Here is a 71,520-nt window from a genome sequence, read left to right on the forward strand (position 1 = left end):
CATTCATTTGCTTTCATTTATGTTTGTTAGTTTACATGTGTTTAAGTTTGTTCGTTATAAATATTCAGTTAATCTTTTTGGATCCACTACATTTTAGACTGCTTCTATTAAAATTTTAGGCTTGGTGGATTGTTGTTCATGTTTAATTTTTATTTGTGTTCACCCGGTTATGTTTGTTCATCTATGTTCAGTTATGTTCTTTCGTTTCGTGAACAGTTTGTTCTACTATTAATAAACATCATGAACACACTCATTTTCTTAACGAACGAACAAGAATAAGAAAACCTTGTTCGTTTGGTTGTTGTGTTTCTTCGGTTAAAGTTGAATTAACAAACACAAATATGTAGGGTTTGAGTTTGCTCGGTTTGTTTACAAGCATGTCGACGTTGCTAATCAGTGTGTTCCTGAACCAACTGTTGGGAATAATCTTGAGGGGTTGTTTAGCTTTAATTTGATTAAGGTCGCAAATAGGATACTTTTAAGCTCCATCATTAATGGAGGTACTTATTTAACAGGTATAGGTTTATTTGAAATGCAGGAGGTACTTCTTTTGATCAGACTTACGATTTGCAGGTTTGTTTCTTACCCCTATTGTTGTAGGGTTTCAACTAGATTCTGAAGCTTTGTTGTTTATGAATATGCTTTTAAGACCATGTGTAATAGTAAAGTCTCGCCTTTGGGCGTTATGCGACAAATGGCGTTCCAATCAACAATGAGACTTTATACAAAAAATGGTGTAATGGTATAAAACCACTTGCAACCACTACTCTATCATTACTCAACTATTATTTTTTAATTCATTTCTATTTTTTAATAAAAGTGAAAGAAAAACTACGTCATTAAATAATAAAAGTTACATCAAAATTAAAAAACTACATTAAAATTATTAAAAAGAATCAAAATACTTAAAAAAATAAAAAATAAATAAAGCTTGTATTTTTTAATAATGGTATCTTTTTTTTATTTGGCTAGAGAGCGGGCGTGTACATCGAGGTCGTTGATCGCTTCTTTTAGAAACACGAGATTTTTATCCATTTACCTCTTAATATTTAAAAATTACTTTATCCATCCTTTATAAAATAAACTTAAGTCAAGCCATGTCATTACTCATTTACCTGTAATAATGAAAGTTGTTTACATATATATGCATGTCATGTCAGTGATAAAGCTTATTTAATGTGTTGTTAAACAAGTGCAAACATTTAAATAAAAAATCATTACCATAAAAAAAATACCAAATGTTAATGGTTTATTATAAGATAAAAAAAAATATTACCAATATCGTTTGGTTGGTCACGGCTCAGTTCAGAGTGGTAACGGTATGGTACTAGGAACTGGTACTAGCTAAAATAAAATATTAAACCCTAATTTGCAAAAAAGTGTATATATATATATATATATAGGTTTAAGTTCAGGAGAGATGTCAAGTTATTGTGAGAAGTGTGAGATGTCCATTTATCTAATCAGATTTTTAGTTTTTTTATTTTCTTTTAATTAAATATGGGGGTATTATAGTAAATGGACAAATGTAATTTATATGAAAACTAATTTAATTATACATGTGTTATTATATCAACATAAGAATAAAATCAAAACCAATATCCAGCCACAAAATTCTAGATCCTTATCCACATTTATAATCAAAATCAAAACACAAATAAATTCTCCGATCGTGTTCTTCAGTTTTCATTCAAAACAATCAATCCCAGATCGTGTCCTTCAAAACAAAATACGTCCTACATTAAGATCCGTACATACTTTCCCATCGTTTGTATTGAACTCAATATCACAGCACCACAATTTTATCATCAAATAATGTTTGACATGGTAATTATTTGAATTCCATAATCATTTTTCATTCAATTTAGGTTTTTGTATCCTAATTAATTCATATATTCACAATTACTTATAATAACAATGAAAAAAATAAACCATGATTTTCTTTATTCATTCTACGGATTTTTTTCCCTTTATTCCTTTCTAGAATGATATTATATCAATTCTATTACTTGTTAAGTATCATTAGTTTTTATGAATGTGATTTGAATTTATTTGTGAAGGATCAAAACTAATAACTTGTACATGTTCTATATAAACCATCCATTACCTGCATTATACAACATCACCTGCATCATACAATTTTTTAAATTTCTTTGAAGCAATGGATAACCCGTCAACCTCTAAGCAGACTGTGTCCATGAGTCAGTCAACATCACATTGTGAAGGTTTTTTCGTTTGTCAATTCAACTTAGAAATTATATTGATAACAGTTTATTATTGGTCATACAAGTTTGTGTAGCTTATGTATTCTTGTTTGTTTAAATGATTACCATTACTCATGTTATTGTTGTTGTTTTTATAGTATGATCAGGTTAGTGATACACGCTTGTGTAGGTTATTATAATGTCCTTGTTTGATTATGGGTTTGTGTAGGTCACTATTGATGTTTTATAGTAAGTGCATGTTCTTGTTGATTTTTTTATAGTATATGTAGGTTTGTTATGTTTTGTAATTAAGGTTTTATTGTTTAAATGTAAGTGCAGTTTATTGATTTATAGTAATTGCAAGTTGGTTGTTCACGGTTTTCTAGTATGTAGGTTCGTAATTATTCGTGTGTAGGTTCTTTACATATCCTTGTTTCCTTATGGTTTTTTGTAGGTTGTTTTTGACGGTTTGTAGTATGGTTAGGTTGTTGTTGATGGCCCCATTGTTGATGTTTGTAAATTAGATGTAGGTTAGTGACTATGTATGTTTTTATTCCATACGAATAAAACCAAATTATAGTTGGTAATTTTTTTTTACATTTTTAAAGTTATGTTTTTTGATATTTTATTTTGTTTTTATGTTTTTGTTATACATTCTCAACAGCATCTACGGTTCTTATAAACACAATACAAAGTTCGCCAGCCGTCAACAATGCATCCATCGGCGACACAAGCTCGCAGCAAGATATTAGTAACGAAAGTTTAAACAGAACTCAACGATTTTTTACCACAGTTAACACTTATCATTCTAGTTGTTTTTTAATTTTTTTCCAATATTTTAGAGACGGTGGAACCTAATTTTTACTTCTCCCCGAACGGAACAAAGTACTGGATCCCGAGTGTCGACACAGCTGAAAAACCTAAAAAAGACGCAACATTTAACAGTTGGGAAGATGTTGTCACCATGTACAAGTCCTACGCAGGGAAAGCCGGTTTTGATATCAGGTGTTCAACAAAAACCTACACAAATGGTGTTCCTTCGCATAGATACATCGTTTGCTCGAGAAGTGGTGAGCGGTGTTTCAGATCAATTGACACTTCAAATGCCGAATCATCTTCAAAGAAACGCAATACCAAGAGTAAACGTACGGGTTGCGGTGTATGTATAAGACTTAACATTAAAGTCGTAGATGGCTTAGAAATATACACCATATATCACTTTAACGAGCCACATAATCATGGGCTTGTCAGTGAGCATAATATGGACCTAACTAGAGGTAAAAGACAGCTAGAGTTCTCATATAAGGAGTTCATTCAAGGACTCCAATCAATGGGGTTCGGTCCAACAAAAGCTCATCGTGTCCAAAGCTCTTTGAAGGGTGGCCAGCACCTTGTACGAGGAACTAAGGATGACTGGAAGAACCATATTCGAGATGTTAGGTGTTTTATTGCAGATAGGGACGCGCAGATGGTTATCAACAAGTTAAGTAATAGCAGCCTCTATTTCAAAAACAACTTTTTCGAGTACCTTGCTGAAGATGGAGAGCTAAGAAATATGTTTTGGGCGGATGATATATCCAGAAGCAACTACAAGTTATTTGGCGATGTTTTAGCATTCGATGCTACTTACCATACTAACAAGTTACTTTCAATATTACTACGTATGATAGAGTCAATTACTTCCACTAATTAACTTATTAATAGCATTATTTATTATTGTAATGGCATTCGATGTTTTAATAGCATTCGATGTTTTAACATTCGATGCTACTTACCATACTAACAAGTTACTTTCAATATTACTCCATGATTTTTGTCCCCTTCACGGGTGTAGATTGCCATAAAAAATGTGTGACGTTTGGGGCAGGGTTAATATCTAACGAGATAATTGACTCGTATATATGGTTATTGGAGGTCTTCATCAAGGCTCATGGCAAGCAGCCTCAGTTGGTTTTGACAGACCAAGATCCGGCTATGAAGCAGGCTGTGTCTGCCGTTTTGACTGATTCACATCACAGGCTATGCATGTGGCACGTCACCGATAAAATCCCTTCGAAGGTAATTACATTATGCAGCCTCAACATATTCAACTTAACAGACAATATAAACGATTTTCGAGACCACAATATATTTTGTGAGTTTTAAAATGTAGGAACATACAGAATGTAGAAACAAATTTTGACTGATAACACTCAATTTGCAACTTGTCATTGCATTAGATTTCGAACAGCCTACACAGACACTCTTTCAGAACTTTGTTTTTCTCTAGCTCATTTCAAAGTTTTATTAACACTAACTTTCTTCATACACAGCTTAAAGGAGAAATGGAGCGTAATACTAAGATAAAATCTCGTGTTCATAAGCTTGTATGGAACGTCTTCATAAAGCCAGAGACTTTTGAACACAAATGGCATGAAATGATCAACGACTACGATTTATCCGGTAACAAGTGGTTGACCGACATGTACGCTATACGTCACCAATGGGTCCCTGCTTACTTCAGAGAGTTACCGATGTGTTGTTTGATGAAAACCACATCTCGATGTGAGAGTATTAACTCGCAATTCAAATCTATTCTAGTGAAGACAACACACTTGTTGAATTCATGCTTTGCTTTGAACAAGCTTTGAACACTCAACGTTTTGTTCAACGACAACTGCAGTACGATACTACAACAACGTCACCTCCGATTTTGACCCAGTTGCCATTTGAACTTCATGCTTCGCAACTGTACACAGAAACTATTTTCAAAGACGTTCAAGACGAGATCTATGAAGGACTTTATCGTTGCTCTCGTGAGCGAGTCGAGTCTGTTAACGAAACGAAGACTCACTTGTTAAGCATACCGACAACGATAAAAGATTGGTTGGTGAGTTTAAGGTATTGTATCCTTTTACTTAAAAACTACATTAAAACACTAAGAGATTAGTTACAAAATTGCTATGACAGATTTAAACCATTCATCCATCTTAATCAAGGGCTATTATTAACTTCTCACACTTCTCACAATAACTTGACTTCTCTCCTGAACCATCCCCTATATATATATATATATATATATATATATATATAGTTTTAAATACAACTTTGTTTTAGAGTTAAGAGTGTTTTTATTTATCAATAGAGGATATGTAAAAAAACCACATTACCTTCGCATATGTTGCACATAACATGGCGTTATATTAAAAAGAAAAGAAAAGAGTTGGTGTCATAAAGGATGAAAAATGATAAAAGTAGAAACATAAAGACTAACTAAAGTGATTTTTAAACATCAAGACATATTCAGTTCACAAAATTCGTGTTTAAAAAATTATTCTAACCCAACGCACCCTACGGATATAAGTGGAAAGTCAAGTCAATATAAAGAGAGCTAAAGACTCAAAAAGTTTTTGGGGAACCATCTTATCCATCAGAGACGCCAAAGAAGCTGGGCGTAACAGTGTTAGACTTGATGGCAACTTATCGAGGAAGGAAAGATCACTAGTTAACATCCTTATTGGGAGTTGAAAATACACTGGAACACCGACAATGGCATCTTCCATCGATTCATGTTTACCAATGATGGCCCAGAAAGCCATACGGGCGTGTAGATGGTTTCGAAAACTATCCTCGCTTTTGTTTTTGTATTGTTATCAAATCCATGAAAAAGAGTAAAACTTTCAACTTAAACCATCATCCCTAGGGCCGGTTCAACGTTTTCGGAGGCCTCAGGCTAACTACAAAGTTGGGGCCTTTTTTTAAAGAGGTTTTCAAAAGTTTGGTGTGGGTTTGATGTTGATATATTAGTAAAAATATAACAAATATCAAAGAGTGTGACTATAGACCATTAAAAATACCGGTAGCAAATATCAACAATCAAGGATGTAATATAGTAACCTATAATATGCTAATATGTAAATTAACAAGGTTTTAAACCGTTTAAAATTATGGCATCTTTAACGAAACTTATATTTACCTTCAAACATTGGAATCTTTTCTTGGGCCTACGGGGCCTGGCAAGTTGATAAAATATAAATAAAATGATAATCAGTTTTGAACAAAAAAAAAAGATATAATATATAGGGGTGGTTTATTGTACAATAATATCTTATCGTACATTACGTACGCGACCTTTCAGAACGTTAGACTAAAAAACGCGCGGTGGCAATTTCGTAAATAACCAAACTAGTTCATGACCAAAATCGTCGATTACAAATCCATCTTATCCAAATTCTGAAATCATCGCTCTATCTCATCCAATTTCTAAACCCTAATCAGAGCTTAAAGTATGAAATCTCTAAAGTCAAAAACCAAAATCAAAATGAAACGTCGTCGAACATCAAGAATCTTCAAAATTGATCAAAAAATGATGATTTAATCAATCAAATTGATGTGTAGAAGGATTTAGATTCATCAATCGATTATGAAATTGCAGAATACTATATACTCAATTAAGCACTGATTACTGTTCAAAAAAATATCATGTTTAAACGTTCTAAACAAAATTGAAGACACTAAAACGTTCTGACAAAAAACGAACACTTTTAAACGTTCAAGTTAAACGTTCTGACAAAAAACGAACACCTTTAAACGTTCAAGTTAAACGTTCTGACCAGAAACGAACACCTTTAAACGTTCTGAAAAAAAACAAACACTTTTAAACGTTCAAGTTAAACGTTCTGACAAAAAACGAACACCTTTAAACGTTCAAGTTAAATGCTCAGAACAAAATAGTTTAGAAGTTCTCTTTAGAAGTTCTGAACAAAAAAGTTTAGAAGTTCACAACCCTAATATGAAATTAAACGTTCTAACAAACCTTTAAACGTTCAGAAGCTCAGATCTAAAATTAAGCCATCTGTAACATGAAATTGAACACTAAAATCACTTCATATAATCTCATAATCAAGAAATCATCAATCGACCATCGATTTCATCATATGAACAAATCTGGAACGTATTTAAAGTTCTGCAAATGGGTGTCTGCAAATGGTATATTTCGGTTCAATCCAATTGAAGTGGTGATGGTGAAGGAGGTGTGCTGATGTCGGCGAGTGGTGGTGGAGACGGATTGAGGGAGAGGGACGGACAGAAGAGTGTAATTGTGAATTTGGGTTTCTGAAAATCAACGGTTTAAAGTGTCACGTACGTAATATACGATAAAGGATTATTGTATTGGATCTTTTATCATAATATATAAAAGTGTTAAAAATAAAGTTCTTGGGGTTCGAACAGACGTCTACACAGAGATGATATGTTAGATAGTCTACCACTAAACCAGAAGTAACACCATTAGTATGGAAATCAAATTAGTTATTAGTATTTACACAAATTATATATAACGTTTTTTCTCTCTAAAATGGGGCCTTAAATGTTGTGGGCCTAAAGCCTTAGTTTCACTTAAATGGCCCACAGGCCGGCCATTCATCCCATGTTACAAGAGAAAGCCACCAATGTGTACACATCTCATCAAACACGTTATTTTAAGCTTTCAATGATGATGAAACCATGCTAACCTTAATTTAGAATTATGCATTATATATAACTAGATCAAAATACAAACGGTACACGTTTTGGAAGATGTCAAGTTAAATAAAAGGAATAATATCTGGATCACCTAAAGTCGAAACAACACATTGGACGGACTAGCTTTTTCCCTCTTCGTGAATACGACTTTAAAACATTTCAAAAACCTGTTCTCAAACAGAAGCATAAGATACAACACATGTTTAAGGACCACGAAGCTGTGTAGAAACTTACATTTATGGGCATTTCTGCAATCACAAGGTTGCTGCTTTCCTCAATGTTTTTAAGAGTCGCCACTTCACCACCAACAACCAAATTGATCACAATCCCATCTGCAGCCAAACAAGTTGTCATTCTCCTCGTGTATGTTTCCTGTATTGTTTAAACAAGGCAATATTTTACCAAAACTGATCATTACAATACAAAAGCATGTAAAAAATACCTTTTTTGTCGGTAATTCATAATTTATCAAAACACTAGAACTAATGGGAGATTCTCCTGATGCAAAAAGAGGAAGACACGCATCGGTTGCAACTATCATATGAGATTTTTGTTCTTCCTTTTCACTTTCTTCATTTCCAGATTTAACAGCAGCAACATTTTGCTTCCATTTCATTGTCACGTGACGAAATTTATCCAAAATCAAGGCGCGTTCTGATTCAGCAAGGTCACTGTACTGATAAACATATTCATATCTGAGCAAGTGGATTAAAAGTAAACATAATATGTTGTTGAGAAGAAGGCAAAATACCAAAGGCGTAACATTAATATAAGAAATGTTGGAGACTGCTGAGCAAACAGCATCAAGCTCATCACGCGTGCTGCAACAAACCACCATTGGCAGCCATGGACGACGGCCTGCCATACCTAGTAGGTCCACCAAGGTCTCCTGCCAAATTTTCAAACATCTAATTGAAACTTCTGTGGGCCCAAGAACATGAACACAAAATTTGATCTAAACCAAGATCGACTCTTTCTGCTTATTATAAATCTTGAGACGCTTGACACATCTATCTATTAATGTAAAGATCAACCATACTAATCCTAACACTCAAAACAAATTGCAAAACGAAAGAGATAAATCTAAACTCTTAAGCTATTAATAATTAAATCCTAATCAGTTAAACAAAAAGCTTGCCATATTATTTTAATTCGTTTCGAAATTAACTTTAAACAAATTCACCGGTGAATTTCAGAAGTTTGGCATGAATTGGGGATTTAGGCGTTTGGATTAGATAGGTTAATTGCATTCAGGAGTTGCTTGTAACTATGAATTGAATTAACGATTGATTGATTTTAAGTTAAACAATTAAATAGAGGAAGAGATAGACCAGACCGACCATCTTAAACTGCAGTCTGTCAACGGCAAGATAGAAATGGCGTTGTGGACTGCAACTGCATACACAATACGATTCGTCAAAACAAACTAATCATAATTAAATTGCGATTAACAAATTTTAGTGAAAACAGTCGGATACCTAATAGCAGCAGCAGCAGCAGCAGAAGGTGCTTCTAGTGCCTCCATCTCCGGCGTCAACAAAATCAATCAATCCTTACGGATCGTAAATCAAAGCGGTTTTGTTTTTTTGATTCCGTCGACCAGTACTTTTTCGATTTAAGCCCATTAATTCATCTTTTTTTAAAATATATAAATTTTCTTCGTATTACATAAATAAAATATAGTTTGTTACTTCTTTTCAAATTACTTTTGATTAGTTAATTATATTTATGATACAGTAGATATGTTAAATGTTAAATATTGTTAATCATACATTAACAAACTGATAAGGAGTATCGCCCTAAATACGCATGTGAAAAGTTAAGCATAAAGTATAAACATATTTTCAACTTCCATCAAATTAACATCTACTCTACATAAATATTACTCATCTCGTATTTTAATTTTAATGTGGATCTGTCGGCTATGTTAAGAATACATAATAAAATTCTTTGGGATCAATAATGTAAATTCGAACAAGATTACATGAAACTTTAGACGGGTTGAGTTTGGGTCAATGAGGAAAAATTATGGCTCAACACAAATAAAATACAAATTTTACCTATGGCTTCTATTAGTCAGCTATGATTAAAAACGTTCATAGCCCCTGGTTTTAATAAGCAATAAAGCTCGCGGTAACCGGTCATAGGCCGCTCGGTTGAGTAATAAATTTGCACATGAATTGGGGAATGATGATGATGTTTATAAAACAATAGGGGGTCCTTACATAGTTAAAACAAAATAGAATGCGCGAGCGGTTCCCAAATTTATTCAACATTTCATGTTTCCCTATTGAAAGCAGCCAAAGGTCCAATCACTCAAATTCACCATTTGCCAACCACACCAAGATTTAGCTTTTATCCAAGAGTAATCATTGACAGACAAATGGTGTGTCGAGAACACCGTGCAGCCTTAAAGCTTTTGGTCCATTGGGAAGGTTTACCATTTACAGAGGCCACATAGGAATTTGCAGAAGATTTCAAACTACGTTTCCCATCCTTCAGCTTTTTAGGACAAAAACTATTAAAGAAGGGGAGTATTGTTATATTTAACAAATAGAAGGGCTATAATAGTTAATAACAAGTCAAAAGGACTAAAATTGCAATAGTTTCATATTAGAGGGTTGATTGTGTAATAGTTGGAACGCTTGTAACAGTTGGTAGTTATGTATTAGGAGCCAAGCTAGCAAGCAGGCTTGGTTTTGTTGAACTCTTTTCTCTCTCTTAAGTTTCTCTCATTCTAATCCTAACAGCTACCGGGTCGGAAGTCATCTTAAGGGTCTCCGGATGTGACCGAGAAATGCTTCCACTTACTTCTAAGTCAACTTCCAGAAATCATCTTAAGGGTCTCCATGACATATATCTCTATGGATATGAAATGCATCTTAACTTGACATTAACGTTGGAACACGTAAGCAAATATGCATAACTAGCTAAGTGAGACCTTTGTACTACACAATTTTCTAATAAAAAATAACATATGATAATTTATAACTGAAGTCTACAACATTCCAAAATTATTACTAACTAATTTTAGAGCACGTGTTACACACGGGATAATTCAAATTATAAAATTTTAAGTAAAACAAATAATTACATAGCGTATATGAAAAAAATGTATTACATCTATGCTTGTATCTATACAATGTGTACATAAATTGATTTTATTTATATCACCAAATGATTTTTTTAAATGAACTTAATAAAAAAAATTGTCCGTGCAAAATCGTACCGAGAAAGCTTCTTTCTATTGAAAAATTCATTCTCGATGTCATATATGTATAATTGAAAGAATTTTGATTATGAACCAATTTCAAAAATAAGATTTCTCATACGATAGTAGTTCTAATCACTCAGCCTAAATGTAAAAGAAGCGTTCCATTTATTGATATATTTATCAATTTATTACCCATCAAAAGAAAGTAAGATATTAAATTGTAGCAATGGATGTTCTTCAAGAACTATCTTTTTCTGAGCTATACACCATAAAAATGATTTTGATAAGTTTCAGAGGCTTCTCGACTTGTCATAATGACAACATAAAAAATAACATGTTAACCCATTCAATTTTATGAATATTTTTTTTCATTTGAACATAGTTTTGCATGACATGCTTCCTATACAACGTTCTGATTACCATCAAAGGAAAAATTAATGTTGACATAAATATTTCAAATTTGATAAAAGTTAGAAGCATTGATAGGCTTAGGTGTGCCATGTCGAAAGTATTCGCAATCGTTTATTAAATTTTAAAAGTTGAGGGAAAAATAGTCAATTTGCCAAATCCTGAACCTTTTGTTTATTTAAAAAAATGCCCTTAAAAATAAACTTGAAACCCGAATCATATTTAAAATTCTAACTTTCATACTTTTGACATTTTAAAGTCAACACTTTGAACCCATAACAAATTTGAAGATAAATCTAGTTTGCATTCTCAAACTTTTAAAAATACTCAAAATTTTTCATTTTTGACCCGTAACAAATTTTGACCTAAATGTAGTTAATTTGTACCAAACAATCTATTTACCAACTTTTGACCCATAAAATCAAATTTAACTTTCACAAAAAACCCGAAACAACTTTCATTTTAGAAACATGATTTGTTGTTGATTTTTGAAATTCACCAAATATTTTGAAATATATAGTAAAATAATATGTTAATATTTATATTAATAAAAATATATAGATATCATATAAATATAGTGTAAAAGAAAAGTGAATAATTATTGATTTATTACATATATTAGGGTATATTAGTTTTGGAGAGAAAAAATTATAAGAATTAACCAAAACATGACAAGTGTCCCCATTTATTTTACTTTATTAGAATAGGTTGATTAAGTTGTTATAAGTTATATATATTCATATAAAATCCTGAAGAATGTTTTTAAATTAATGTCGATATGATGATATTATATATCTTAAGGTCATATAAAAGCCTGAAAAATGTTTTGGAAGCCTCTTCAATGGCTTTCCGAAACAAAAATCATCACCATTTGAGTCAATTTCAATTAGTAACGCAACAGCACGCTTATCATGCATCACTGATGCTTCTAGAAGAACGTCAAGATCTTCATATGCGTCCTAAAAGTATATGTTTTTCCATTGTTTATGAATTCAATCAGTATTAGTTGGGCATCTTTCCATTGATTATTGCAGGTGTTCATCAAATCAATGAGGTAATATATGTAGAGCACACCTGCTTGTACTGGTAACAATAAGTGCATGCATGTTCTGCTTCAAGTGATAACTATCGCCAATCTGGTGCGTAAATAAAGTGGTTTTTGGATCTTGCATGCATGTCATGGTTGGTTATTCCTAAAATATGAGTGTATTGTCAAAATGCCAGCAGAAAAGGTCAGCGTGATCAAACTTTTGAAAAGTCGATAGCATGTCTAGGCAACCATAAGTCAAAATCTTGGAAAAGTCAAAGGGCTTTTAATTTTAAAATATGAAAATTTGAAGGATTTGTTTGGGAAAATAAACATGGTTATTAAACTATGTGACCCTCTATATGAAGTAACCTCTCTAAATAATAATAGCACGGGTTGAAGAATTACCATAGTAGATGCAATCTATAGGCTTGTTTGACCGGAACATATGTTTCTTATTTTACAAAACTACTGCGATCAACAATCAATTGTTGATCAATTCTTCATGTTAGTAATGGACAAACATGATAATATGATAAACCTATAATTATATGCGTACCTGTTACAACATAGAGATTAGTAAATGCATCAGAGAAGGATGTAGAAGACATGATTGTCAACTTGGTCAAGTTCCCCTTTAGGGTGTAAGGGTGTATATTTAAGGATGGAGTTAGGGTTCTTTAGAGGAATCCAGTTTTAGAAGAGAGAGGAGACACATGAATTTCTTAGACCATCACCAATGCAAAGGGCTAAAGGCACCAAAAAAAGGTGTCTAGCCATCAAGCACATCAGCTTTTCACAAATGCACCAAAAACTCATATTTTCTCTCCAATCCTGCATACATCCGTATCAATACTTATTCCACATAATCACCACTTTTATAATTAATTTATTACTCAAATTCTTTTAATAATTAAAATGTGTCTTCTATTTTTCACGTTATTGAAAATAATTAAAGCAATTAAATAAAATTATGATAACCAACTAGATTTTTAAACATTTAAATATTAAAATATCGGATAATTAAACACAAATTAATAAAAGAAAACAAAAAATACATTGGACCAGAGATGCTCTACTAAATCGTTTCGAAGTGCTTGATGATCTTCTTGACTACGTAAACTTGTGAATCTATCTATATGTTAACGCTAATGGGGCTCCATGTTCATAACTTGGTGGTTCTTCCTCGTATTCTTCTCTTGACCAATTAGATATGGTATAACCTTCGTCCTCCACAATCATATTATGGAGTATAATGAATGCATACATTATATCGCTTATCGCTTATTATGTTTAAGTTCCAAGCTCGTGCTGGACCTCGGATGTTTCCCATCAAGCTTGAAGAACACCGAAGGCTCTCTCAACATCCTTTCTTGCAGACTCTTTTCGTTCTTTAAAAAGCTTCTTTTTATCGGTTTGTAGGTATGAAAAGCTTTTCACTAGTGTAGCCCATTGCGGATAATACCATCTGCAAGATAGTACCCTTTCGTGTATTGTGTCCCATTCACTATAAAGTTGCATTCAGGTGCACTGCCCTCTAAGACTTGGTTGAATAATGGCGATTGATTGAGAATATTGATATCATCATTGTTTGAACCCGCTAGTCCAAAGTATGCATGCCAAATCCAGAGATCATGCGATACAGCCGCCTCTAGCACAATAGTTGGATGCCCATGATCACCACGCGTATATTGACCTTTCCATGCAACTGGATAATTTTTCCAAGCCCAACGCATACAATCAATGCTTCCTAGCATCCCGGGAAACCCATGCAAAGATGAATGTGCCTCTAGTAGTCGTTGGATGTCATTTTGGTTTGGCCTTCTTAAATATTCTTCGGAAAAAACTTCTGTAATACACCTACAAAACTTGTGTAGGCAATCGGTAGCGGTAGTTTCACCAATGTGTATGTATTCATCGAATTGGCAGATGTCGTACCATATGCCAACTGACATATGGCACATGTGCATTTTTGTGTAGGTGAAAGACCCTTTTTACCCAATGCATCACGTCTTTGTGTAAAGTATTCAGAGTGGCAAGAAATACCTTCAACAATTCGATTAAAGAGTCATATATTCATTCGGACGTCGTCTAAAATAACTCTCAGGGTACACCGGCTCTGGGGCAAAGTAGTCATTCCATAGACGGTTATCTCCGTCTTCACGACCCTGTCTATATATTTGTGTTTCGCCTTTGGTCGGGAATGACTTGGCTCATCTTCGATGTTAAGCTCCAGCAATTCCAAGGCAATTTTCTCTATATCATCCGACATTAGTTGTTGAAATTGCATTTGGGCTAATTCAATGAACGAGTTTGGAGTGCTTTCCATATTACCAGATATCTTGTGTGGGATTTTAATTTGTGAAGAAATGAAATTGTATGGTGTGTGAAAGAAATTAAAATCTTGTAGTATATTTATAGCGTTTTGGAAAAATTATTTTTATTATTTATTAATATAACTTTACCGTTAGATGTAGCTTGAAATTAATATTTTGTACTTTATTAGTGTTAGTGTTGGTTGTTGAAATTCAAAACAAATTTACCATCTATATAGTTTGGAGATCTTCAAAGTTGTCATAAATTGAAAAAGCAAGATAGTAATTAATTTTGTGAATGTTGGAATAATATATGAACAATATAAAAAGAAAAAAAATTACCTTGCAACTTATGTGGCCCACCATGTCAGCCAAATATCCCTCATGTCCTTACATGCATTCCCCTCAAATGCATGACTCCAATGGGTGGTTGAAGAAATGCCATATCCATGTTAGCCCAAATGCCAGCTAAATGCTTGCATTGGGTTTAGTCTTATCTGTGTGGGATTAGGTTATTATGTTAATTTATTCTCTCTATATTTACATTTAAGGGAAAACCCTTTATTAGCCAGTAATGGTAATATACCTCATCAACAATTACCAAGCTAATATATAATAAGTTATAACTTATTATTTTAATCTATTATAATATATATGATAACGATGGCCATATAAATAAATATATATATTAATATTTATTCTTCCATTCTCCTACTTGGCCGAGCACTTATTTATTATGAGCATTAGATAAGCCTGATCGGGAGTTAACACTCATTTTAGCTTTAAACTCAAACAGGAAAAGAGAAATACAGTCATTGAATTGAATATCAGCTCAAGACCCCCATTCATCGTACCAGTGGCCCAGTTCAATGGGGACCCGGGGTGGCCCCGGTCACTACCGTTTTTTCCGTTAGTAGGGTAAATGTCCCGAAAATTTTATAGGTATTAAGCGCGGTCACCCCCGATGTATTTTTCCAAACTGCTACCGGTCACCACTGATTTTTTTTTTAATATAATACCCAATCGTTTGAAGTTTTTTTTATAAAACCTCACAGTTTTTATAAACAAAAGTTACAAAAATAGTAAAAAAAAACTTTGTTTGTATTAAACTCAAAATTGAGGTGGCTATTTGTAAATTGTAAAAATAAAAACATGTTAACAAAACATAAAAAAATAATAATAACCAAATACAACTTACAGAAAACCCATCTTCTATTCTCATCTGCTCGACTGCTCATCGCCACAAGTTGTTGCCACCATTTAGGCTTGTAAATGAACCAATGTTTACTGAAATGTTTGGCAGCAAGCTTGTTTACGTTCGTTTATTTAATAAATAAATGAACATGAACAAACTTTTCGGTTCATTTAGTTAACGGACGAATATGACCACATGTCTCGTTCGTTAATTTATATTCATGAGCGTATGTTTATGCAGTTCATTTATGTTCATTCATTTGCTTTTATTTATATTCGTTAGTTTACATGTATTTAAGTTTGTTCGTTATAAATATCCAGTCAATCTTTTTGGATCCACTACACTTTAGTATGCTTCTATTAAATTTTTAGGCCCGGCGGATTATTGTTCTTGTTTAATTTTATTTGTTTTCACTCGGTTATGTTTGTTCATCTATGTTCAGTTATGTTATTTTGTTTGTGTTCATGAACAGTTAGTTATACTATCAACAAGCATGAACAAGCTCGTTTTCTTAACGAACGAACTAGAATAAGAAAACCTTATTCGTTCACCGTTTCTTCGGTTAAAGTTAAATTAGCAAACACGAATATGTCCGGTCATGTTCGATCGATTCGTTTACAAGCATTTCGCCATTGCCAATCAGTTTGTTCCCGAACCAAGTATTGAGAATAATCTAGGGTTGTTTTTTTATCTTTAATTTGATTAAGGTCGCCAATTACATACTTTTGACCTCCATCGTTAATGGATTTTGAACTATTTAACAGGTATAGGTTTATTTGGGACGCAGTAGGTACTTCTCTTGATTAAACTTACGATTTGCAAGTTGTCTCGCGCCTTTGTTGTTGAGGGGTTTCAACTAGATTTCAGAGCTCTGTTGTTTATGCATAAGCTTCAAAAATGAAAATGTGTTAGTGTTTTTTAACTATGATTGGGGAAGAATTGCAACACTCAGAGTTTTGATCGCAATGATGGTCAAGGCTTGGATCCTTGAGGTCTTAAGTTTGAAACCAGACTCAAAAGTTTTTCCACAATGGTGGGTATCTTCCTTGACGGTGTTCCTAGGTGAGTCATGTCTGAGACGTGAAGATCAGTATTGACGGTTTACATCACGTCTCATGATGACTAGCTCAACTAATAGGGGTGGGGTAGTTTCAAAAATCGGTTAGAAAAAAAGTGTTTTGTATTTAAGTGTAGTTTTACTATATTTGCAGGTGGTTAGAAGACTTGAAATGAAGTAAAACCTTCTAGTTTCATAGAAATTTAATTGGATTGTTGGGGCAAACTTACCCTAGGCTGCCATATTGATAAATTAGAATTTTAAAACATAATACTCGTTTCAAGACACCGAGTATTTGTGCCTCATAATGGAAGACCTACCCAGTGGTGACATGATGACTTTATTGAGGAGAGAAGACACGCTAAAAGAAGATGTTGCTAGGTTTTATATAGCTCAAAGTGTTTTGGTGGGCTAGAAATACACTTCACATGTTTTTAGTGGTTCACATGGCATCATTAAGTGGCACAAGTCTTGGATGAGAATCTACAACGCACTAGAACGCCATTGATAAAGAGATTGCATTACCCTCACATATATTGCACATAACATAACTTAATATTAAAAAACAAGCAAAGTTAGTCATAAAGGATAAATGAAACAAAACAAAAATATAAGGCTTACTAAAGTGATTTTTAACATTAATGTTACGTTCGATTCACGAAATTCATGTTTAAAAAATATTTAAACTCAACGCGCCCGAAGGATATAAGTGGAAAGTTGAGTCAATATGAAGAAACTTAAGATCTGAAAGGTTACGGGAACCTCCGTGTCCATCAAAGACTCCGAAGAAATTAGATGCGACTGTTTTGAGACTTGATGGCAACTTATCGAGCAAGGAAAGATTATTGATTAGCATCTTTTTGGGGAGTTGGAAATAAGTCGGAACACCAAGGACTACGTATTCCATCGGTTCCCATTTACCAATGATGGCCGGAAAGCCCACGAGGGTTTGTAGACGGTCTCGAAATGGATTTCACTTTCTTTTAGTCAAGCGTTTTGTAATTTATTGCAAAGGGTTAGTTTGTTTTTTTTTCTTAAATATATAAAAAGGATCTTAAATTTATTTAGCCTGCTTTTGAATTTCTATTTCTTTTCTAAAAAACTGGTTCGTATGGATCGGCTTCCGATTGGCTTCCCATACATTCTCTCTCCATTCATTAAACCGGTTTCCGGTGTAACTTATTTTACCATTGTTAACTTATGAGCGTGGTACGGTTTTGGGCTAGAACTAAACCGAAAACCAAAGTTTGTCATTTTTAAAGGACTGGTCAATAACTTCGCCATTTTTAAAACACAAATTGCAATTTTGTCTTCAATAATCCCACAAATGGACATTTCTAAATAATAATACCAAGGGTTGAAGAATTAGTATTACCATGGTAGATGCAGTCTAAAGGATTGTTTGACCGGAACATATATTTCTTATTCTACAAAACAACTGCAATCAACAATCAATATAAAGTTTCATGAGCCATTAAATTCTTAAAATGTTGTGAAATGATGTTTTGTTTTGCCGTATGCTTCTCTTCAAGCTGAGCTCTCAGATGTGTTAGATGTATTATCAAATAAACTTTATTAAGACTCACAGAGATGGATACCAAGCTGTTTAGTAGCAGCAAAACTGCATTTTGGTGTGACTAATGCAGTGACAATTTTGTTAAGTGCACATACACCATCAGGGTCGCCTAAAAACAGCTCGTATCCAGCGCCTAAAATATAAGAAATAGTGATTTGGATAGCATTAATCCATTTAAAACTAGAAGAAACTTTTAAGATTAAAAGAATACCTCTGCATGGTAATATCTCGAGCTCTGTTTATTATTTCTCTGTTGTATGTATTCACGTCCACTACAACAAATCCAGCTCTTTCGAATAACTCTGACAACAAATCTTCAGAGAAGTAGAACGAACACTGTAGATATACATATTTGATAAAAACAATAAGGTTACATGGTGGTTCATAAAATACAATAAGATTATGTTAACTATGAGTGTTTGTGGTTTGGTTAACCTCAAACTCAACCTCATATGTGGTTTGACTAAAAAGTTAAACCTCAGCCTAAGACTATTATCATTTAGCATATAACCTCTCTGTGTTCAAATAAAAAAAATGTACTGATGATTTAATGAAAGAATTATCAATATAAGCGTAAATAAGTGTAATACAAAAAAAATGACGATATATTTGAAAGCGATTAAAAAAGAAGGGAATTTAGTGAAAGTTTTTGATTTCAACGCAACATAAATGAGCTAGGTTGAAGGTATTCTATCTAACCATCTTATAGAATATAGATAGTTTTGTTAAATCAAAAAACTCTTATAAAACTCAAGCCGTAAATGAAGGTTTATTTCCATGATATAAAATTATTTAATACTTCATTTTATTTTATTTTTTGTATGAGTTGGGTCACCCACCGTATGGTGGTTTTTTAACAACTCTGGCAATGAGATAAAATAAATACAATAAAGAGCAACAACCAAATTCTTCTTACTGTGCCATCTCCACGAAAATAGAAGTTCTCACTGATAACTTGATTTTTGTTCATCAGCATTACCTGCAAGATGGTCATGAAACTTTGGTAAAAAGTTCATCCCTTATTGTTGATGGCAATTTAGTAATTTGAACGGTATGTAAACTAAGAAAATATTATAAGGTCAGAAGCTCACTTGAGCATAATCTCCAATAGCATAATCCCGAAAAAGAACATAACCATCGGGCTGCAAATATACATGGCATATGTGTATTATATTCACAAACCATGTTGATCATTTTAAAAAAATTAATACAAACAATTTTGAAAATTCAAAGGTTCAAACCGCCAAACCGGTCCGTTTTAGCTGACCCAAACAACCTAGCCGTTTTGGTTTCCGTTTTCTAAACAGGCCATACTCCTTTGGTTGGGGTGGTTCGGCACGTTTTGACAGTTTATGAACACTGAAAAAAGTGTTTGTGAGAGTGACCTTTAATACATGCTGAAGGTTTTGTATCACAGTTGACATCTTCTCGGGAGAAACCGCAGATAATGTAAAAACCTGCTTACAAAATAATAAGAGTTCATCAAGATTTTCTAGCATTGTTAAGAGCCCATAATAAAAATAGATTACGAGAACCATGATCTTGTAAAGTTCACCCATTCTTACCAATGTGACAATGTCGACAGATGCAGGCATAATATGATCACAAAGATTTTCCTCAGCAATATTGCAAGCAAAAACATTAATTTGATCCTTGAGAAAATTTGGATGTGACTGCATTTGTATAAGATCCAAAGTTAGTATATACTACCACTTTTTTTTGTTTTTATTCAAAGATTAATACTATTACCAAAGTAATGTCTTTTTGTAATCATAACTAACACATTACTTGTTTATACACTTTCTTTAAAAAATAAGACAAAAGGTGTTTTGAAGGACAGCCCAAACCCAACTGTTTCGATCCATACAATAAAATAATGAACCGCCTAGCCACCACCACAGATAGAACAAAAATACCTTAACATGTGTGATTGCATGATGTGAGAAATCACAAGCATGAATATAATGTTGAGGATACTTCTTGGCGAGAGGAAAGATTGTGTTGCCGGCTCCACAACCTACCTGCACACCATGATCAACTTTTAGTTATGATCAAGCAGAAAACTTTGTTTCCAGAAAGACGTACTCGAACACATTTTCAACTTTCTACAACTAAAAACACACGGAGAATACTTTCTATAACTATGAGCCTTGCAACAGATCCTTCCTGCAGTGCAAACGAGTCGAGTGGAGCCTGAGCTCAGCTAATTCCGAGCTCTTCTTCTAAATTCAAGTTTGGCTCGTGAGACATGTTCTCAAGCTCTAGCTCGGCCCGTTTATTATTTATTAAACAATTCATGTACATTTTTAATTATTTTAATATACTTTGAGAAAAAGCTTAATGAGCCTGAGGTCAGCTCGAGCTCATGTGTAGGACCTTAAACGAGCTAAATGATGTTCCCATACAAGGCTTGATAAGGCTCCGCTGGTTTCAACGAGCATTTGCACCCCTATAATCCTAGTAGAATGAAATTAGAATGTGACCACTAAGATGATCTTTCGATTATCGTGAGAAAAGTATTGCCCCCAATCCTTTTCCAGGTAATGTCGATCCTTGAAAAACTGCAATCAAAAATACTAATTTAATTACTGAAAGAGGTAGGTAATAATAATATAATAACAGCAACCACAAATTTATGGATAGAAAGAAAGAAGCGATACCTTGTTTTGATGGCGTTGGTAGAAGTTATCCCAGTGCTTTCTGCTGGACGACTCCTCCACCTCAAACCCTAAACGCACGGCGGAAGGCACTGAAATGGCGGCAAAACTGACCACCGCCATGGAAATCGCCTCTGTGTTGAGTAAAGATGTGCGGCAACGGCTAAGGGAAAGTTTTATTAGCACCCCCTATACTATACTTTGATGTATTGACTCTTTTGTTAAAGACTTCTTAATTACATAAACTGCACGCTATGGGCGTGGTCCAGGGCAGCATTGGAAAGGAAGACTGTCGAGGGGCGGTATTGAAGGGGGTGTTCGGGGGGGCCTCGTATTCAACGGTCATATTGGAAGACTCGTGTGGAAAAATTTATCAAGGAGAGTAAAATGATGAGCCAGAGCCGATCTCAACACTAAACGATAATAAGAAACTTGCTAATTTATTAAGAACATGAAGAAGGAAAAAGATTCACGGTCTTTGATCGGATTTTGTTGAACATCTTTGGATTTGGAGGAACAAGCAAAATAGTGGCAACAACTAAAATAGTTGTAACTTTTTTTAATTTTTATTTTATATGTTTTTAAATTTAATTTAGTTTTTTTATTTTGTTTGTTTTTTTATTATTATTTAATTTTATTTATTGTGTTGGTTTGTTTGTTTGATGAAAAAAAATAATAAAAAGGTTTAAAGCCCCTCGAGGCGTTAAACCATAGAGGGGCACTAGTTTAGGGCTTTAAAGCCCTCAGTGCCACGTGGCAATGATGTGGCATTATGGAGAGGCTTCAAAACCCCCCACCATAGTGAACAGCTTAATGAAGCGGTATACTTAACCAAACATGTATAATATGTAAATTTGTAACCCTATATAGCTTTCAGGAGCTAGAAGTAAAATGTGCTGTTGCCTCTCGTCTAGGATTCACTGTTTTTATTTGTAATCCATGTAGCTTAAAGTTCTTTAGGAATGTGAGCATCAAGCCATAATTATTTTGTATCTTTGTGTCACATATTGAAGATTTTATGTTTCGGTATGTTGTTGCTCAGCGTACATTATTTTGTGCTTCACTACCAACATGATGCCAACAGTAGCGAGTCAAATGTCGCAACCATGAGTCAGATGTTAGAAAAGTGAAAAATACCAAGTTGTTCAACGGTTACCTTAAGGCCTGGTTTTGTTGTGATTGAGAACTTGAGAGAAGTGTCTGGTAAAATGCAGGTTCTATCTGGTTTTATAAGGTGTCATGGTCTACCTGCATATGCTTATGCAAGTCGTAATTTCTTATATTATTGTCAACAAAAACATAAAAACACTAGTGATGGTTAATCTTTATGAGTTGTAACTTGTAGACATGCACCAGCCACTTGATTAGATAAACAGATCGGTGATGCATGCCACAGTCTATTGAGTCCATTATTCAGGTCATAGCAAGGTAGCGGCCATCTGGCCAACCTGTAGAAAGCCATGAACTCTTTGGCAATGTGCCTAAAACCATCAGCCTTGGACATGCAACAGTAGTTTTTACTTTTTGTGTATTCAGGTATACATATGATCATTCATTTCAAGACCAATGGTACATTGAGAAACACAAAAACCACTATTACTTTATGTATCACAGTGTATACATGTTTATTGTTATGCATTACAAGACTAAGTTGACATCTAAAATGACTGTCTTTGACAGTTGAGCAACAAAAGCCAAAACTTCATGCTGCATGTCGATCATCACACAGCTTGTCTTAACGTCTAGAGTCTAGACAACAACATTCAATAACAAATAAAACATATTAAGATAAACAAACACTGAAAGAACCCCACAAATTCAGCAATCACATTGATCATAATTTAGTCAGAGCTAACAAAATGCAACACACACACACAAAATTAATAATAAACGAAAAAAGAAGCTAAAAGTACAAAAAAATAAAAAGATTACAATGGGGCAAAAGTAGAAGTATGTTACTACTTCATGAAGAAAAATATGACTTAATGAAAATTAAAAGGATGAATATGAAACTAATCGATAAACAAAAGGCAGTGTGGTCCATATGGTTGCATCAGGGTATACCTGAATTAACCAGAAACAAGCTTTACAACTATGCAAAGGGAGTTGAGAATCATAAGAAGAACTTGTAAGTACTGGGTTGCATAAATGAGACCGATTATTTGTCCTTTGAGTGAGTTCCTTTTAACCCCGGAATATTCTTGAAAGCTCCATCCTCTTGGTGCCAGAAAACGATCCTCGTTTAATATAGCTAACGCATTTGCGATAAGTAAACAACCCTCCAATAAAGTCCACAGACCCATCTCTTGAATACGCAGTTAATACGTTGACTTAAATCTGTGAAATTTTGTAACATAAACAAGTCATGTTAGTTGTTATTCAAAAAATATTATTGAGAAGCCGCGTGCCACGAATCACAAGTCTTTAATATAATATTGCTAAAACAATAAGAAAACTTTAGGAGTCTATAAGGCCTTAAGGGTGTGTTTAGTTGCAGAAAGTGTGTTTTGTAGAAATGTAAGCATAACTTCTGAAATTTTTATAATTTTCTAGAGAAAGAAAAGTGAAGAAATATTTTTACAGCTAAACACATCATAAGGGAATCCATAGCAAATTAGGTACACTAAATAAGCTTATTTGATGTTCTACTGCTAAAGTAAAAAATCTTTAAATTCTCGCACAGTGGCATTTCTATTGGAATGCTTTCTAAACCAACGTTACAATGAAAAGAGCCATTGGAAAAACTAAGGATAATATATGTAGAGGTCACCAGAGTATTCAGCTTTTCTCATTAATCGTCGCCCGTATATTGAACCTAGGGATAAGTATGTATATTATGCTCCAATTTTCACATATAATTTCACAAAAAGAAAAAAAAAATAAATGAATCTCAAAAATAAACATCCATTCATGAGGTAACTCAACAAGGCAACTAACATCATCATGTACTCATGTTCAAATCATAGTAATTAAAGGTGCAGCGCCTGGGCGCACATCCAGCGACCAGGTTGACTTAAGTCGCAATTATAGGAGAAAAATCGGCTAGTGTATATTTTTTTTATTTGCCTTAGATTTTATTTGATTAATTGCTTGAACTTACCTAAAATTCATGGGATTAACAAAATCAACTCTTAATCTCTCTCTTAATATGAACGACATTTGGTTATTCTTATCACATATCAAGAAGATGATTACAGAGCCTACCAGAAGAAAAGAGGTTAGTAATATATATTTATTTTTTTTATTTTTGTTTTTGATCTTGAGGTTAGTAATATTCTTTTTATGTTAATTTAGTTTGTTGTTCTGTTAATTTAGTCCACTGTGTTAATGGTTTTTTGTTTTGTTTTTTTAATTGAGGAACGGTACAATGGTTGTTATGATTGATGAAGATCTTTTGGCTTTCGCTTTTATATTTATTACTTTATGATTTTTTTGCTTTCGAGTATGAACAATTTGGTTATTTTGGATTTTCATATGATTTTGGAAACTGTGGTTGAGGATTATGCTTTTGAAATGTTTTGGTATTTGAATAAAGTGTTGTTTTCCATTACAAAGTTTGTTTGTGAATTTTTTTTATTTAATGGGGTGTTTGGGATTGCTTATTTTCACCAACTTATAACTTATTAACTTTTTGAAAAGTAATAAGGTGTTTGGGATTGCTTATATTGTGAGAGGAAAAGTTTCATAAGTTACACTTTTGTAACTTATTAACTTATTGATAAGTTATGAGGAGTTAAAAAATAAGGAATCTCAAACACCCCTTAACTCTAGCGCCTTGAGGAGGCCTGTGCGCCTTAAGTACGCCTATCACATTTAATAACTATGGTTCAAATGAGCAAAGATCAAATTAGATAACGGTGTTATGTTTACCAAATCTGTGATCAGACTGGAATACTATTGCCAATGAGTTAAATCACCTTACATTAAGCTTAACGAGATGTAAAATTGGAATCAGTCAAACAAGGATACAGAAACGCTTGAGGAATTTGCTTATGAATTGCATAGAGATGGCAAATTTAACATAAACGATACATAAATTGAGATTGAAATCTAGAAACCAACAGTTTGCAGCAAGAACGTAAATTTATGTGAAATTAACAGCGTTGGAATGAAATTAACCTGCGATTGGGATTACACGCCGACGAGAAGCGATGGATTGAGAGATCTAGGGTTTTCAGACGAAGCTACAGTTTCAGAAGAACGATGAAAAGGTAAGGAATAGAGAACACGTGACAAAGGCTATATGGATTAATAGATTTGATTTAAATTCCGAATTACAACACTTTGGCCTAACTAATGAAGAATGAGAGCGTCTTCGGATTTTACCATTAGTGGGTCTTTAGATGGATGAATTTTTTCCAGAACTGGAGATAAATTGAAGGCGCTTAAGGGCTTCATACGACTGGATTTGGCCAGCTGGCGGTGGCCTTTTACCATTGGACCACCTCGTACAGAGTACCTAGGCATTCTATGCTTGTTGGTCGTTCAAAAAAAAGATTAGATTTAAATTAAAACATTTGCAAAATATGTATCCGGCTCAAAAATTACCAACACAATGTGTACCGGTACCAACACTTATCGATCTCGAAAATTTGACATGTTTGATACCGGTGCTGACTTGTTCGGTTCGGTACCGGTACCGAAAACGCTCATACCTACATAAGATAATAAGAACTACACACTATTCTTGAAGATAAGAGCATTCTTAGCATGTGTCCTATAATTATGTGAGTGAGTTTTGGTAAATTATATTGTATGGTTTATGAGTAGTAGAAAGAAAAAATATTATGTGAGAAAGTTAAATTTTGGTTTCACTATTCATATCGTATAATTTTTAATATTATGAAGGTGGTTGTAAGTAGATGTGAGAAAAAATAATGATAAAGATATAAAATTATTATTTAATTATAACTAAAAAAGAAAACATAGTGAATTTTAGTGTAATTATATGAAATATAGATAGAGAATAGGCTGTGAATGCTATAAAACAGACAATATTTGTGGTACAAGAGGGTGCATGCTTCAAATGGTACCAAAGTCACTCTACTTCAGTCCTATTACGGTGGAGGACATACCTAATCAAGGACGATAAACACACCCAACACTAATTACACTATAAAACATAATATTTGGTTTCATGCAAAAATCTAGTTTAATGAAGTTAGCTTCTATTGTTTTGTTGGGATCAACTTTTTATGTGTTAACAGTTAATACACACCCAACACTAATTACATTATAAAACATAATCTAAGCAGTTAATGCGGAAAAATATCGGATATCGGTCCAGGACCGATATCTGAGATATCAATTATCGTAGTGAGATATCGTTGGAATATCGGTAATTTTAATATCATTTAAAATTCATATATACAGCAATTTAACACTAATAATTTAGTATGGTCTCCTACTATTAACAAGTTAATATTTTGCAACATTCAAAACACTAAAAATTATAGCAAGTAAGAATTGATTAAGACTTAAAAAAACACTAGCATTGAACACTAAAAGTTGATAATTAAGACTTAAACTCTGATATTGAGAATATCGGTGATATATCGGTCAAATATCATTCCAATATCGGTCAATATCGTTGATATCATCGGTACCGGTATTCTGACCGATATTTTGACTGATATTTCACCACAGGACTGATAACCGATATATCACTGATATATCGGCGGTATCGACTGCATAGAACATAATATTATTGAAACACTAAGTTGAAAACTTAGTGTTAAAACATTTACACAAACCATTCTAACCACAACAAAACATCAAAACACCATAAATTACCCAAACTTGCACAAACTTCAACTACTTCAAACATTTTTCAGTTACGAGTATACACCCAAACATCATTAGCAGCATCCCAGTCCTGATGAAGACGAATGTTAGAAACGGGTAGATGATATCCTGATTGGTGTTGTCAAAATGGACCAGATACTCGGTATCTCCAATTTTGCTTGCAATCCGACCAACCCACCAACCGTCGTTTGCAAAAACATTCACTTTCTCAGCAAGATCAAAGCCAGTCACAAGAACATCATCAGGTTTTAGCCTTATTTTATCGGCCTTTACAAACTCTCTTAAAAATCCAAACTTATCAACTTCAAGCAGTGTACGAAATTGAACGATATAGGTCTTCTTCCCAACCCGTAAGATTATGCTTCCATCATAAAACGAACCGAGGAAACCAGGACCCATATCAACCACTTCAATCCGATCACCTCTCTTAAATTTCATTCTTCAACTTGAGAGCAACCCAAAGATTTTTCTTGTTAATTTATGAGAATTGCAATGTACAGTCTAATGAAGAAGAGAGAAATAATCGAACCTATATGCATGTTTGATTGAAATTCGTCTTGTCAGAGGAATTTCAAACAAACATGATTTTCGACACTTTTGGAAAACTCACGAAGGAGATGAAAACATGATCAAACATCAAAGAGGAGATGAGTTTCGCGAAGACATTTTTGCTTCCAAAACTAACGGGACGGATGGATTTGGTTACAAAAATATCAAGTGGGATCAGACTTTTAACACGTGTCAGAAGATTAGTGGATAACGAAATCTATCGACAGGAATCCAAATGTAACACCTACGTGAGTTTTCAATTGATCGTTATTAAAAAATTTTCAAATTTTAGATAAAATCAATTTCTCTCTCCTAAAATTTTTAAGAATTTTCTTTATTTAATTTATAAACTTTTTTTTTAATCGCCATGAGGGTGGGGTGTGTTTGGGTTCGTTATCTAACGGTATACTCGGAGGTATAAGGTTGAATTATTTTTTAAGAAAAAATTAACAAAATCAAGAGCCCATAAAGAAAATAATATACAATAATTAATTCATTTTACCACTATAAAAACGACCATGTAGTCCACAAATAAACCAAAACCCAAACCCTAGCTTACATCTCTCTGTAGCCGCCATGGGTTCGTCTTCATCTTCTATAACTCAGTCTCTTTCTCTTATTGTTAATTAACATCTGTTTAATGTTTGTGCTGTTAAACTAATCGGGGAAGAGGGTAAGGTGTTTCTGTCGTTCATCGGATTCGTCTTACTTAAAATTATTGTAATTCCCCGTATAACAAATATAATAAACAGACGTATAATGCTTGTCCACCGACCAATATGTATGGTTTGCAAGTTTCGCTCTTCTGTTACATTTGTTTTTCATTTGTTGGTAACAAATAAATTGCTTAAAATCAACAATTGTTTTTTTCATTTACAGTGAAAGTATGACAATTTAACTTACTTTTAGTGCTAATATATTTAGTCTTGTAGTTAAGATAATTTTTATTCAATTTGAGATCAATTTTAAGTTTATGTTATGTGCTAATAACTGAGTGTTAATAACACCATAGAAGAACTGCTGAAAAGTTAAAACTTGTCTCTCATTGTTAATGACTATGCTACCAAATATACCTAACTACATTTGGAACAAAATACAACATTTAAACAAGATAAATTATCAATGATAATATAGAGTATAATAACCATTCAACAAGTCTTTAGGATTGCTTATTAAAGAGCTTATGCTTGAAAAATGAAAATGTTTATCTTGATACACAAAATGACGTTGAGAAAAGGCGTTGGCCATGTGTATCAAAAGCTTATCATTGTAATTCTAGAGAATTTATGTTTATAAAGCTCGATTTCTGCAATTTTCAAGTAAAATTTACCTCTGATTTGGACCATGGAGCTACTAAATGGTAAAATAGTTAACATATACAATTTTATTTTTCCAAATGGGTGTGTTAAAAATTTGTTGTTCTTATTTACATAAATGGTTGAGTTGGTGCTCCTGACTTGGCTTGGCACTTAGTAAGAAAAAGGTGATCCTATAAGAAAAATATGATGGGTCCATTAACAGGACATGAGAAAATAAAAATATTTGGCTAGTTGATAGTTGTTACTATGGTTGTTAGTTTGTTACACAAGTTCTCAAATTTGAGTAATGACATATAATAGATTAATATGAATAATGAATTGGGGTTGTTTTTGAATTAGGTAATAAGGTCTAAGATTAACTTTATTCACTGTCTAATCCAACTCATATTTCAAAAAAAAAAAAAAACTAATTTCTCTTATACCTATACAATCCAACATAATCCATCTTATTTATTGCCCAACCCAAACTAAATTTTATTACATAAATATGATTTATGTTTCTATACATTTTTCATATAGATAGTAAAAATGTTTACTTTTTTAAACAATATCATTATTAAAAAAACTAAACAATTAAATTTCATTTCGAACCTAATAACTTTACAGGCATTATCAAAAAAAGTCTTACGAACTCGTATTGAAAAAATATATCCGTCAAAGTACTTCGTTTTAAAAAAAAACCTATATCAAAATGTTCGTTGGAAAAAACTAAACAACATTGGGTTTTTTAAATTTTTAAAAAAATTAAATATTGTCAATTACTAAATAAAAACTAAATTATATATGAAATGGAATTGTCTAGAAAGAAAAAAGAAAAAGAAAAAAATGATATGAACCAATATTTGTTTGACATGTGGCATGGACTTGGGTTGTAACCTAGGTTGCCATGGCAACGAGGTTGTGATAGATCGCAATTTTTCTTTATTTTTTTCATTTTTATTAATTCCACATGACAACCCACCTATGACCAATAAAAATAAGAAGTAAAATGGGCTGCTCTAATGGGTTGAGCGTTAGATTTATTAAATTTGTTAGAATTACTGATTTAAAATTGTTTTTATTTTTCCCCCTTTGTAATAACTACAAATTTGTAAAACAAATAAAGTTATTAATTTCTTTTAGTGTCACTGGTCTTAAAAAAAAATCAAGGATACTATGTAAATTATTTGCTAAATGTTTATTGCTTTTATTGGTTGACTTCATCCTCGATAAGTATGATCATACGCTCTTCCTTGTAATTTGGTAAATTTACCTATTAGAAAGGAGTCTCATTTGGTTATGATTTATATACCTCAGTTGTCGCTAGTATTTACGGTTTCACATATAAGTTGTGGATTTTGCCTCATTATATATACAAAAAAACATGGAATTGATCACCAACATTCGTGTTGACAAAAATATATTTTATGTAATGCTACAGGTTTAATAATTGGTTGATTGAAAATGTTATTTTATTTGGGGCCGTTTAGGTTATTAGTTAAATGAAGTATTTTTTTCCTTTGTAATTTGTTTTATTATATGAACATGTTGTGTTGTTATGTGATGTTGAATGAAAAGAATGCGTTGTTTAAATATTGTTACTTTAATAGGGTCATTGTATTCATGTGCAATTCGTCGTGTCTCGACATGTTAGGCCGCTTTTGGTCGGGGTGTGATAATGACCCTTCTACCGGTCCGACACGAACAGACCTGGAACTCTGAGACATTAAAATAGAATTAAAAATGAGAACTAGCCGCTGGAATCGGGTCAAACGGATATATAAAACTCAAGATATGAAATATTTAATTTTAAGTGAGCTGGTACTGTTCAGAATCCAAACTTCGAATCTGGAGTCGGGTTCTGGTCAGTACACGGAAAATGTCTAGACAATCATAAAAGTCTTCTGGTTTGAAAGGTAATTTTGACCATAAGCAGTGGTAATCGATTAAACACAAGAATTGACTTTCATGACCCTAAACGGGTCAGGATCAAATTAACCTATAAAGCTCCCTCAATCACTGAAATTGATTGAGGGCTTTTGTTTAATAAACAAAAACACACAAAATCATAGAAGACAACTTACCCGAATGATGGTTAGAATGATGAGAAAAATTGAGTCAAATGCTTTTTAAGCATCATAGTCAAACCAAAGGTTGAAGAACTTAAAAGAAATCACTAATAGAACACTAATTCACGAAATTTTGGGATGGATGTTGACTGGCTGAGTTTGCAGTAGGGTTTAGGTTTTTTGGTTTTTTTTTTTTATAAATTGGTTTAAATAATATAGTCTAGAAATTCATTTATTGGTTGCAACAATCGTTAAAATGGAAATAAATTATTATAATACAAAATTAGATTGATTTCTTGTTCCCAAATCTTTGTAGTTCAATGGAATATGCTTTGGGATGATGCCAAGACATATTCTACTTGTTTTATTTAAGAGATTCACGAAATCGAGCTTCCCAAAAACTTTGATTTTGGCAATTATAATCCCTAGACTTCTAGAAATACGATTTTTAGCAAAATTAAGCAATTTTAAGGATTTCTAAGAATTGTTTGACAGGTTTGAATAACACGAGGATATAAAATGAATGAAACAAAATTAGATACTCATAAATGCAAGATTTAATTAATAAGAAAGATATGAATTACATTCCTGACTTGGATAAGCATAAACGAATACAAATACGAAAATTCTGAACGTTACAACGACGGTAGGATGACGACGACGATGATGCTGGGGATAGGCCGACCACACACGGACGAGACGACGACGTGAGTGGTGCTGTAGTTTAGATTGATTTTTACATTTTGTTTTTTGTACGTACTCGTTGTAATGGATTTAATATGTATATCTAAATATCGTTTTATTTATGTTGTTTCGTTGCAGTTTTAAAATCGAGCCAATTAAGTATAACCGATTGTTGAAAACGAAAAATATTAAAAATAGTATTTTAAAAGAAATATACTAATACAAAAGCAAAAGTAAACAATAAAAAAATAAAATAAAACAAAAGACAACAAAAAGACAAAAACAAAAAATTAAAATTAAAAAAAAACAAGAAAAAGAAAAAGAACGACTTTTAAGGCCTATCTCGGAAGATAGCTTGTCTCTAAATTTTCTTGGGTGTCTATAGCAAGACTCTAATATTAAGAAGAAAAGGAATAAAGAATTATGGATATAACATAGGTTGAGTGGTGGGGGCGAATGGTGGAGTTGCCGAGGCAACAAATGGTAAGAGAAAATTATATGTGTAATGCAGTCTGTGTAGTGGGCCTTAAACAAGTAAACCATATGAAGTTTATTGAATAAAAGTTTATTAATATACCATGACAGTTTATTCAAATCACCAGCAATCTAAAGTCTAAACAAGTAAGCCTCCAAAAGCATTTCAAGTTCATGTAATAATGTTTGTCATCATTTTTGGCAATGGTCAAGTCAAAGTCAAAGTCAAAGTCAAAGAAACATTTGGACCATTTTCACATTGCATGGCAACCCTTGTAAAATTCTACACACCAATGCCACTATACTTTTTTCATATATCAATAATGAATCAAAAAACCATTAATTCACCAAAAATAAAAAAAAAACAACAAAAAAAAGACCCTACACATATAAACATCATCAATAAACCCAAACCCGAAATCAAAATGTTCCCAAAAGTACAAAAAAAATTAAGTTCGTGCTGCTGCCAAAGCAACACGAGGACTCAAAACAGAAGATTTCTTCTGCAACATTTGTTTCAAATGTCTAATCTTTGCGTCAACCCGTGCAGTGAACCCGATTTTAGTCTCTTGTCTAGCTTTCGATCTTTCACGCGTCCACATATGTCGATCTTCAACGTCCTTTTTATAATATTTGATTTCTTGAATAACATGATGATCCATTGGATTAAAAGATCTTTGAAAAGCAATATGGGCCAAATAAGGAAGATTACACGCAACCGTCACCAAAAGTGTAGTCAACCAAAACAACGGGGCGGGAGCGAGTGCTTCCAAAAATATTTTATACGCGTTTCCGGAAAGCTCTGGAGGCAACATCCCGTATAATATTAAAAAGACGTACCACGCGAAGATACTGAAGGTGATTAGAAAGTGTTGTATCCATGTGAAGTGGCTCATTGTGAGGGCAATTTGGCAATTAACTGCATAGATAACACATGTGAACATGGCAGTCCCCAACACGGTCATGTCAGCTGTCTGCCCGCCTGACCGAAAAGCTTGGTCGTAGAATATGATTATGTTGAGAAAGAAGACGATAAGGGAACAGTAGAGCCCGTTTCCCATCCACCCGAAAATCCGGTACCAGTCAAAAAATAGGTTTTTTGGTCCTTGTTGATACAAAGCTGGAAACTGCAGTTGTACGATTAGGGGTGAATATTAAAACCAGTTTATATGATAATAACAGGTTAATAAGGGTTCATTTTAATCATAATGGGTCAAACATGGAAAACACTAAAAGTTTGGCCTAAAATGCTCACAGCCTTTTAAATCATTTTATGAAACAGAAGATTATTAGTGTAACAATATAACTTACAGAAAAGCTTTATTAGTTTAACAATATAACTTTTGTAATCATATTAATACTTCGGCTTTAAGAAAATCTAGGGCTGCGCACGAGACTGAAATAACTGACCCTAACCCAAGACCGATGGTTTGGTTTTATGTTTTTCATAAACCGAATTTCCGGTCTACACCAAAACCAACTTTTGTAATTGAACATATGAATTATAATTTTTTATTATTGATTGTCAAGTAAGTTATAACAAAATGGATGAATGGTGTAGCCAAAACAGTTTAGGTCCACATGTGTAATAAACAATTAATCATTAACCAACATAAAAATCACACCCAAATTCATTAATTTGTACCCAAATTAATAGTCTGAATGTACTTTTGGGAAATTTATTTTAATCGTGCTTTTGGAACAAAAAGCTAACCTGTAAGCAGATCTCAGAAGACACATCTTGTTCAAAAACACCAAGTGCAATCACAGGCAATGATGTAAGGACAACATTGAATAAGAGCATGTACCAATCATCATACACTGATTGGCCCGAGAAGCCCGTGAATGCCTCAAAATAGAACAATGTAAGCCCAAAAGCAATGTTTTTGTAGAAGAAATAGCATATCTGTGTTTGCACAGAAATCAATTGTCAATAATTCATATATATATGTATATTACATGTATGCATGTATATAACTATGTATAAATGCAATTACCATTTGAGCGATTCTTTTATAGCACCAGTGACCGTGTACAACCAGAAGCCTTTCCAGAAACCGAAACTGTGCAATTGCAAAGTCACTTGCCATCACCGCCTAAACGAAAGATCATCAGGTTTGTAAAGCCAATTAACACTACAATTTATTTAACAAAAATCAAAATTATGAAAAGATTTGCATAAAATGATAAACCTGCATCCCTTCAACACCGCTTATTCCAATACCAATATCTGCTTCTTGAATCATCCCGACATCATTTGCACCGTCTCCAATTGCTAAAGTCGTTTTCCCAGACCCTTCTTTCACCAATCTCGAAACCTAATTTCAGAATTAATATCAATGTTAAATAATCTTAAAAAATGAACAAAATAGTCTTTGTGTCAGCTCAGCCTGTTTTGACCTGACCCGACCCAACCCGACCCGTCCAACTTGTCAACTCCATATTAAATGATCTTACCAAGGCCTTCTGCTTAGGAGAAACACGACAGCATATAACAGAAGCACATCCAACTGCTAATTTCAAGAACTCATGCTTTAAATCTTCCTCCAAAGCATAAGTTAAGGTCTTCCCATCGATAATCAAAGCAAATGCAGCATGTGGGTCCCTTTCAACTTTTATCATTTGCATTGCATTCGTGAGTTGCAGTTTAATGTTCTCCTTTACGGCCTGAAAAAGAACAAAATAATAATTAACTGCCTTTCACATAACTATCTATGTACTTAAAATGTTCCATAACTTGTCAAATACTCAAAATACCCTTTTCAATAAAAGAAAGAAAAAAAAATTCTTGTGGACTCGAATAATCATCATCAATATAATTTAAGGGTGATGATAAGTACCTTCTTGGAATCTTGATTTAACATGTCCACATTCGTTGATATACATATTTGTTTCATGCCCTGCCGAAGCAAACTGCATGCAAACCTGCACCGACCAAGAAAAACTAATATTTTTTTAACAAGATTGCCCACAAAATAATTATTGTAATTTCAAAAACAAAAACATTACCCAATGTTGATTGCAGTTTCCATTTTATCGCCTGTTAAAACCCATATCTTAAGACCAGCTTGTGCCAACTTGTCAATACATTGAGGCACCTATACAAAACAAAATAGAATGTTAAACTAACTAATATTAAACAATGACACGTGATCAAACGTTCTCTGTTATTCAGTTTTGGACCAACCCGCCAAAACCAATTCAAAGACTGACGCTTTGAGCATGACCGCATGACCCAACGCGACCCGTATTGTCCTAAACAAGAAACCACCCGTTTATGACCCATAGTATAAAACATGTTCTGACCCTGATCTAGCCCGTTCAGACTCAAAAAAATAAAATAAAATATTAATAAAAGTTTACCCCTGGCTGCAGCTTATCTTCAACAGCAGTTGCACCGACAAGAATCAAATCCCTTTCCATCATGTCAGAGACCCGTTCAAGCATTGCGTCCCTCTCACCGCCAATTGAAGTTTTGGCTTTCATAAATTCTTCATTCCATGAAATGTACTCCGATTCCTCAAGTTTTTTATATCCTAGTGCAAGTGTACGTAAACCGGCTTCCCCATAATCATTTAAATGTTTTGTGGTTGCCTCTTCAAACATTCTTCCATTTTTTGATAAACGATCAAAAATAATGCTGCATATGAATCAACAAATGTTAGTTCAAATATTGGACAGACAGATTCTGCTTTTGATTATCTGGTTATTGAGAGTAAACTAGACATACTTTTCAAAATTTAAACTTAAATTCACAAACTGTACTCTCGTTTGCAAACGTATTTTTCACACAAAAAAAAATGTCGACATTTTGTGATCAAGCTTATATTAATTCCTGAAATAATGAAAAATGGAAACCGACCTGTCAGCGCCTTTGCACAACAAAAGAATCTCTCCAGTCTCGTCTTGAATTATAACAGACATCCGTTTTCTTTTGCTTGTAAAATCCAAAAGATTTAGAAGCTTGAACTCCCTGGAAAAAGAATATTAAAATAAGAAAATGTTATATATTTAATTATTTATCACTGATGGGTAAAACAAAAATATATCTAAAAAATAGCACGGATCCAAAGATTACTGTTGTAATAGTATAGTTTCTTTGTAAATTACTTATATAAAATGGACAAAGACCTGATTTAGGCCAACCAACTCATTTTTTCATCCAAAAGTGCCCACTTTTATACAAACAGGTCTAGACATCAAGTATATCTAACAAACAAATATAACTAAAAAAGTAAAAAGAAAACTAAGTTCAAACCTTTCAACATATTCTTGAGAAGATTGATTCCTCTCACGAACAAAGATACTCGATTGTGTTCTTCTACAAAATTCAAACCCGAATTCTCTTGCAGCCACAAGAAATGCACCTTCATCAGGTGATTCCGCCTCATAACTATAACTATCAGTTTCTTCATTATACTCAGGAATCGCAGTGTGACAAAGAGCAAGAATCCTAAAAAACAACAGCATAACATCAGGATTCGCTTCTCGGGCCCAATTCCCGTTCATTAACCGATTATCTTCAAAACTAAACCCCTTAATTGGTACCCCAAAACTTTCTTTAGAAACTGGTACTGCCTCCAACTCGATTTCTGGCCCATTTTGTCCACCAGACCTCGTAAAATGACCGTCTTGCCCTTCAAAATCCATAGCCATTTGATTAGCAGCAGCCAGCTCAACTTCACTTGACCGAACACCATACAGGATTCCTGCGATCGAGCATTTCAAGAAATCCATTTGATTACACGTTAAAGTCCCGGTTTTATCAGATAAAATCGTGTCCACCATTCCCAACTCTTCATTCAAATTTGATGTTCGGGCTTGAGCAGGAGTGCCCGTTTCTTCATCATACATGTTTAAATCTTGATTTATAAAAAGCGCTTGTAAGACTTTCACGAGCTCAATAGACACATAAAGCGAAATCGGTATCAAATACCCATAAAGAATCAAAGCGGTAATCAAATGATAAAAACCCGATAATGCAGCGTTTGTGGGATCATATAAACCCTCGTCATCCGGGGCCCGCAGGTACCACCAGCTCGGCATTTGTGTTTTTGTCTTGATAGCAAAGCCCGTTGAGCTTATTAATGAAATCAACACCAAAAGGGTAAAGAGGACATAAATAATTTTGTCCATTTTTCTCTCAATTGTACTCCTTTTTGAAGGCGATTTTGTAGCATTTTGCATCACTTTACTATCATGACCCGAAAATATCACCACCCCATAAACATGGCCCGTGTTTCTAAGCTTTGAATCCCGAAGCAAGATCTGACTAGGATCAAGCGGATACACCTGGCGTTGATATTCAAAATTCCCAACAAACGTATAAAGACTCGGGTTCGGGTCCTCACATTTAATAGTCCCACTAAAATCTTTAAAGGCGGAATCATCATCTAAAGATAGAGTTGATTCTAAAGATCTTTTAACTTTCAAATTCGTCTCACCGTCTAAATTCATAGTTTCAACATAACAAATTCCGTCTTCATAACTTGATGATAATAACAACAAATCAGCGGGAAAAAACTGATCTTTTTCCACTTTCACCACATCCCCGACCCGTATATTCATCCACGGTTTTAAAGAAAACACACCTTCTCCATTATGAACCCTGACTTTCCTCATATTAACCTTCATGTCCTGCATGAACCGGTGCCAATTTTCAACCGCTTCTTTAGCCATACTGAGCCCGATTACAAAAGTTAACGGTGCAATCATGCTATAAGCCGAAAAGGGTGAAACGGGTGTCAATGATAAGAACGCAGCAAAGAGGAAATACACATTAGCCACACGTCTAAATTGCTCAAACAGGGCTTTGGGTAAAAACGTAATCGCATTATACTTGGTGGTCGAAATGTAATTTTTGCAGTATTTGAGTGGCTTCTTTTGGTGTAAATTAGGCTGGTTACAACAAACGTGACGAGAAAAACCAGGCCCGCGAAACTGATGAGGTTCATCTGGTGAGTCAACAGGCGGTCTTATGCATCCAAATGTGTAAAGACTACTTCTCTTTATCTTAGCCCGTATCCTCCCGTGGGCCATTTGTGTATTCTTTTCTCACAAGAATCACTAAAAACACATCCGTTAAAGATCAATCCTTGTATGCGTCTTAAAGTTTAAAAAACACCAAGCTCAGAAAAATAAAACCTGCATAAACATGATTCCTCTAATTAAACAGCTGAAATAACCATTTACATAAAACCAAACAATACACTATGCAGAAATGCAAAACCTTAAATGTTTGACCAAATTTAGAAGCCCAAATTATTTACATATAACCAAACTATACAATATACAAAAAATGCAAAAGAATTAGATTTTAGACCAGATTAAAAACCCCTGATTATTCCTTAAATCAAGATGAAAAATACCAATTTATATCTAATTTATATTTTTTTTCTAACTTACATTTAACATAAGAAAAAAATGCATACATTATACAACTAGGGTTTTTCTTCATTTTCAATTTACACATCCATAAACTAAAATAATTAATCTCAACCAAATTTCTTCAAAATGAACACACTCTAAATCCAACACATACATAATTATTATTTACACAATTACAGCAACAAAAATTTAGGGAAACTGAATAATAATAATAGTAAGGATCATACTCTGTAGCAAATATGCAACTTTTTATTATTTTTTTTAAATAGAATCAGCTAAAGGAACGAAAGAATGAAGAAAAGAATATGCATTGTAAAGGGAGTATTTGACAAAACCCAGATAATAATTAAAACAAAATATGTGATACTTATTCGAAATTAAGAAGCCCCAAATCGTGAATTAGAATAACAAGGAAGGAAATTAGAATGGTACCAAATAATAATAATAATAATAATAATAATAATAATAATAATAATAATAATAATAATAATAATGAGAAAGAAGATTGGTTGAAGAATGAGAAATTGATGAGAGAATGCGAGCTGAGTGAGATCTTGGGGATCAAGAACAAGCCAAGAAAAAAGAAAAACAAACCCCTTTTTTGATTGATTTTTGATGAATTAATTAATTTATTTAAGAAGAAAAGAAGAATGCTTTAGACAGTATATTACGGGGCGGCCCATTTGTCTACACTTCCCCTAAATTCTAGTTTCTAGAAACTCATTAATTAATTAATTCCACAATTGGGTCTTTTATATAAGCAAAAGTAATGAATGCTATTCAAAGTTAAAACTGGTTCAAGTCTCGTTTGGGACAAAATGTCATCTATAAATTCAGGGTTTTATTATAATCGGTCTTTGAGTGATGGGTTTCCTTTAGAATTGGTGGTTGGCTACTTCATCAGCGTTGTCAACGATCATAGGTGTACTTGGATGGTCGGACTTTGTTGGTCGTTGATTAAAAAAATGAATGCTCCTAAACTATTTATGTTATACATTTATGTGTTCATATAATCATAAAACTAGTGTAATAAACTAATAATGAAATCATTTTCATTATTATCTTTTACGTTTTATATGCACATTTGTAGATAATATAACATTAACATGACTTATGCTTGTGTAGGATATTTTAAATTGTTTATTTTTATAACTTTAAGATAAACCATAAATGTTTCATGATAGATAAGTCTTACTCATATTTTACACTTTATATTTGCGAGAACACACATGAACAATATGAAACATTCATTTTTGTAATTTTGCATAAAATATCTTTATTATATATAAGATATTATATTTTCTAATAATAAAGAAAATTATATATTATATATTGTGAATATACGAAATTCCCTTGGAATTTTTTGGCATGCTGATTCCACACCCCAAGCAAGATGCAAGACTTGTTTAACAAGTCAACGCGGCAGCTTCATATTTATTTGAATATTTCCATGTGCGTCTAGTTGGGTTTTAGTGATAGGTAGTCTTCTTCTAATAAATGTATCATTTCATGTGTTTAAAAACATTATTCGCATTAAATATGTATATAATATAAATAAATATTTTAAGAAAGAGCTTTTTTTTTTTTTTTTGTGAAAGGCGAACTTTTTTTTTACTAGTATCTCTCACCTTATAATTAGCTATTCAATTTATTATTATTATTATTATTATTATTATTATTATTATTATTATTATTTATCACTTGAGATTATATCAAACCATATACGAATGTTAAACTACATTTTAATTCAAATATGATACTTCGGCCATTTGCCAACTTCATATAGCACCAAATTCAAAATTTGTATGCTACTCATTTTCAACAACCATTTTAATAAAAACGAATCTCATCATTGTATTTACTATTACAATCAAATACCAAAGACTCACCCACTAACGCGTGACTAGTGTTACTCCTGAGATGAACATCGTTATAAGCTAGATTTCTCTAATTAGCTAAAACTATATTTGTTAAATTAGAGGCCGAACAATTACAACATGATAAAATTGGTAATATATTGAAAAAAAATCAAAAATAGAAAAGTTTAAAGAATAAAGTATACGTGCAGATTACAGAAACATGTTGTTTCCATGCATGTATATTAGGGATTAGTTTATTTCCCTTAGCAATTTTTGTCATATAAAGCACATATTTCATTTGGCACAAACATTGCACCATTTGGCAATATATAACTAATAAGGAGTTAATGCTTAACAGAATTATGTGACTTGGATATCATCAATAGAACTAGAGGATGTTCGAGAAGTCCGTTGATCTAGCTGTCGACTAATTTTATATTAGTCATATTCATGTTATCAATCTCTTCTTGTTTGACCTTAAAACAGTTTTCTTTGGTTGAGCAATTGAAACAAATCGTAAATAAAAATAATAATATTTGTGATTTTCAGTTAGTTTCGGTTTTATCACTGCACGTTATATTTAAACCAGATTAAGTTAAAGCCTCAGAATTTTTTATTTTCATTTGCTTAACGGAATGTAAGAACATACACCGAGCACAAACTTACAAGGCATAAACATCACACCAGGATGACTTTAAAATTGGGTGGTTCTTTGTCGTGCTTTAGTCTGTAAAAAATGTTCAGTATAACATCTTCCAAAATATCTTTTCAATTTGCTATCAACATTTTTCTTATTACGAGCCTTCCACAAGAATCAACATGTATGAAGGAAATCATCTATTTATGGTGTACCTAAAACATAAAAGGTTTACTACAACTTAAACACCATCACAATATCATCATCGCCATTAACAAACTTTCTTCTTAATATTTCGGAAACTATAAAAGCAAATTAATGAACAATAATAAGATTTTTACCTTTTAATTGAATACGAGTTTTACATATATATATTGTGTAGTGCTTTAATATTGGTGTAAGAAATTTTTAAAAAGGAGAAGAGGTATAAAATAAAATAAAATAAAAGTATATATAAACGTTAAAAGACGTGATTCGGCGTAAACGCGTTGACGATGATCGTGATGCCAAGTCACCAACAATGAGCCGTCTAATCCCCACCAAACAAATTCAACAACAATTTATTGTTATTATATATTTTTAACCAAACAAATCCAATCATCTCATTCGTATAGATGTAGTATCGGAGCCAGGAATTTTTTCTTATGGGTTCGGAAATTTTTTGACGCTTAATTTTTTTCCAGCGTTAAAGTTTTCGGGCCCGAATGGATCAGGTCAGGTCGATCACTGGGTCCTATAAATAAAATACAATATCACTATCATAACAAAAATATATCTTTAACAATTAATAAAATACAATATCACTATCATAACAAAAATATATCTTTAACAATTAACAAAAATATATCAGGTCAGATAGACCAATGGATATTGGTTGTTGGCGATCGTTGAAACCTTAAGGCAAACCGGCAAAGGCGACGAGGCAATGATCGTTTGGTCGATAGAAAAAAGCTAATTGGTTGCTAAAGCAATGACCGATGTTTTTGTTTGTTTGTTTATTTATTATTTAGGTATTATGTTTAAAAATGTTAATTGGGTTGGGCTTATTAACCCATTTTATGAGTAATTTTGGGTTTTTAATAATCTATATATGGATTATTATTGGCCCATATATGATGTTTGTTAATAAAATTTATAGTTTTTCTAAAAGCTTTTTGTATTTTATAAAAAGAATATTCATTACTAAAAGAATATAACTAAATTTTTCACAAACAATGAGTTTGAATATATTCTTTTAGAACGGTACTGGGTTCGTTAGCCGAAAAAGAATGGGTTCGCTCGTTAATTCGACACTATAGGTTATATATAAAACCGAAAAATACCGGGTTCGGCCGAACCCGGTGGGAAGAATGTGGCTCCGCCACTATATAGATGTCAACTTTGAGCCATTTGTCTATTGTCGATTTAATCTATGAACCAGAGTAATTACATTAACTTTTCTTTGTTTGTTAAAGTGAGATTTCACTATTCGTCATTAACTTTAAAAAATTACGCATATGGTCTATGTTGATTTAATCTATGAATTAGAGTGAATGACATTAACCCTTTGAAATGGCAGTCATTGTGTTTTCTAAGTCGGAAAATGAAGTAAACAGCTCAGGTGGACAAGAGATGAACCACTCAGCTGATGAATCAGCTATACTTTTTAAAATAGTTTAATGAGGAGACGATTGCAATCTTTGAGCTTAAATTTTACCATTGACGTAAAAAAACAAAATTAAACTATTTGATGGATTTAGGGTTTTGATTTAACATATTCGGTTAACTCTCTTCACAGCACCAACGTCGCTAATCAACTAATGTCCACCACCAACATTTTAATTGTTTTTAACTTAAAGGGAGAAAATGACTTTTAATATCAACTCAACAAATTATTACAACATACACTTTACGAATTAAAAGAGTAATTAGCGATTGAGTAAACAATGTAGATCACATGCATAATATATGAAAGTCAAGAACAAATAGTGAAATTTTCGACTTATCACAAACAACCGTGTAGTTTACTCTATATATTATTTTCAACCAATAAAATAAACTGGTAAATCTGTCTTTTAAGCTTTTCGTTTCATTATTTAATTATTAAAATGAAGCAAATCAAACAGTAAATTAGATAAAAGGTGTTATTATAAATTATTATGTATTTAATAAAGCTTATGATCTCTAAATGTTTATCTAATAAAATAAAGGGGAAAGTGAATATGGTGCTGTTAGACGTTCAACCTTAGATGTAAAACACATCAAAACTACGTAGTTTTGACTAAAAACCATTTAAAATATTAATTTTGTTCTTTGCTTTCCTCCCTTCTTCCTCACATCGATCCATCAGTTACCCAATTTCATCTCCAAGACAAGTATCTGCAGCAACACATCGACCTGTAGTTTAGCAACTGATCAATTTTTCAATTTCAAGAAACCAATAATTCATCTTATGCATTAGAAGAACAGACTATTCACAGCATCCAATAAATCCTCTTGCGACAATTTTAAGAGGTAGGTCCCAGCAGAGCCCAGTTGGACCCGCAAGACTCACCTCAAAGAGGGAAGCCTGCGTAGTTGAACCCGCAAGACTAACCTTCAACAGGGACGTCTGCGCAAAGGCTAAACTCGCAGAACTCACCTTGAAGAGGGACGTCTGCGCAGAAACCAACTGGATCCGCAGGACCCACCATGCTCAGAGACGTGACGTCCTTACGCGCAGTACGCAAGCTGTTCCCGCAGGAAAAGCCTCCCAATGGTGAAGTACCCCGCCTGTTCCCGCAGCTGCGGATACAAGCCATCAGGGAAGGCTACCCGCGCAGCAAGGCTACACGCACAAGGCACTTAACTCTTAAATAATTCAGTAATGTCACCTGAAGAAGGAGTGAGCAAGCCGGGAACACTCCCGCACAAAGCCAGTCCGTACGATACTGGAGGATCTTTTGTACTGTACCTGACGAGGTATGGACAAAAGATCTGACCAAGGATACGACAGCTCACTGACAACAGTATGACGAGCAGCACGCTCTTGTACTGTATGTCACTATTAGCCGCTGCCTACTCACCAACCTGTCGGAGGACGTGCATAGCCTGCAGTTGGTGGAACAGGAATAGTACACAGCCGGCCTGGTCACTATCAGCCGCTGCCTACCCACCAACCACCAGCATGGCATGTGCGTAGCCCACAGTTGGCAGAACAGGAACACTATTCAGCCGGCTGTACCTGCTTGGAAACCTACCATCGGCTATAAATACTCCAACACCTTGGAATGGTATCATCTTATCTAATATCTCATATCTTGATATATTACGTGATATCTGCTCTAGTCATTCTCTTAATATACACTTATATTCAAGAGCAATCTAGTCTGATTCTCACGCCGGAGGGTGGTCACAAGGAGGTACCCCCCCTTCTCAGTGACGAGCTCACGGTGTCTGTTTTGCAGGTTATCAGAAGAACCATCTTTGCCGGACCTAACCCTCGTGGGAAACATCTATTTAACCCCCAAATTATCCATAATCTGCCCGGGGTCAATTAGTGTTTCTTCATTGGCGCCATCCTTGGGACAAAAGCTAGAATTACTCAGTTTTTTTAAACTCCTGGAAAGACGGTTAAGGTTACTCCGTTGCCAAGGCCAACGAGTGACCAAGAAACCCCGGTAACCACAACCCAGCTACTGGGGGGAACACCGGCGAATACACACATTTTACGAACACTACCCCGGTTACCCAAGCCGGGGCAAGTGCAGTAAATTTTACAAACACTACCCCGGGTACCCGAGCCGGGGCAAGTGCAGTAAACAATCCTCCCATGGGATTCATTGATACCCAGGTGGAAAGACAACAGACGAGGCCCCCCCGCCAAACACTTGAACAAGTTAAAGCGTGGGCGGAAAAACGTCAAAGGGAATTCCAAGCTGAGTTGAATGAACGCTTGTGTTCACTCCAACAGGCTGACGAATTCGGAAGCACTCAACAGCTCAACATGAGCAATGAGTGCGAGTACTGGGACGATGATTCGGAGGAATCCGACACCGACGCAAACCCTCGCCATAGAGCGAAAGGGAAGCGTAAGGAAACGGACTTCCAACCGAGAAGGAATTTTGGAGAAACCTTCAAACCAAAAAACGCGGGTGGAAACCCACGTGACTTCTCTAAAACCTTCAGACCAACCGCTGCAAATGCGGGAACCTCCAAGTTTGCAAGGGACATTGCGGAAGCAATCGCCCCAAGAAGTGCCAAACAGATGTCAAACATCGGCACCTATGATGGTATATCTGACCCAGACGATCATTTGAACAGATTCATAGCGGGGGCAACCGTCAGCAACTGGACGGAACCCACGTGGTGTTATATGTTCCAGATGACGCTGGTTGGAGCAGCCAGGGCGTGGTTCGACCGTCTACCGGTCCACCACATCTACGATTGGGCAGACTTCCAACAGAAGTTTAGCCAACACTTCAGCCAACAAAGAAAGTATACCGAAGAGCAATGGACAATCCTCAATTGCATTCGAGAGAAAGATGAATCTTTGCTAGACTTCATCACTCGCTTCAACTCAAAGAAGCTAAGTCTGGGTAATATTAGCGAAGATCTTGTTCGCGCTGCTTTCATCCAGGGCACAAAAGACCCAGAGCTCATCCGCACCTTAACGGGTAAAGATGGCATGCCATCCACATGGGATGCCATCATGACAGCAGCTAAACGCTTCGCGGAAACGGAAAAGCAACTGGGTAGAGATCTTCCCCAAAACACAAACCTCTACACCCAGAAAACAAGAGAAAACAATGTCCTTACCGCCCGACTAAACAAAAAGAGGAAGCTAGGCATTTGGCAGTCAAGGGTAAACTTTGACACCTCATCCGGCTCGCACCCTCGGTTAGGCGGAAAGGATAACATGCCGTCGTCAAACCGGAACTCCAGATGGACGCCACTCACCAAAAGCGTCACCGAGATATTCGACACCGAGAGACTCCCATGGCCAAAGGCTCCAATAATCCGAAAGCGTCACAACGCTGATCAGAGCAAATTCTGTGACTTCCACAGGACAAGAGGCCACAACACTGAGGAATGCGTAGACTTGAAGGACATCGTCGAAGCATTTGTCAGAGATGGGACGCTCACGCACCTCGTGGCGTAATGAACGCTGAGCAGGCTAATGCGTGTAGAACCCCAGTTGGGGAAAACACGAATAAAATTACAGCTTCAATGTCAGAGACTACATACTACGTAAACAACGAGATTCCGAACCAAGTGCATATCGGCTCGAAAGGCTCGATGACACTCCCAAGAACATGGAAGGGAGCTCAATTACACAGTCTGCATGTAGATCAATTCCAAACTTGTAAAAGAAAAGGCCCAGAGCCACTTCTAATGGAAATGATTCTCCTTATCACATTGACGCTGATGGTCTTACATTTATACTTAACTTTCTACACTGATATGCCGGTCTTCACCGCATACATAAGTGGGGAAGTAAGTCGTTGCGTGTGGAAGGCGGCAAAACCCGCATAAACACAAAAAACGGCAAACCTTCACGCAGGTCAGTCATAGGTAAAGTTTGGTCATCCCACTAAATGAAAGTGACGGTCTTACTCGCACAAATCATGATAGAGGAAACCGAACTAACCTATTGACAACCGCGCGTTGAACGGTTAATTTATTCGAAACGCTGATGCCGGTTTTCACCGCATGTGTAAAGAAATCGTTGCGTGTGGACGGCGGCAAAACCCGCGTAAACACAATAAACGGAAAACCTTCACGCAGGTCAGTTATAGGTAAGGTTTGGTGATCCCACTAAATGAAAGTGCCGGTCCTAACCGCACAAATCATGATAGAGGAAACCGAACTAACCTATTGACAACTGCGCGTCGAACGGTTAACTTATTCTAAACACTTAGAAAATTTCTAACGAAAAGATGAGGAAAACCTCCACGCAGGTGAGATACAGGTAAAGTTTAGCCATCCTACTAAGTTCACGTGACGGTCTTACCCGCACAATCACGAAGGAGGAAGCAAAACTTCAACCTTTTATCTACCACGTTCAAAGGTTAACTTATTCTAAACACTTAGAATTTCTAAGGAGAAGATGAGGAAAACCTCCACGCAGGTCAGATATAGGTAAAGTTTAGCCATCCTAAGTTCACGTGACGGTCTTACCCGCACAATCACGAAGGAGGAAGCAAAACTTCAACCTATTATCTACCACGTTCAAAGGTTAACTTACTCAGAACACTTGGAAAGTTGCTAATTTAAACTAAAGTATGCATGAGCAAGTCATATAACGTTTATAAAGCAAGTCATCCACTGAAAGTAGCGGTCCTACCCGCACAAAGATTTGTATTCCATGATAATTCAAGTATTACAAGAATGGCCGGGTAACTACCCGCCTACAAGAATATAAATCTATACAATGTAAACCTATCCTAACAGTGGGAAGGGATCTAAAGGTTCAAGCTTCAGGACCACTCCCTCCAAACCCACTTGCACCCGCACCATCAGTTGGCTGTGGCGGTTCAAGGAAGGTCTTAAGACTGGTTAGCCCATCATCAGCAGTAGCAACTTCGTTCACCTTCTCCACCACCGGATGCGGGAAGGCGGCATACTGGTTCACTGCTTGGTCATATACAGCTTCAGTATCCACATCATATAAAGGGAAGTTGGAAGGCGGGATTCCCTTCTCAACAAACCCTAGACCAAGCAGGAAGCCGGCCTTTTCCCCATCCTCATGAGAAGCGTTGAGGGTTGCGCTCATGGCATCGTCATATGATGTGTCCGTGAAGACTCGATGCACAACCTACAAGAAAAAATACAAGTATCAAAACCTTTTCTATGTACAAAGAAAAGCGTAAAGATATTATGAAATTACGCATACCTGAGACAACGCTTCTCGAAGAAGCCATTCCTTGGCAACCAGAGCCTCCTGGAGGGCAGCTTGAGCTTGGTTACGGGCGCGTTCGGCTTCACTTTTGTTAAGGTTGGCGAGCAACACTTCCTTAGCAGCAGCCTCTTCAACGCCCTTTAGCTTCCGCTCAGTGTGGTCAAGCACGCCCCTCTGGTCCAAGATCTCTTGGAGCTTCTTGGCGTCTTCCATAGCCAAGGCATCATGAGCCTGCTGGAGCCTCTCTAATTTGGCTTTAAGCTCCTCATTCTCGGTGCGTAGAGGCTCAGCAATAGCTTCAGCCCTGGTGGCCCTCTCAGTTGCGTTCCGAGCGGTTTCCTTAGCTAACCGAAGCTGTTCGTTAACAGCTTGGGCAGCCTTGGAACGGGCCTCGAGACGGGCCTGAACTTCAACTTCAAGGGCCTTGAAGGCCTTCTCCTTATCCGCAGCAATGGCGGAGAGCCTCCTGTTCTCCTCCCGGACAGCCCGCGCTTGAGCTACTTCTTGGATACGAGCTGCTTTTAACTTGTCGTTTTCACGACAAAGCAGCTCGACGCGCGGCTGCATCCGGGCTAGGAGAATCCGTAGCTCATTTGTCAACCTACCCTCCTGGTAGCTTGACATCGCATCCCCCAGCGCACCAGCGGGGGCGGCGTGGCGCGCCCATTCGACGCAGTCTACAGGCGTCCGAAGGGTGGTTCCCCGGCGGATGTTCCACCGCGGAACAAACACCTCGTTCGAATCCGACACTGCAAAAACAAAAGGCAGTTAGGAAAAGATGATATATAAAAAAAAAAAGAGGCCAAATTCACCCTACGCACCTGTAGGGTCGACAACAGGCCGATAGCCGCCGAACCCATCACCTGAACCTAACGGATATCCATTCAAGAGGTCAGGCAGATGGGAAGGAGGCACAGATTGGCTTGAAGCCCCAAACATACCTGCTGAACCAGCCGGGGGCGAGGTAGTTGCCGGCGCGGGTGGCACGGTCGAAGCCGTTGCGGTGGAAACCAACGGAGGTGAACTCACAACCGTGGCCGCGGCTGCGGAAGAATCCACAGAAACTCTCACCGCCGGCTCAGTGAAGGAATCAGTGAATATTGCACTGACAGCCGGCGGGGACGTCGTCAGAGGTGGAACAGTTGGCTCAACCGGGTGAGCAACTGAACCAACTGAAGCAGGCGCAGTCGCCTGGGTCATCGCCTCAGGTAGGTTGACCAAGCCTACCGTCATGGGTCCAGATGTGCTCCTCCCCGCTCCACCCTGGAATGCGGTAGCATCCACGCCTGCACAAAGAAGATATAAGTATAATGGTGGAAAGCTATGCAGTTAAAGTAAAGGAAGATTATACTTACGGGTTTTCTTGAGCCTAAAGGTGCGAACAGGCGGGGACGAACCCGATGGAGCCGGCCTCTTCATACCGGTCACCGTCGTCGTCCTGGGCTGATCGGAGGTGACAGTCGTCTCAGCCTCCAGAGCAGTGGTCTCAACACCACCTGGGTTCCCCGCCGCCTCCTCGCTCTCGGTCTCCGAGTTTGACCGGTTCCCCTGATCGGCGGTGGAGGCAACCTTCGCCTTGCCCTTTCCGCCAGCAGCCTTCTTCTTCCGCGTGAAGAAAGGACTGTCTGCGGATTCCTCATCAGAAGATGACAAAATTAGAGGAATTCCAGCAGAGGTTTCAGCATTGAGAGGTCGAGGGTTGAATAACTCCTTACCTGGCCGCGTGGCACTCAGAATCGGGTGGCCTGGCGGGTAGACCTCCACAAACCGATCCCTCGTTTGCTCCAAGATGGGCAACTCGTTCTCATCGAGAGCACGAGTACCCATCCGAGCGGGACCATCAGCCTTCCGCGGATGCAGGAGCGACGGCAAGTCATTCCCCTCTGAAATAAAAAAGAAACAGTTAGAAGAAAAACCTAAATCAACAAAGAAGACAGAGCATACCGTATGGGATAGAGTTCAAACCGTATTCAAGGACGATGGGAATCTGCGGCGCCTCCGCCCCAGCATTCTTCCACACCCGGCTCATCCCGAGCATCACCATCCCAGACTCCGAAATGCGGTACACCGGAGTCTGGATCCGAGAGATCTTGGCGAACCATTCCGCCTCCTGGTAGTTGGGGGCGTGAAGGGCGGGGAGTGCTCTCCCATTCTTAAACGTCATCGCAAGGGGGACGACGCGAGCGGAGATATAGAAAAACTCCCGCTTCCACGACCGAATACTGCGCTCGGTAGCGCAGATCTTCAAACCTTTGATCCGATTGACCAAGGTGTACCACCCCTGGATGCACCTCCAGGAGTAGAAGGTCATCAACTGATCAACGTGGGGCTCCACGTCCAGAATGAGGCACACCCACTCAAAGTGGCGGATCTTGGCGATCGCCATCGGGTGTACCTCCGTCAGATGGACACCGTGCCTCTCCAAGACACGGTATACAAACTTCGTCAATGGGAACCTGAGATTCCCATAAACGAAGAATGCAGCATACACCCCTATTTTGCCCTTGGGGGCATCGTACACCGTCTGGTGTGGCTCCGGAAACTCAAGCTCGAACGGCTCGAGCATGAACTTCCGGACGATGTACTGATAAAGCTCTGTGGGAAGAGCACACTGGCATTCGCCAGCAGTGCTCTTATCGTCTTTATCAGACGTAGACGTCGGAATCTCGACGTACACGTCAGGTTCCTCGGCGGCAGCCTCAAAATCGTGAGTAGAAGACATGTTTTGGAGGTAAAGAACGATTTCAGAAAGAATATTCGCCGGAAATCGCTTAGAAGGAGAAGATAGAAGTGAAAGTGTGGATTACAAAGGACCCTCTCCCCCTTTATATACTCATCGCAATGAATGCGATGAATTTAATGCGGAGGAGAGAGAAAAGAGCTGGTGCAATGAAACTATGACACGTGGAAAAAACAAGCTGGCAACAGCTGTTGACGGGACGCGCGCCGTAAAATCCGCACCCACGCGCCCAAAAAATCGCGCCCACGCGCCTAAAAAAGCGTCTGGAATGACCATGTACTGTCACGTCGCCATAACTTCCTGCACGTCCTGACACTGTCAGAAGAAACCGTCGGACGACGTTTCAACAGTTTGGACTGTTCTTATCCTTTCACCAACTCTTCGAATTTCAAAGATTCAAAAAGATTCAAAAGTAAGCGGGAATATACCCCTTACCTTGGCAACCAAGTAACTATAAGACAGGTGCGAGTACAGTGTTAAGGCAAAACCCTTCACATACTTAGCACCTGCTGGGAATTGAAGCCAAGAATACCTCGGCAACCAAGTAACCATAAGACGGGTGCGAGTACAGTGTCAAGGCAAAACCCTTCACATACTAAGCACCCGCATGGAATTGAAGCCAGGAATACCTTGGAAGTAAAGTAACTATAAGACGAGTGCGGGTACAGTGTCAAGGCGAAACCCTTCACACCTAACATTCCCGTATAGCGGGAACGTCGAGAACTAGATTGTTTGAAGCTCCAAGATGGAATTGGTTGTTTAAACATAATTGATCACTATGTTCAAAACTACCAAAACCTCATGGAGAATCTACACAAGTGGAACTCAACGCTCCTGACTTGCGAGGAGGTTACAGACCTACCCGCATCACACCCAAAGATCAAGCAGAAAAGTCGGGAATTTCTGCACGTGACATTAGGACTTCCGCGGGAAGAATCCCCATGGAAAACCTTAAAACTAAACCCTTTTCAAAACCCTTTGCTTAAGTCCAAAAGTTCACCTCACTTATTAAATTCATGAGAAGAACATTGGACTAGGGGGACTTGAAGAGGTAGGTCCCAGCAGAGCCCAGTTGGACCCGCAAGACTCACCTCAAAGAGGGAAGCCTGCGTAGTTGAACCCGCAAGACTCACCTTCAACAGGGACGTCTGCGCAAAGGCTAAACTCGCAGAACTCACCTTGAAGAGGGACGTCTGCGCAGAAACCAACTGGATCCGCAGGACCCACCATGCTCAGAGACGTGACGTCCTTACGCGCAGTACGCAAGCTGTTCCCGCAGGAAAAGCCTCTCAATGGTGAAGTACCCCGCCTGTTCCCGCAGCTGCGGATACAAGCCATCAGGGAAGGCTACCCGCGCAGCAAGGCTACACGCACAAGGCACTTAACTCTTAATTAATTCAGTAATGTCACCTGAAGAAGGAGTGAGCAAGCCGGGAACACTCCCGCACAAAGCCAGTCCGTACGATACTGGAGGATCTTTTGTACTGTACCTGACGAGGTATGGACAAAAGATCTGACCAAGGATACGACAGCTCACTGACAACAGTATGACGAGCAGCACGCTCTTGTACTGTATGTCACTATTAGCCGCTGCCTACTCACCAACCTGTCGGAGGACGTGCATAGCCTGCAGTTGGTGGAACATGAATAGTACACAGCCGGCCTGGTCACTATCAGCCGCTGCCTACCCACCAACCACCAGCATGGCATGTGCGTAGCCCACAGTTGGCAGAACAGGAACACTATTCAGCCGGCTGTACCTGCTTGGAAACCTACCATCGGCTATAAATACTCCAACACCTTGGAATGGTATCATCTTATCTCATATCTCATATCTTGATATATTACGTGATATCTGCTCTAGTCATTCTCTTAATATACACTTATATTCAAGAGCAATCTAGTCTGATTCTCACGCCGGAGGGTGGTCACAAGGAGGTACCCCCCTTCTCAGTGACGAGCTCACGGTGTCTGTTTTGCAGGTTATCAGAAGAACCATCTTTGCCGGACCTAACCCTCGTGGGAAACATCTATTTAACCCCCAGATTATCCGTAATCTGCCCGGGGTCAATTAGTGTTTCTTCAATTGCATACTTTGACATCTAGATTTTTGCATACGTAAGAGCCAATCTTCCGAATAGACTGACAATCAGGGCCTCGACATTCAAAAACTTATAAAAAAAAGCATCAATTGTTGTGAATAACAAGAATTTTATAACCTTAGGGTTTGTGAGTAATTTCGATTGTGGTAATGAAAATAGGAATCCTCACAGATATTAACTTGAGAAATTGATTGATCGATGTGAGGAAGAAGGGAGGAAAACAAGGAATAAAAATTAATTTTTAATGGTGTTTAATCAAAACTACATAGTTTTGATGGGCTTTACGTCCAAGGTTAGACGCCTAACAGCACCGTATTCACTTTCCTCTAAAATAAATGCTTTAAGTTCCTACTTAATATGATAGTTTATAAACTTCTGAAACAAAAAAAATGGTGTTTAACAATGAACCAAACCTAGCATATGCTTCTATGTCTTAAGTTAAAACTTTTAACCCACAAAGACGTTTGTTTACAAGCTCTTGTACATTAATTGAAAGTTGAAACCCATGTCGTGCTTCAAATAATCACCATGAAGTTGGATTCTTCTTACAAATCTAAATAGTGAGGCTACTAGCCTTGAATAAAGAATCAAATGAGGTTCGTAAAGCATATAGAAAAATCTCATTACTATATATGGCGCCAAATGTGATATGTACTGACTTCAAGAACTTTTTCATGTTACTGTTCATTAGACAATATCTTTAACTTGCTTTAATTGCAAGTCAAACTTGTGTCAACTTCCTCCACGCTATTGAGTTGTCGAGTTTTACTAGTTTTGTAGGGATTCCTAAATACGATGATTTAGGAAGGCCTTGTATGGTATTCTAAGACAAAAAAAAATAATCAAATCGGCATACCCTAACCTAGTCTTTATAATCACTGACCTTATGTAATTGTAATCATTCATAAAACCAAAATTAGCTAGTTTGTTTGCATATAACCATATCATATCTATTAAGTAAATCATGAAAGTTTAAGGAACTCTTTAGTTATTCTTGCATTTTAACACGTGCTCTTTTAGTTCAGGGTATAATTTGGACTAACACATTTTCTTCTTTTTTACCAAATTACCGGGAGAACAAGCGTAGACGATATATCTATTTTCCAATTAAAACAAATAAAACTATTCTCTTTATTTTGTTGGGAATTCAAATCACAATACCATTTTACAAAATATATAAATGCGTGTGCAATATATATTACATAAATGAAATTAAAAGTAGTGGGTTTCAAACAAGTGTTGACATTGCAAGAATGAACAAACTAAATCAATAGTGTTGGCTTAGATTTGTGTTGGACACGAGTCTTTTCAAAACAACATTCGTTTGCTCACGAATCCGTTTTTCATGATACAACAGTCGAAAACAATAGTGGTTCCACTGAAGATGGCCTACACTCCTCTCTAATTTTCCTAGTAGCTCGATTCTCTTGTTCTACGAAAGCGTAACTTAGTTTTCCTCAATCCTCATACTCTTCACAAAATGAGTCATCAAATTTATTTTATACACGCACCAAAAGAAAAATTACATGCACATTTCTTTTTTTATTTTTGGTAAAAATGAGTATGAATTATCAAATTTACAATATTAATTGCGCATTAATGTCGATTCACGTGACAAGCTGAAACTCTCATTTTATATCATGACAATTGGTTTGTAATTTCTTAGCATTAACCTAGCGACGTTGCTACTTGTTAGCAAACCAGAATCACTACGGTCTACGGGAGCGTGCGCGTAAAGGTGCCCCATTCTTCCTTAATGTACGCAAGTAATATCCAAAGAAGGTCCTGTTACATACTTACATGTCATTTTAAAGTTTTTTTCACCCATTTATGTAAGAGAACTTTTATCTATTTTTCTCTTTCAAATTTTATATCAAACTCACTATTTTGAAAATTGGTTTCATCTAAGCTTCATTTAGAATAAATTTTGACTCGTTGCGAAGCTCTCATCATGAAAACACGAACTAATAAATTATTAATCATATAATTGATATGTAATAAGTTAATTATAATTCACATTTACACTATTTTTTTCCAATAGGTAACTAGGGATGAGTAAAAATCGGTATGGTACCGATTGGTACAGGTACCGAACCGGTACCGGTACCGATTTGGTACCGAATCGGTACCAAGGTTTTGAGTTTTCGGGACCGGTACGGTACGGTACCTGTATTTCCCGAATTTTACCTTAATTACCAGTACCGTCCCGGTACCGGTACCGAAAATTTGCGATTTTCGGGATCGGGGTTTTCGGTACCGTACCGGTACCGAGCTCATCCCTACAGGTAACAACCTCATCACCATTATGTTGAATGCACTACCCCTCAATAAAAGCGTATAACCAAATTTTTTTTCTCAACCCACCAACTCGATTAACATGTTTACAACATGATTATAAACCGTCAATCCACTGCCAGATAAATGAATTAAACGGGTCGTGTTCAAGAGTTGAGCATGTATAAAAATATGGGTCATGCTCAGGTTGAATAAGTCAACCCGCTAATCCGTCAACCAGACACCCTATATATATACCTTTTTAAAACATTATAATTTAAAACTTTAGTAAACATAATAACCAGTGCAACAATCTGGTAAAAAATGTGATGCTATACATACACTACCCCAAATCTATCACGAACATGTATATCACATCATACGGGTTGTATAAAGCAAACTTTTACATCATACGACCCAAAAGACTTTTGGCACAATACAACACCGCCACACAAGTTAATTACGGCTTGTATGATATGACAATGTTATATGGGTTATATAACCTGGGGAAAATCTCATAGAATAGTAACCAACTTTCAAAAGTGTTTCAATTAGGTCACTGATGCATATTTTCCCCAAATCGAGTCACTAAATCTTCAAATCAAGTCTCACCGATTTTTGTGTACGTCAAGAAAGAAATGGATGATAAGATGTGGGTGTTGGAATTTGCAATATATATAGTTAAATTTAAAATTTTTAAAAAAACGTTAATTATATTAAAATTTAAAAATAAAAAATAAAATTCACGTCGCCACTCAACGTCAACTTAAAAAAAAGATAAAAAGATTTCCTATGTGAAACAGAAAAGAAATTTGCTAAAAAAACATGTTAAAACTTTTAATTTAATCAAATAAGAAAGTTGAGTGACCTAATTGGAACACTTTTTAAAGTTAAGTGACCTAATTGGAACACTTTTTAAAGTTAAGTAACCTAATTGGAACACCTTTGAAAGTTGGTTACTATTCTATGTAGTTGTCCCTATAACCTGTCAATGGTACATGAATAGCTTGTCAGTGAAAAACTATAAAAAAAAAAAAAGAAAAAAAAAGCCCAAGTTTACCTGGTGTTAAGCAACTCGGTCATAGCGGAAAAAATAGGCTATTGACCAAATTACCAAATTAGCATAATAAAAAATAAAACGATAACCAACAACTCATAATATTATTAAGTATGATTTTTAATCACCAAGTAAAGTACGTTATTATTCTATAATAATTGTTGTACGTCTCCCAACAATTTAAAATCTCATATATTTATTTATTTATTTATTTATTTTGAAAAATAGAGTAGACATTTGGACATAGGGGCCAGAGTGGATGACAGATTTGGAGATTTTTAAGTGTGAAATAGATGGTTTATCATCTTCAATAATAACAAATCATTTGTAGTATTCAGTTCCAACGTTACATTCAATATGAAAACGACAATACAGCAGGCAATGCACAATATTATTATAAAAAAAAATAATTATCTATTATTCAAATGCAACTTCCAATTTACCCGCCAAATGTCCCTTTGAATTTGTTTTTTTTTTTTATTTATTTAACTTCTATACGGGAGTTGTCTGTTTACGCTTAAAAGAAAGCAGCGAAGAATATTATCAAAGGAAGAAAAAACGTCTTACCTAAGAAGCGATCTTGTCAAATGTTCACGAGCAGTTGCTAAGGCTTGAGTAATCGTCTGCAATCATTGAAACCACATTTTCATGTAAGGAAAAATGAAAAAAATAATAATAAAAATAAATATTGAACTTTGTAACACGAGTTTGACAACTTTGACTATAAGCATCAATTTGGACCCATGTAAATAAGTTAACTTGAGTTGTGTTATATCTTAAGCAGGGACAGTTTATTCATAATAATGTAGTTAAAAGGGAAACATATACACAAGTTGAAAGTTGTCTGAAGTTTAATTTTAGTGCATATAACAACTTAAATCATTTTATTTAATTATATAGGTATTATTGTTAAGGAAGTGATTTGTAGTTACACATCCATAATTGAAGTGGACACACCAGTTTCTTTTGACAAGACCCTCACACTTAAACTACTTACAATTTGTATTATCTTCTGATGTGATGCTAAAAAAATGATTGTTTATCAGCTATTGTTTTGCAATCATAATTAACAAAGTAATTATTTATAAGAGCTTCAAAAGAAACTGAACACGAACTTGTTTCAAACCCACCCAGTTTGACATGTTACCTAATCCGCCTGAGCTGGTCATTGGGCCAGCTCTAACGTGGTAGAACAAAATTGCATGTGGGTAGTGGGAAAAGTGTAGAGTTTTAATTCAAGAATTAGTTATGATGAAATATTTAAAAATAATCATAAACTTAAATTCATGGCATGCTCTTGTTGAAGTTAAGATATGCATTTTGATATAATGTAGGGGCTTACGAAACTAAATTCATGTTTGGTTTGTAAATGAGACTAGTAATGTCATAGTTTTGAAAGAAAAAAAATAAACGGGCCATGTTCAGGTTGACATGTATTTGGGTGGACCTATTTAACCAATTTATTCATTTAACATATTCAGTACAAGTCCTAACCATTTTTACATGTTTACAACTTGGTCATGATCCACCAACCCGTTTGACTCCTTTAGATCAATAGACAATAGGTTTTCAGGTTGGGTTCGGGTTCCTTTTAAGTGTGTCTAGGTTAGGGTTGATACCTTTGATAAGACCATACCATACGAATAAGTATAAGGGTCATGCTCTTGTTCAACAATCCAACCCGCAACCATTAATACCACTAAATCCTAATCATAACTAACTTTAGAACACATACCTAAACCGAACACTTTTTTATCACTTTCAACAGATCATTACTAATTTTAGAACCTAGCCTTCTTTCAGTTTAAACTTTAAATCCTTAAGCCAACACATCCTAAAGCTACAATACTGGGATTAAATAACATGTACCTGTTCAGACAATGGAGCTCCATCATCCAAGTTATGTGTAGCTACTTTTCCAGCAATCATATTACCACTTGCTTCAAGAATCATCCTGCCACATAATATCTTTATAAATAGCTTGAATTACATATAAAATTCAATCAAAACTACAAATGCAAAGTTATAATTTCTTACCCTGTGTCAACAATCTCATCAAGGCATGAAAAAAATGGTATCCAAGTTTTCAAGTGCCTCCCTATGATCAGCATTACCCCTGCGTCAAGAACTCAAAAACTTTACAATGAACCGACAAATATTAAATATTTCTAACAACAAATAACATGAGGAGAAGTGTAACCGCATCAGAAAAACCCTGCAGGACCGTAGCCAAAGCCAATTCATTTTCACAATCACCTCCGGTTACAAAAAAATGCAAGTCTTGGATGAACTTATACACCACAACATTGTCATCAAACATCACAATTTCAGCTGCACATACAACAAAAAAGAACATCAAATCACCATTTTAGTCATGACAAATAAAAAGTTAATAGTGATAATACCTTCAGTCCTTGCATTAGTCTTCTGTGTTTTACTACAAATAGAACTTTCAAAAGCTAACTTCGCACTGTTAGTCGGCCATTCATCTGCATAATACTTAACCGCCACAGACCACACGCCTTCCTTCAGAGTCCAGAAGAAGGACATTCTTAACCATAGGACAAGCATCCTATAAAACACTCAATCAGTAATATGTTTTTAACCTTATATTTCAGTTTCTACAGCTTATTAACAAACTATGGATAGAATTTTGCAGCAATCAGACAGCAATAAGCACCATTTTTGGTGAATCATTGACTCATGGATCATAATTTCACCCTAAATTCGTTGTCAGTGAGGATCTAACTGGATAAAAGCTTACCTACATTACCTCTGGCTGCAAACATTCAAACCTAAACAGGTCAAATTGAACTAATTAACACGACATTAGCACTCTAACCACTATGTATTCATACTCTAACTTCATTAATATGAATGATGAATCATAACTATTTCTTTGTTAGTCAGAACCATGAGCCAAGCTTTGGCTTATTTACAAAAATGAGCCGATGCGACTCAGGTCTTTTGAATTCAAGTTTTTTAGCTAGCTTTTATCGAGCGAGCTACGAGCCGTGAGGTTTTTGAATAGCACTCCTAACTTCAATTATATGAATGATAACTAATTCTGTCAGTCAGTCAGTCAGAATCTAATTGGATACAAGTTGACCTAAATCGCCTCTCATTGTGAACTTTAAAACCTAAACATGCCAAATTGAACTAATTAACGTGACATTAGCACTATAACTACTATGCATTTATACTCTAATTTCAATATTATGAATCGCAATTGTTATAACTACCATAGGACTATAGAACATTTCATTTGTGTCACGTAAATTAAACTCAAAATTTAAGCCAGATATCACGTAAACAACCGATCAAACACCAGATATTCATATACATATACCAGAAACTAATCGAATCAACGTTTAAAATCCTATAACATTTGTGAATTTGAGTCGAAATATCATATCGTAACAGAGATGGCATATAAAAGAACATGCATACCCTACGAGCCATTGGATTTGGTTAGCCAAGCATCAAATGGAAACTTTATAGGTTGGTTCGTTGGTTGGGTTTATTAGAAGACCGAATTAGTTCGAGTTTAGAACCGGTTCGGTAAGGATTCAATCAGTTTCAATATTATTTTGATTGAACAAAATGAGAAGAAAAAAAAAACGATGAAGCTCGTAATTCGGTATCAAGTGTTTCAAAAGGATGAAACACAAAATATTCGGTATCAAGGAGGACCAATTATGTGTTTGAAAACATGAAAAAACAATATGATGTTTTATTATTAATTATATGAAATAAAGGTACAAAAATGTATTGGATTACATCGAAACAGAAGGCAAGCGGGCAACAAGCTGCGCCGCTGTTGCCCAAAAATATATTGCCCTAAAACATGAGTAAGCGTAATGGTTCTTTGATTTATGATTGATCATTAATTACCAAACAAATCAAAAGGAAAATATTTTAATTTATTTTATTAATTTAATTACTTTTTCTCCTCCTAAAATTTGACTTGAATACGATCTCTTTAACTAAATATGTGTAGGAACTTGACCTGAAACTGACCCAAACTGTTTAAATTAAGCTTTAAACTAACAAATTTTATAATAAGTTTGTGTAATTACATATATGTGTCAAGAGGTGAACAATAAAAACGAAACTGAAACAATTATGAAAACCAATTTAGACCTGACCCGAGCTATACCACCAGTGTAGTATTGTAAACTTCTAACTGACTAACCGGCTTGAAAACCCTAAGATCATGATCGATTATTATTAACTAACTTTTATAATTTTTAGTGTTTTCAGTGTTTCAAAGACAATTGTGCCAAAATATGAGTGTGTTATATAGCATGTAATTCATGAATGTTGAGAAACATTAGATATTATAATAAAAGTAGTGGTGCATATAAGAATTTAATTTACGATTTACGAACATAATAGTATTTTGTTTTCGTTACATCCAGCGATTTTTTTTATTGGATTTTGTATAAAAGTGTGTTTCTTTTTTCCCGAATTGAATAGGGATGCTAAAATATTTTGAGTGTAATTATACACTTTTCCATTTAATTAGGTTCATCTGGCTTTTTAAAGGTTCCATTTTTTTATATTTTTTTAAAACAGCAATCATAAAATTTGGTTTTGGAATAAAGTATTGTATACATGTCTAACAAATTATTAACTATTAGTCTCTTAGCTTAAGATAATATCTCATAGTGTACCGTAACTCTATACCAGAGGTCCGGTTTATACCCTCAGCACAACCTATTATTTTTTATTCTCTTTAGTATCCAACTGTTAAAGTGGCCAACTAGATTGATCGGACTATATTAACTTTATTGGAAAAATATGGTTGTGTGACGAGAGCATTGAGAGAGTGAGGTCGGAGAGTTAAAAACACAATTATGGTGTAGAATGAGTTATCTTAGACTATGTGTATGTGTAGTGGTTTTAAATAATTATTTAGTTAAAATGACACACAGGTGTCATGTAAGCAAAAATGAATTTATCAAAACTTCTTTTAAATCAAGTGTAGTGGTTTTAACTAGTTGCAATTATTACTTAATCATTTTTTATATACTTAATAATTTATATTTTGATAAACATAAACATAATAAAGTAAATAATAAAACCACACAATAAATCACTAGAACATTTTAATAAAATAAAAGTTACATGTACAAAGAAATATAAAACGATGCTTGAAATAAGAAGTCAAAAAAACAAATGATACTTCAAATAAAAAAAACAAATCAAACTTGGAATAAATAAATAAAAAAGCCCAAAACTTAGTTTTTTGTGCATTCAATATGTATAAATAAACATGAAAATAATATACTAAAAGTTATAAAACCTTCTAAAAGTAGTTTCTTATAATCGGACCATCAGATATGCAGAGCCAAGCCCGGGCTAACGCGAATTCTTCGTCACCCGTCCACCTTTCGATACTTTTTTCAATCGCCACGACTTGTTTTTTCCTAAGCTTTCTCTTGGAAGAGGTTGGTAATGTGTGTTGAGGTTAAGGTTGTGGTTGGGTCTCAGGCATCGATTGAGATGAGATGTAGAGTCTTGGCTGCAGTATGGTCTTAAGTATGCATTGAGAAGAGAAGAAGAACTCGGGTCCTAGTTGTGGGGTAATGGGTAAAGGTCTCGGTTATAGGGTTACGGATAGAGATTGGTACACGATTTCGTCCGTGTTTGCATTGAACTAGTACGGGTTGCTAGGCTCATTCACGTCGTGTATGTTTCCTTTTGTTTGGGTCAAAAGCGTTCATTGCGGGGATGTTTTGGTTGTTCGTGTTCAAGATTGCAAGAGAAATGTAGAGAATAATCGAATATAGAGTTGTTTTTAGTGTGATAAAAATAGTTAAAATCGTTGGTTTATACAGTCTAAAAATTGTAATTTAATTTATTTGATTTTCAAAATAAGATAAGTCTTAACAAATACAAGATTTTGGAATTCAAACATTCTTGAACTTAAAATTTTATTTCCTCTGTACAAAATTGTAATTCAACTTTTGCAAATTATTTTCAGGTTTCAACCAAGGAATTTTTTATTCCTACCAACGGTCGTAATATATTAATTGTATTAAGCCCCTAACGCCGGTTAAGGGTATGGCGGAAAATTCTATATAGCCAATATTATTATCATCCGTAATGGTTTTGGCATTAATTTAGGCAGCCACCTCATTATTTTAGAGCCACAATGTTACACCACTACGTAGAGTCTTATTAGCTTTGTTACAAACATTTAATATATATACACACACATATATACATATATATATATATATATTATATACAAGATTGGGATCACGTGAGAACCATTTTGAAACACAAAAAAACACTTTCTAAAAAAAACATAAAACAATAAACGCGAAAACAAAAAAATAAAAAAACCAAAATTTGTATCTTTCATCCCATTTTCATTAAAAATTAAAAAAAAATATCGTTTTAGCAAAATTATACATATATGTATAACACTTATTTTTTAATTTTATACATGTTATTCTTTATACACATATATACAATTAAGTTAAATGATAATGTACATATGTGTACTTATGTAAACGGAGGTTAAATAAAAATATACATATATGTATAATTACGTTTTTTGTGTATGAAACTGGGATGGAAAATGATTTTTTTTTTGTTTTTTTTTACTTTTTAAAAATTTTTGTTTTATAATTTTTTAAATATTTTTTAATGGGTATTTTTGTGATCCTAAATGGTTCTCAAAGTTCTCTTAGGATCTTCACAATATATATATATATATATATAGGATCAGGATCATGTGAGAACTTTTTGAGAATTGAGAACTTTGAGAACTATTTTGGACCACAAAAAAACCCAAAAATAAAAAAAATCATAAAACAAAAAAAAACACGAAAATAAAAAAAGTAAAAAAACCAAAGTTCTTATTTATCATCCCGGTTTCTAAAAAAAACGTAAAAAAAAATTTCTCGATTTAGCTAAATTATACATATATGTATAATATGTAGACACATGTTTTTTTCCTATACACATATGTATAATTTAAGGTAAATAATAATGTACATATGTGTACATTACGTAACTAGAGATTAAATGAAAGTATACATATATGTATAGGTATAATACGAATTAAAAAGAAAAAAAAATCAGTTTTTTTATTATACATACATATATATAATACATACACACATGTTTTTTCCTATACACATATGTATAATTTAAGGTAAATGATAATGTACATATGTATACATTACGTAACTAGAGATTAAATGAAAGTATACATATGTGTATAGGTATAACACGAATTAAAAAGAAAAAAAAATTTTCGTTTTTTTTAATGAAACCGCAATGAAATATAAGAATTTTGGTTTTTTTACATTTTTAAAATTTTCGTTTTTTTTGGTTTTATAATTTTTTTAAATATTTTTTAGAGGCTTTTTTTTGTGGTCCAAAATGGTTCTCAAAGTTCTCAATTTGTCAATGGTTCTCTTCGGATCCTTACCCTATATATATATATAGATAGATAGATAAAGGATATAATACACTAACGGTTTTATCATACATTACGTACGCGAGTATATTGAACGTAGATCATAACTATTTACAATCTGATATCGTAACAGAAAGTATTAGCAGAATGTATTAACAGAAAGTATTAGCAGAATGTATTAACAGTAGAACGTATTAGCAGAATATATTAGTAGTAGAACGTATTAGTAGAATGTATTAATAGAAAGTATTAGCAGAATGTATTAGCAGTAGAACGTATTAGCAGAAAGTATTAGCAGAAAGTATTTGCAGAATGTATTAGTAGAACGTATTAGCAGAACGTATAAGCAGAACGTATTAGGGTTTGAGGTTTTATTTGCAGGTAACGAACATTTTTAGGGCTATATAACTCAATTAGTTTGATATCGACCTGCAAATTAGTTTAATACCTATCGACGGTTGAATTATATTGATATGGATGGACGCTCGATGAATCAATTGATAAATTTTTGAAGAACAGGGATTTGGGGGAATTGAAGAATAGATTTGGGGAGTATAGTTGGACGTTCTGGACGGAAATACCCTTTTGATAACTGGCGTATCGTTGCGTATAATTGTATTTAAAAATTTAATCGTGTATAATTGTACGTTCTGGATACTCGCGTACGTAATGTACGATAGTGTATTAGCGTACGTTAACCGCCACTACACTGTCACACCCCGACCAAAGGCGGCGGAACATGCCGAGGTGTAACGATTGTCCATAAGCACATGACACTAATTAAAGTGACAGTATTTAATAAACTCATTTCATTTCACAACATCGAAAATGTTACATAACAATTATCCATAAAATAACCATAAACAAGATATCACAAAATATGGCAAATTGATATTGTTCATTTTTACTAATATCCTAAGGTCTTTGATGTCGTTTTCTTCACAATCATAAATCAACCAAAATGCAAACCTGCAACATTTCATAAAATAAAGTTTGTCAACACAAAGGTCGGTGAGCAATTCATAAGTTTAATCATATTAGTATATAATAAAGATAGCCACAAAACTTGCATACGAAACGATAAATAAAAGTGATAATTTGGATAAATAGATATCGCTAAACACATTAGCGACACCTAGCTATAAGGGGATGCCAAATAATCTAGGATTTTATAGTTATCGTTAATTGCATTACGTTAACGACACCTTGCTATAAGGAGATGCCAAATAGTCTAGGATTTTATAGTTCCACCAACCAAAAGCGATAAACACATAGGCATATAAGCATAGAACACCAAATCGAGCAATTATTTAGGTAAAGTATACAACTACGTTTGTGGTTTAAGATTCAAATATAAAGCATTTTGTTGAATAAGTATGAAATGTCACCCCCAAAATAAAAGATGAAAAATGGGGTATGAAGTACTCACCCTCAAGTAGTAAACTTGAAAGATGATAATTTGGAGATTTGTCGGAACGACGAGTTTAACGCACAATGCCTAAAAAGAAAAGAAGTCTTGAATTTAGAAAGGTTGTCTTGAAGGTCTTTAAACAAAATAAATGTTGAGAAATGTAAATAATTAAAGTTCAAGGTTTAAAATGTGACTATTTAAGAATTTATAATAATAACCCTTTAAAAATGTAAGTTTGCTCGAAACCGGGTTAAAGTATCTAACCTTAATATTTACTCAACCTATGTTAAGTAATAAGGTGGGTAAAATGCAAGAATGCAAATCCCTTTGGAATAAAGATACTAAAACGGGTTTTTTTTATCGAGTGTTCGGGTTGTCGGTTCGGGTCTTGATAATTGGTCAAACCCAAAGTCAACTTTCCAAAATATCGAATGTTATGAGATAACTCAATAAAATTTAATAAGACTTAACCAAGTATGTAGTTCCATTGTTTTAGAACTAACAACGCACGTTAAGCGAGTGTTCGGTTTTGTCGGTCCAAACTTTGTTATGAGATCAAGTTGGATCCAACATTTCCAAGTACTTAAGAAAATATTTAAAAATCAATTTGTAACTATTTTTAAAGAAATATACAAGTCTTGATGGCTAAAAAAAACACACTTGTGTGTCTTAAGCGAACAAGAATCGGTTTGGTTCGGTTTCCATCTTACAACAAGTTCATATATGGTTTCCACATGTCCAAACACTAAATAACTTGTATAATAATGTACAGATAAAAAAAATACCAAAAGTTAACAATAAAGTCTTTAACAAAAGTTCGGTTTTTGGTTCGGATCGTGTTTCGGGTTAAGACCGAGGTAAGATTCTACAAACCCATAACCATAGAATTTGTAAAAATGATTTTAGAAACTTAGATCTAACACTAAGTATGTTTAAACAAACAAAACTAGTAACAAAGTTCGGTTTACGGTTTAGAGCTATTTACGGTTAAATCGAAGCATAGACTCTTAAAAACCCATAACCATGGAACTTGTAAACATGACCAACAAACTAAAATAAGCAAGATTAATATGTATGAACAAGTTATATAGATGTATATATATCAAGGACACGAAGTCCTCCATGAAGCCTTGCCTTATGGGGTCCGAAACCTCACCGACCGGAATCGGAGAAGTAACTACCAAAGGTAAACAAGGTGTGTATATTATATATATGTTGCACAACCATAAACAAGTATTAATAAGGCTACATAAACTAATTAAGATGAACGACCAAAATCCTTCAAGAACACTTAAGAAGATAACCTTGAATCTTTAATGTTTGAGAGAGTTTTTTTTTTTTTTTTGAGTTGTAGCAAGGGAAAATGAAGAGGAAAGGTGGTGTATATATAGGGTAATATTGGTGGTCAAATATGGGTGTGAGACACAAGAGTTTTCATGCAAAATGGATCAAGACAAAAACACAAAACAACAAAAAAAAAATAAATAAATAATAAATAAATAAATAAAATTAAAAATAGGATGTTTTCAAGACCCAACAAGTGTGAAACAATATTGTAACATAAATCCATCATTTTGATTATAACATAAGCTTCGGTTTACAAATCGGGTCGGTTTACATAATAATCAAATACAAAAACGAATACAAACAAGACCCAAAATTGACGAATGTCACAGTATCCCCTACTTTAGGAAATTTCGTCCCGAAATTAAGACGAAGACGATGCTGCGAACAAATGTGGATACTTCTCTTTCATTTTGTCTTCTCGCTCCCAAGTGAATTCCGCGCCGCGTCGTGATTCCCATCGAACTTTGACTAACCGAATACGGCTACGCTTGGTTCTCTTCTCGTTGCGATCCATGATCTCAACGGGTCGTTCAACCAAGACCATCGACTCATCGACATGTACTTCGTCGAGAGGTATATGGAGATTACCCTCGGCTAAGCACTTTTTAAGATTTGAAACATGAAATGTCGGATGAACACCGGTAAGTTCTTCCGGTAGTTCGAGTCGATAAGCTACTTTTCCAACACGCTCAAGGATTTTAAAAGGACCAACGAAACGAGGAGCTAGTTTACCCTTCTTTCCGAAACGGGCTACCCCATTCCAAGGAGTTACTTTTAGAAGGACAAGATCGCCAACATTAAATTCGATCGGTTTTCGCCGTTTGTCGGCGTAACTCTTTTGACGAATTCTAGCGGCTAGGAGGTTCTTACGGATTCGATCAATAACGTCGGTGGCTTCTTGAACCATTTCGGGTCCCGTGATTTGAGCTTCATCGACTTTGTTCCAACTTATCGGAGAACGACATATACGACCGTAAAGAGCTTCGAAAGGAGCCATCTCAATGCTCGAATGGTAGCTATTGTTATAAGAAAACTCAATGAACGGAATGTGAGAATCCCAATTCCCACCGAAATCAAGAACACATGCTCGTAGCATATCCTCGAGAGTTTGTATTGTACGTTCGGATTGACCGTCCGTTTGAGGATGATAAGCGGTGTTAAGATCGAGACGTGTTCCCAAAACTTCTTGAAGTGAACGCCAAAAATGAGAGGTATAACGAGCATCACGGTCAGAGATAATAGTCAATGGTAAACCGTGTCGGCACACGATTTCTCGAACATAGATTTGAGCAAGCTGCTCGACAGAATACTTCTCGCGGATCGGAATGAAATGAGCAGATTTGGTCAAACGATCGATGATCACCCAAATGCTATCGTTGCCCTTTTGGGTGTTGGGTAATTTAGTGATAAAGTCTATAGCAATGTCTTCCCATTTCCAAACGGGAATCGGTGGTTGCTCGAGTAGACCAAAAGGTCTTTGATGTTCGGCTTTAACTTTTGAGCAAGTAAGACATTTAGATACGAATAACGCTACGTCCTTTTTCATACCCGGCCACCAAAAGGTAGCACGAAGATCGAAATACATATTATCCGCACCGGGATGAACGGAATACCGCGAATTGTGAGCTTCGTTGAGTATACAAGTACGAAGGTCATCGCGATTTTGAACCCACAAACGATTGAGAAAGTACAAAAGACCATCGGGTTTGGTTTCGAGTTGAAGTTCGGCTCCACATGACATTTCGTCATACATGTTACCTTCTTCAACGGAGGTACGTTGAGCTTAGAAGATTCGAATTTGAAGATCGGTTTGAATGACAACGGTTAGAAGCAGAACGGATTTAACATTAACCTTTCGACTTAGGGCGTCGGCGACAGCATTCGCTTTACCGGGATGGTAACGAATTTCGCAATCGTAATCACTAAGTAATTCGGCCCATCGTCGTTGTCTCATAGTGAAATCTTTTTGGTCAAAAATGTGTTGAAGGCTTTTATGATCGGTAAAAACCACACATTTCGTACCAGAAAGGTAATGTCTCCAGATTTTGAGAGCGAAAACAACGGCACCAAGTTCGAGATCATGAATCGTGTAGTTCTTCTCGTTGACCTTAAGTTCCCTTGATACGTAAGCGATGACTTGACCTCGTTGCATGAGGACACAACCAAGACCTTGATGAGAGGCATCGCAAAATATCACGAAATCGTCGTTTCCATCGGGAAAGGTTAAAATGGGTGTATTGCAAAGCATGTCCTTGAGAGTAAAAAAGGCTTTTTCTTGCTTCGAACCCCAATCAAATTGTTTTCCTTTATGAGTGAGGGAGGAAAGAGGCAAAGAGATCTTGGAAAAGTTTCGAATCAAACTTCGATAATATCCGGCTAAACCGAGGAAGGATCGAATTTCCGTGGGAGTCGTTGGAGTTTTCCAATCCTTAACGGCCTCAATTTTAGCGGGATCAACATGAATACCTTTGTTGTTTACGATATGTCCCAAAAATTGAACTTGCTCCAGCCAAAATTCGCATTTGGAGAACTTGGCATAAAGTCGTTCGTTTCTAAGAAGTTCGAGAATGGAACGCAAATGATGCTCATGTTCGGCTTTGGATTTGGAAAAGATGAGAATGTCATCAATAAAGACAATAACGAATTTATCGAGGAATGGTTTGCAAACGCGGTTCATGAGGTCCATAAACACCGCAGGTGCATTTGTTAACCCGAAGGGCATAACCAAAAATTCGAAATGTCCATATCGAGGTCGGAAAGCGGTTTTTGGAATGTCTTCTTCGCGAACACGCAATTGATGATAACCTGATCGAAGATCGATTTTGGAGAAGCAAGTTGCGTCTTGAAGTTGGTCGAATAGGTCGTCGATTCGTGGCAAGGGATAACGATTTTTAATGGTGAGTTTGTTAAGTTTCCTATAATCGATGCACATACGAAACGAACCATCCTTCTTTTTCACGAAGAGAACAGGAGCGCCCCAAGGAGAAGAGCTAGGAAGAATGAAACCTTTATTGGAAAGTTCTTCGAGTTGGTTCGATAATTCATGCATTTCTGACGGGGCTAAACGGTAAGGAGCCTTGGCCACAGGCATCGCGCCGGGCACAAGATCGATTCGAAATTCAATCGGACAAACGTGTGGAAGACCGGTGACATCGTCGTGAAAGACATCAAGGAAATCACGAACAATAGAAATATCTTGGATTTTCCTTTCCTTTTTGTCTTTTGTCGCCAAGAGAGCCAGGAGCGGAGCATACTTTTGGCGTAAGTATTTTTGCGATTGAGAGCACGACATGAGATTAAGCCTTCTCGAAGTAGCTTTTCCGAAGACCTTAAGGATTTTACCGTTAACAAGCGGAATGCGAATGAATTTATCGAAGCAAACAACTTCGGCACGGTGCAAAGATAACCAATCCATGCCTACTATGACATCGAAACTTCCCATTTGCATCGGGATGAGATCGATGGAGAATTTATGGTTAGCAAGAACGAGAGCACAGTCACAGACGACGGAATTTATGGTGATGGAGTTCCCATTGGCGACTTCAACAGAAAACGACCGGGAAAGCTTGGTTCGAGACACGACAATTTTTGACTCAAATTTCAAAGAAATGAAACTTCTATCGGCACCCGTATCAAATAAAATGGAAGCCAAATGTTGGTTCACTAAAAACATAGCGTTCACAACATCGTTTGCCGCTTGAGCTTGATTAACATTCATCATGAAAGCTCGTCCTTGATTGCCTTGGTTGACTTGAGGTGCTTGCGGTGGTTGAGGAGGTGGTGCTTGTATGGCTTGGATGGGTTGGATGAGTGGTGCATTGTGTTGGGAAAGTTGAGGTTGGTAGGTTTGAACTTGGTAAGCTTGAGTTTGGTAGTAAGGTGCGGTCATGGTTTGATTAGTAATGATGAGGCGAGGACAATTGTTGCGGAAATGGTTAGGGTCACCGCAATTGTAGCAAGCTCGGGGTTGTTGAGGTTGGTTTGGTGGGTAAGGTGCATACCGGTGTTGAGTATTTTGGGGAAAAGTTCTTGGTTGGTTTGGTTGGTTAGGTTGGGTTCGTTGTGCGGATCGGCATGTGGTGCTGAGATGACCAAGTCGGTTACAAATGGTACAATGGCGACAAGGCATGTTTGGTGGGTGATGGAGTTGGCAAATGTTGCATAGTGGGGCGGGTACCGGTATAGGGTTTTCGGGTTTGGGGTGGAATTTGGGTTTGTTGTTGAGGTTGGGGTTGGGTAACGGCATAGTTTCGGTAGTTGGTTTTGGGTTTCTTCTTGTTGTTGTTATTGTTGTGACGGGAAGAGTTGGAGTAGTTAATGGCTTGTGGTGCGGGTTCAACCTTGGCTTGTGGTGCGGGATCGGGTTTGGCATTTTCGTTTGGTTTCTTGAGGGTTAGGGTACCCGCTTTCAATGATTCTCCGATAGCGCATCGGCTAGAGTAATGGCATCCTCAAGATTCACGGGTTTGCTACTCATGACTGAGTCCCGGATTTGCATAGGTAAACCCCCAATGTATTTGTCAAGCTCACGCTCAGCCGGGGTAACCAAATGAGGGACGAGAATGCTCAACTCGTGGAAACGGAGTGAGTAAGCGGCGTTATCACCACTATATTGCTTGAGGTTCCAAAATTCCTCCTCAAGCTTTTGAAGTTCGTGTTTGGGACAAAACTTCTTCATCATGAGTGCCTTGAGGTCGGACCATGGAAGAGCCATAGCCGTTTCCGACCCTTGGAGATGCATGACACTACCCCACCATGTTAGAGCGGTTTTTCTAAACATGCTTGAAGCGAAATTTGTCTTTTTCGCTTCAGGGCACTCGCTATATCTAAACACATTCTCCATAGACTCGAACCATTGCAACAAGGTAGTCGCACAGTTCGTACCCCAGAATTTGGTTGGGTTGGCACTAGTAAATTGCTTATATGGGTAGGATACGGGTTTGGGTTCAACGGGTGCAACAACGGGTGGAGGAGGTTGGGTAGCTTGGATTTGAGTTACAAGTTCGGGAATCACAGCGGCCATTTGCTTGATGATAAAAGCAGCCATACGTCGGTTGGTGCTCTTGCGCGGTCTTAGTGGAGGCATGCTAAAAGATTATAAAGAAATGGAATAAGTTTTAGGTAAAAAAGAAATGGATATGAGAGTGTATAAAATAAGAATAAGGTGAAGTTAAATTTTCTTTTTGATTGTGAATCCTAGAGTTAGTGAGGAGTAGATGTTAGTGTTAGATAAAATATAAATCTTTGTATATAAACAACAAACTGGAAACAATCGTAAATGATTTTGAGGGGTTAAAGCTTAAAAATTTGAGATCTTGAGGTTTATAGAGTCGGAAAATCGTACATGAACCATCATGATTTGATATTCCAACTCA

General features: G+C 35.6%; 8 protein-coding genes and 1 pseudogene across 9 annotated transcripts; 2 read left to right on the forward strand and 7 right to left on the reverse strand.

Annotated features, from left to right (window-relative positions):
- The first annotated feature begins 2,161 nt into the window (after positions 1-2,161).
- LOC143589069 (protein FAR1-RELATED SEQUENCE 5-like) lies at positions 2,162-3,897 on the forward strand. The gene is made up of 3 exons (XM_077069924.1): positions 2,162-2,225; positions 2,869-2,964; positions 3,047-3,897. The coding sequence occupies exons 1-3, from the start codon at positions 2,162-2,164 to the stop codon at positions 3,895-3,897; spliced, it is 1,011 nt and encodes a 336-aa protein (XP_076926039.1).
- A 113-nt stretch (positions 3,898-4,010) lies between these two features.
- LOC143589070 (protein FAR1-RELATED SEQUENCE 5-like) lies at positions 4,011-4,834 on the forward strand. The gene is made up of 2 exons (XM_077069925.1): positions 4,011-4,262; positions 4,517-4,834. Exons 1-2 carry the CDS (start codon positions 4,011-4,013, stop codon positions 4,832-4,834), a joined length of 570 nt encoding a protein of 189 aa, XP_076926040.1.
- Positions 4,835-7,639: 2,805 nt separating this feature from the next.
- Positions 7,640-9,292, reverse strand: LOC143589079 (ATP-dependent RNA helicase eIF4A-like). Its single transcript, XM_077069933.1, has 6 exons — positions 9,185-9,292; positions 9,047-9,101; positions 8,458-8,595; positions 8,149-8,382; positions 7,941-8,078; positions 7,640-7,873 (listed from the first exon to the last, which is right to left on the reverse strand). The coding sequence occupies exons 1-6, from the start codon at positions 9,229-9,231 to the stop codon at positions 7,856-7,858; spliced, it is 630 nt and encodes a 209-aa protein (XP_076926048.1). The 5' UTR covers positions 9,232-9,292; the 3' UTR covers positions 7,640-7,855.
- Positions 9,293-13,794: 4,502 nt separating this feature from the next.
- On the reverse strand, positions 13,795-14,325 carry LOC143589071 (uncharacterized). The gene has a single exon (XM_077069927.1). It carries the CDS (start codon positions 14,323-14,325, stop codon positions 13,795-13,797), a length of 531 nt encoding a protein of 176 aa, XP_076926042.1.
- A 4,242-nt stretch (positions 14,326-18,567) lies between these two features.
- LOC143589072 (uncharacterized) lies at positions 18,568-21,278 on the reverse strand. The gene is made up of 9 exons (XM_077069928.1): positions 21,159-21,278; positions 20,982-21,059; positions 20,415-20,519; positions 20,064-20,171; positions 19,884-19,955; positions 19,590-19,640; positions 19,415-19,477; positions 18,710-18,834; positions 18,568-18,631 (listed from the first exon to the last, which is right to left on the reverse strand). Exons 1-9 carry the CDS (start codon positions 21,276-21,278, stop codon positions 18,598-18,600), a joined length of 756 nt encoding a protein of 251 aa, XP_076926043.1. The 3' UTR covers positions 18,568-18,597.
- Positions 21,279-22,973: 1,695 nt separating this feature from the next.
- On the reverse strand, positions 22,974-25,351 carry LOC143589077 (uncharacterized). Its single transcript, XM_077069932.1, has 2 exons — positions 25,275-25,351; positions 22,974-23,492 (listed from the first exon to the last, which is right to left on the reverse strand). Exon 2 carries the CDS (start codon positions 23,456-23,458, stop codon positions 23,225-23,227), a length of 234 nt encoding a protein of 77 aa, XP_076926047.1. The 5' UTR covers positions 23,459-23,492; positions 25,275-25,351; the 3' UTR covers positions 22,974-23,224.
- A 1,618-nt stretch (positions 25,352-26,969) lies between these two features.
- LOC143589073 (protein AGENET DOMAIN (AGD)-CONTAINING P1-like) lies at positions 26,970-27,398 on the reverse strand. The gene has a single exon (XM_077069929.1). The coding sequence runs from the start codon at positions 27,396-27,398 to the stop codon at positions 26,970-26,972; it is 429 nt and encodes a 142-aa protein (XP_076926044.1).
- A 4,890-nt stretch (positions 27,399-32,288) lies between these two features.
- On the reverse strand, positions 32,289-38,148 carry LOC143589068 (putative phospholipid-transporting ATPase 4). Its single transcript, XM_077069923.1, has 10 exons — positions 36,293-38,148; positions 35,897-36,007; positions 35,398-35,674; positions 35,044-35,132; positions 34,875-34,959; positions 34,492-34,701; positions 34,227-34,352; positions 34,032-34,130; positions 33,749-33,940; positions 32,289-33,161 (listed from the first exon to the last, which is right to left on the reverse strand). The coding sequence occupies exons 1-10, from the start codon at positions 38,071-38,073 to the stop codon at positions 32,484-32,486; spliced, it is 3,648 nt and encodes a 1,215-aa protein (XP_076926038.1). The 5' UTR covers positions 38,074-38,148; the 3' UTR covers positions 32,289-32,483.
- Positions 38,149-56,487: 18,339 nt separating this feature from the next.
- LOC143589074 (coatomer subunit zeta-2-like) lies at positions 56,488-58,632 on the reverse strand (annotated as a pseudogene). The gene is made up of 6 exons (XR_013145206.1): positions 58,618-58,632; positions 58,355-58,521; positions 58,133-58,280; positions 57,987-58,065; positions 57,819-57,903; positions 56,488-56,572 (listed from the first exon to the last, which is right to left on the reverse strand). The product of XR_013145206.1 is annotated as a coatomer subunit zeta-2-like (transcript).
- Between the last annotated feature and the right edge of the window lie 12,888 nt (positions 58,633-71,520).

The sequence above is a fragment of the Bidens hawaiensis genome, unplaced genomic scaffold, assembly GCF_021521415.1.
Source record: "Bidens hawaiensis isolate Kalapana, Puna unplaced genomic scaffold, B.hawaiensis_p1.1 tig00037208_1, whole genome shotgun sequence".
Lineage (NCBI taxonomy): Eukaryota > Viridiplantae > Streptophyta > Magnoliopsida > Asterales > Asteraceae > Bidens > Bidens hawaiensis.

What these genes read in the sequence shown, in the direction of transcription:
- LOC143589071 (XM_077069927.1), bottom strand. Translation starts at nt 14,325, where the DNA reads ATGCACATGTGCCATATGTCAGTTGGCATATGGTACGACATCTGCCAA.
- LOC143589072 (XM_077069928.1), bottom strand. Translation starts at nt 21,278, where the DNA reads ATGGCGGTGGTCAGTTTTGCCGCCATTTCAGTGCCTTCCGCCGTGCGT. An exon ending in ATCGAAAGATCATCTTAGTG is followed by an intron (nt 20,520 to 20,981) that starts GTCACATTCTAA and finishes CATGGTGTGCAG; the next exon opens with GTAGGTTGTGGAGCCGGCAA. An exon ending in CTGTCGACATTGTCACATTG is followed by an intron (nt 19,956 to 20,063) that starts GTAAGAATGGGT and finishes TTTTGTAAGCAG; the next exon opens with GTTTTTACATTATCTGCGGT.
- LOC143589079 (XM_077069933.1), bottom strand. Translation starts at nt 9,231, where the DNA reads ATGGAGGCACTAGAAGCACCTTCTGCTGCTGCTGCTGCTGCTATTAG. An exon ending in GCTGCTGCTGCTGCTATTAG is followed by an intron (nt 9,102 to 9,184) that starts GTATCCGACTGT and finishes TTGTGTATGCAG; the next exon opens with TTGCAGTCCACAACGCCATT. An exon ending in ATGAATTACCGACAAAAAAG is followed by an intron (nt 8,079 to 8,148) that starts GTATTTTTTACA and finishes TAAACAATACAG; the next exon opens with GAAACATACACGAGGAGAAT.
- LOC143589077 (XM_077069932.1), bottom strand. Translation starts at nt 23,458, where the DNA reads ATGGGTCTGTGGACTTTATTGGAGGGTTGTTTACTTATCGCAAATGCG.
- LOC143589070 (XM_077069925.1), top strand. Translation starts at nt 4,011, where the DNA reads ATGATTTTTGTCCCCTTCACGGGTGTAGATTGCCATAAAAAATGTGTG. An exon ending in CCGATAAAATCCCTTCGAAG is followed by an intron (nt 4,263 to 4,516) that starts GTAATTACATTA and finishes CTTCATACACAG; the next exon opens with CTTAAAGGAGAAATGGAGCG.
- LOC143589069 (XM_077069924.1), top strand. Translation starts at nt 2,162, where the DNA reads ATGGATAACCCGTCAACCTCTAAGCAGACTGTGTCCATGAGTCAGTCA. An exon ending in GTCAACATCACATTGTGAAG is followed by an intron (nt 2,226 to 2,868) that starts GTTTTTTCGTTT and finishes CATTCTCAACAG; the next exon opens with CATCTACGGTTCTTATAAAC. An exon ending in GCAAGATATTAGTAACGAAA is followed by an intron (nt 2,965 to 3,046) that starts GTTTAAACAGAA and finishes CCAATATTTTAG; the next exon opens with AGACGGTGGAACCTAATTTT.
- LOC143589073 (XM_077069929.1), bottom strand. Translation starts at nt 27,398, where the DNA reads ATGAAATTTAAGAGAGGTGATCGGATTGAAGTGGTTGATATGGGTCCT.
- LOC143589068 (XM_077069923.1), bottom strand. Translation starts at nt 38,073, where the DNA reads ATGGCCCACGGGAGGATACGGGCTAAGATAAAGAGAAGTAGTCTTTAC. An exon ending in GAAACTGCAATCAACATTGG is followed by an intron (nt 34,960 to 35,043) that starts GTAATGTTTTTG and finishes TGGTCGGTGCAG; the next exon opens with GTTTGCATGCAGTTTGCTTC. An exon ending in CTTCTGAGATCTGCTTACAG is followed by an intron (nt 33,162 to 33,748) that starts GTTAGCTTTTTG and finishes GTACAACTGCAG; the next exon opens with TTTCCAGCTTTGTATCAACA.